This window comes from Hypomesus nipponensis, chromosome 26 (genome assembly GCF_054491055.1).
Source record: "Hypomesus nipponensis isolate SF chromosome 26, ASM5449105v1, whole genome shotgun sequence".
Taxonomy (NCBI): Eukaryota; Metazoa; Chordata; class Actinopteri; order Osmeriformes; family Osmeridae; genus Hypomesus; species Hypomesus nipponensis.
The window spans coordinates 6,284,572-6,356,660 of record NC_140386.1 but is presented as its reverse complement, the minus strand read 5'-3'; the positions used below and the strand labels follow the sequence as shown (position 1 = coordinate 6,356,660).

The following is a 72,089-nucleotide window of genomic DNA, read 5'->3' as shown; positions in this document are numbered from 1 at the left end:
GTTTCATCCGCCCGTCACTGGCTCAGACCTGTGGACATGGAAGAAGGGGAGGGGGAGGAGGAAGGAGGGGAGGGGGAAGACAGTATCTTCAGGGAGGAGGAGAGAGGAATGGAGGGACGGGAGAACAGAGTCTTCAGGGAGGAGGAGATGGGAGGAGGAGGAGGAGGGGGGTGGAGGGGAGGGGAGGACAGCGTGGGCGTGCGCCCGACCTCAGTCCCATCACAAGGTGTCCTTTTACGTCTGAACTGTCACATGTCATATGTGAGCCACAGACAGAGGCTCACCCTGCTGTTCACCCCGCGTCCAGCCCCTGTCTCTTTCTTCTCTCTCTCTCTCTTTTTTTTTCTCTCCTTCTCTCCTCCGGCCAGCCAGAGTATGATAAAATGAGTCTTTGAAAAGTCCATTCATTAGAATTAGAATGTAATCAGCCAGTTTAACACCCATCTGTCCTTTTGTAGAACTTGAACAGAGGGTTAAAATGGCTAATTGAGTGAAAGGGCTTACCATTTTAGCAGAAGGACAATACACCATTCTGGGTATAGTACAAGTCCAAATCATGTAAAATAAGACAGAAAGCGGGTTTTACCGTACAAAGATATGGGAGCTTACTTCCTGTTCTATAATTTTCTGATAACATTGAGAGCACTCTGTTAGGTTTGGGAGTCGCTCTGAGAAAGGAGACCCGTGTTTGAGCGTGCTTCTCTGTGTTCCTTCCTCTTTGTGAGAGAGACTGCCTGCAGCCTGAGATAAAACACAAGAGGTGACAAATTCATAACGGCTTTGTGTTCGTACGATTCAGAGGGATTCTGAGGTTGGCCCTGAATAAGGTGACACGGCTGACAGGGACTTCATCTGAACTCGTCAACGCTCCGCTGAGAGACAAGATGCTTCCTGGAAAGTTAAGCAGATGGGATTTTTTTTTTTTTTTTACTGAAAATACAGCAGACAATGCAAAGATGCAGAAATATTTGATGAGGCCTCGAGTTAAGTCAAGGTAGCCTCTACAGTCATTTTGATTGGAACACACTTTTGAATTCTTATTTGATAGATGTATCTGCTTGTGGAATTATTCTTAAGGCTAGTCAATTTGATTAGACTTTATAATTAATGTGTTGAGTTGATTGTCCAAAGCAAAATTAGACAAATCAATTATTTCATTTAGATTCTTATGAATATCAGGGTAATTTCCAGCCTCTTACAACCAAACATTACATAACTATTAAATTTTTCCTGTGACCCAACATCTAATCAATTTCAAAGCAGCCCTCCTATGAAAGTCCCTGCTTAGAGCTCCCTGTTTCCAAGGTCACGTCTGGCACCCTGGCTCCTGGTCCATAATGGCTGCTTCAGAACCACTTCAGAACACAGCAGGCTACAGAAAAGATAATCCACATCCACAGGCACATTCATGGCCTTCTTTACCGCAATGCAAGATGAAAGAGGTTAATTAATTTGCAATCAAATTAAAGGTTTTTGGTCAATAGAGATTATAAATCTTCGTACCAAATTCAATAGAATCCTGTATTTTCTTCAAACCATGTTTGTTACTTTTACAGTTTTTCTCCACAGTATTGTGTCCTAACTTCCAGGTATAGACATGATGGTATATTTTTGACAACTCAAGAGCATCGACTCCATACTTCCTCTCCATGCAAGAGAATTTTATTTTCATGTGTCCGAGTGTATGGAAGTCTTTCATCTTTTTCTCTGAAAGGTCCAGGTTCATTCAGAGTAAAGAGCCGTAAAGATAATCATTTATTTGGATTTTTTAGTTTTTTTGTCAGTAAAGTCAAGACTTTTAATAGTGCCATTTGAAGCACATGTTTTACCTTCACAGACATTGTTTGATTTCAGGTTTCAAGGGTCACTGTGCTCCCTATAAAGACAGACAGACAGACAGACAGAAGAATTTGCAGATGAAAGCTTGCTTACTAGATGCTGATATAAATACATCCTTACAAGGATTATGATTTCTGAGTGAATTCATTAGTTTCTATACCTGTCACACATTAAATGAAAACATCTGTTGCTGCTCTGTCTGGTTCAAACATCAGCTTTCAGTTTTCTTTTTTCTGTTGACAAATATCAGCTTTTGTTCCACGCTGCATCTATGCCAAGGTTATTTATTACAGCTAGGCTATGCACGCAACGCTTAAATAGTTATATTTACACTGTGAAGTGTGACGTTGTCTTTAGAAAACATGTACAGTGCAACTTCGAACAAATGTGTGAAGTTGTTTCTCACCGGCTTAATTGTGTCTCACTGTTTGCACACCTACTCCCTGCTAATTGGCTCTGTGAAAGTCTGCGATGCTTCCGCGTCAGGGACAGACTTCCATCCTGACCCTGATCTCTTCAGCCCCCAGGCAGACATTGATTAAAGCCTTTGACGATAATAATGAACCCCAGGAACAAAGACCGCCCGTTGCTCGACCGGGCAGTCGCCCCGAACACGGACATCACCTTGCAGCAGGCTCGTCCTCTTTCTTTCTGTCTCTCCATCGGTCGCTCTCCTTCCCACCCTTTCTTCCCTTTCATCGTCGGAAAAGCAGCTTTTTCTCCCTCTGTCTGTCTGTCTGTGTCGTGTCGGCCCCTGGCGAGGGGCGGGCTGTCTAGGTTGCTGCCTCCGTCCACCCTGCAGAGGTGAGAGGATGAAGCAGTCTGTCCATGAAACATAAGGAAGTCTTTTCTTTCTTGTTACTTTTTTCACGATGAGATCTAAACTGCTTGCTAAATCGTTCAAAAACGTGCTTGAAGATCGTTACAAAAAATGGCCTTGAGTTAGATCCGCCTGCACCACAATCTTTTAAAATGCTGATTGTCCCTGCATGTGGAAGACTTCTTGGGGTTGGTCATCATAACTAAACTAGACTGCGGGTGAGAGGACAGAGCAGGCTGTCGATCGGGCCTGGGAGGAGGAGGCAGGGGAGGGAGAAGTGGGAGGGGTGGAGGAGGAGGGAGAGGAGGGAGGATTGGATGAGTAGGGAGAAGAGGGAGGGGTGGAGGAGGAGGGAGAAGAGGGAAAGGTGGAGAAGGAGGGAGAGGTGGGAGAGGTGGAGGAGGAGGGAGAGGTGGGAGGGTTGGAGGAGGAGGGAGAGAAGGGAGGGGTGGAGGAGGAGGGCGAGATGGAGGAGGGAGAGGTGGGAGAGGTGGAGGAGGAGGGAGAGAAGGGAGGGGTTGAGGAGGAGGGAGAGAAGGGAGGGGTGGAGGAGGAGGGAGAGATGGTGGATGAGGGAGTGGTGGGAAAGGTTGGAGAAGAGGAAGAGGTGGAGGAGGAGGGAGAAAATGAGGGGTGGAAGAAGACCAAAAGATGAGAACACTTCACATTCTCCAGGGCTGGAATGAAGGAGACTTACTGTATATGGAAGTTAAGAAGTGGATGAAAAGACCACTGACAGATAAGGTGACCTTGCACCGGGTGATGAATGGCAATGATTCTTTGACTGTCTTGGAACCTACTTGACTTAAAAAACGACTCCTGCTTGACCTGAAAACAGTTAAGAGGTTCACCCTCTCTCAATTATAGCTTCACCGCTTCTCAGTTGATTACATGGATCCTCCACACAATGTTAGGTTTACATTTTTCTGTATATATTTATATCTATATATATTTATATATATATATATATATATATATCTATATATATATCTATATATATTTATATCTATATATATTTATATATATATATATATTTTGTATATATATATATACAAAGATATATAAAGATAGATATAAAAACCTGCATGCAAATAAAATACAAGCACCGCTCCCACTCCAGTCATTCAACTATACAATGATTGTAGGCCCCCCCCCAAAAAAAACATATTACGTCAGGAAACCTTATCTGTTAAAGCTCCACTAGCTAATGTTATAAAATAAATTCAAATATGAGAAACGGGGTCCCTAATTCTTGACTGAACTTCCGTGCTTTCCTCCAGCTCAAGTTTGACTGAAACGGGTTAAACCAAATTAGCCAAGGAGGAAGGCCTGTCTCCCTGAAGGTAATTGGCTGGAACAGGGTTTCTGGAACATAATTGGTAGAAAGTAGCGGGCCGCTCCCAAAATAATGAAATGACATTCCACTGGCACCAAGCTATCTGTGTCGCTAAATAACTCTCAGATGGCCTCATCATCTTAGAATACATGTTTATAGGAGGCAAAATCTCAGTTATTTTCTCTTCTGTTGCTGACAAAATCTCACCTAATGTACCTTTAAGCTTTCAATGCATATTGATCATGCAAATTGTGGCCAGCAAAAGATGCAAATGGTCTTCAGAAGGGCAGAGTGTCGGATCAAACAAATCAAGAGCAATTAATCTCCATGGTAAGAATTCAGCTTGGCTGTAAAGTGCAGCAAGCCCCTGGCATCATTACACAGTCCGGCACCCAGAGGTTTTTAAAAGGTGCACTGTGCTCTATTTGTCCATTAGACCGTGCAGTGTACAAGCAAGGCCAGGGACATTACCCTTGCTGTGTCGCAACACTACCCCCATCAAGATAACCTGGGAGGAGACAATCTGCCTGGAGATTAAATATGTTCCAATACAGAAGCGCGTGGCAACTGAAAATAAAGAAAATCTATTACAGGGGGGTGTGGGGGTGGATTTGGAGAGGGTGGTTTTAAGAGGTGGTCTTAAGGCTGTTTTTGTTCCTTCTGTTTTCATTTGTATTTGGTAAGTTGTGCAGCTGTGGAAGTGGACTCAGTTCAACAGAAGTGGTTGTTTTTCCTCCTACACTCTGAAAACGTCCTGTTGCCTCCTACAGGATTGACAATCATGGATGAACTGCAGTGATATAGTGTCATTTGATGGACCGTTCCTCCCCCATGATGATACATCCTCGTATTCATCGCTTACTGGGTGGGCACTTGCCAATTAGTTTTCTATATGAAGCATAGCCTGTCACCAGGAACACAGAAATGCAACTGGGTGTGTTTCTGAGGAGAAATGTACATGATATATGAAGATGAATTAGGGTCCAATGCACATAACAGGTAGTTGCACTGAAATGTTTTGTTGTTATGATCAGTGACCTTTGCACTTTGTAAAGCTCTCTCTTGGAAGTTGCTTTGGATATAAGCGTCAGCTAAATGAATAAATGTAAATGTTAATGCTTGTTGTCAGGATTTCTCTACAGTGCAGACAAGAAGCCTGGACAATACAATATATGAAATAAAATAATTTAACCAACAGTATGTCCAGTTCTGTATATCTAGTATAAAATAGATTAATAATAATTGGAAATAAATAGACTGATGCCAAATGTTATCCTTAAACTGTGTGAATATGTGAGCTTTATTATACAGGTTTGAAATCATGTAAATGACAATTAACATCAATATCACATTGACAAAAACATTGTGATAAAATTAAATACAAATTAGTTTAGAGATATGTCAAATGTTCATATGACACAAAAACAGTTTCCAGTCTAATGAACCTCCCAATACGATTAGTTAGCTTGGTAAAAGCAGAGAAAACTCACCATGCTACATTTATTGTTATTACATAACTGCATGGATGAGTGGGAAAATCCTTCCACTTTTGTAATGTCATGTAAATTAATCTGTTCATCCATAAAATCAGATCAAGGATTATGAGAAACGCTGAATCAAATATTTTTCACGATACATTAACCCCGCGCATAGTTCTTGCAAATGCCGTTTGATCAGCACAATAACAACACCAGGAAATGAATAGTGAACCCCCCAGGGGAGAAGGCGGGGCCTAGGGCTCGACCAAATCCCTCGGTCGAAAGAAGGGGCACCCTCCCAAACAAGCAGGGGGGTCTCATCTCTCTAAAACCTCTCTTTAACACGGAGATCCAAGCTTTTACCCTGATTTTAAATTCAATCTATGCCAGGCTCATTCACATAAATCTCTGACAAGGTCGATTAGCATTTTATTTTGCATGTTATTGTTGCATAGCACAACAGAGATGCACTAAATATGACCGCTATGATAAAGCTAGCTTCCCGTAGCGGGCGCTAGCGGGCTTTGTCATGACAGCCTGTTCTTACGGCCCGCCATCAAGCTACATTGTTGTGTACTTCTCGTAGGACCGGACATGTTTGTGTGGCTTTCACTTTCATGATAAAAGCTGCGTCCCGTCCCCTCTGTCCAGCAGGGGTCATGGGGGTCATGGAGGACCTGGAGGACCTGGGGGAGCAGCAGGATACCAGCATCAACAGAGAGATGGACCCAGGGGTCAGGTGGAAGGAAGGTGAGGTGAGAGAGAGCTGGAGAGGCTTGGGGGGAGCCAGGGGAGAGATCTGGGGCTGAGGTTTCCTGGGATGCTAGCAAGGGGGACAAAGGAGGGAGAGAGGAAAAGAGGAAGGTCAAAAGAGGAGGACAGGAGGCCTGGAGCCGAGGGAAATGGACAGGTGAGGAGAGAGGTTGAGAGGTGAAAGGTCAGTCTGGAGGTTGCAAGAGAAGGGGTCAGCCTCTCTGGGATGTATACCCAAGGGGTGGTGGAGGTTATTTGAGGGCTGTGCTTTGCCGGAGCTGATGAAAAAGGGTACATGCATGGTCATTTTTAATGTTCGAGTTCTCTGACAGATCGCATCTGACTGCAGTTTGCTACACCACTCTGGTTCTGTGATTTTGAAGACACAAGATGGTTTCTTTAATATATATTACGTAAACAGTGAAGGCATACTCCATGGTTTCTACATCTTGAGAAGAAAATGCCTTTTGTCATATCCTGTAGAAGCATGAATAATAGTTGTTCTGACATTTTATATACTTTGTGGGTGGCTAAAATAGCCTGTAAGTATATATTCTGCTTTTCACCAATGGAAAGAAGCAAAACGCTGCATGATTTATTCAGGTAACTCGTAATTTACAAGAATAAATATCGTTCCTGTCCTGTCTGTTTGATAATGAAGAATAAGTGATGTGTGGTTTGCCTGAAGAACAGCCTACTTCAAAGGTACATTTTCATGGCGACAACATCTTAGTGATTTCCCCCTGGTGGAGCATCTGAACAGTCTTGTCTCTGTAAAATGACAAACCAAAAGGGTTGTTTTTTCCCGGTGGTAATCCTTGCAAACGCTGCTCTGTTAAAGCTAATTTTGCCCTGGGCTCTCTTCACCTGCCCGAAACAAGAATAACGAATTAGTATATCTTTGAGTATTCCCAGTTTTCACAACCTGCAGTAAATAAACCACCACCGGGACGAATCTGTGTTCCTCAAGGACCTTGGGAAATATCACTGAGGCCTGGTATTTTCCTGACTGTAGCAATTACACATGCCATGGAAGAAAAATCACAAGCTGAGCCAAGGGCCCTTAGCACTTTTTGGGGGTGACATTGCCAAATGTGGCAATGCTTTATTTATTCCATTTTTTTGTGTGTGTTTTTTTCTGCATAACATTACTCATGAATATTAATGTTGCCTCACGGTATGAACTGTTTACAATACTCAATGGGCTATAAAAGGCCATGAGATAAAGAAACCCACGTGGAAGAGGGGGTTGTGGGTATCTGGTGATGAGAAAAACCGAAGGCAGAGGAATCATCCACGGATGTAAACACGTGTCATGTTGGAAAATGGAACAAAGTCTTTATTACCGAATAATTTAGTCTGACCTCCGGTTGAGAATCTTTCGTCACAAAATAAAAATAACTAAATACAAAGGATTTAAAAATGTTCCACCAGTTCAAAATGTGAAATATTAAAGGTCGGTCCGAGAGATGCCCGAGAAAGAATTCACAAACTCTTTGCGCTGAGAAACACAGGGGAGGGAGGCGGTGTGGTGTGACCTATTGTGGGTCTTTACCCCGGAACACCAGTTGCTTTCGGAGCAGAATCGTCCCAGCTTCAGGTCGCCAGGGATTAATTAGCTTTTTGAAACCCGCCTGGCAGATGTCAAGGTAATCTGGGGATACGGGCCGCAGAGGTCAACGCAATATCTCAGAGCCGAGGAACGAGCGCTGATCCCAGCAGTGTTCAGCACTGCTCCATCAGAAGCATCGGTCACAAACACGCTCCCCTCTCTCAATGCAAAACCACCCACCATGCCCTCGTTACCATCTCACTGCTAAATAATCAGGTCACTCCAATAAGTCATTTCCTTCAAGAAGATATAAAATAAACGTTAGATTCATTTTTTTTCCTCCAAAGAAATTCGAGATAACGCCCTAATTTAGTGTTCATGTTGGCTGTAAAAATCAATGAACGCAGTCAGCCATTCATCTTTATGTCTGCAAACATATAAAGCCATTGAAACAGAACAAACCATCATAGATGTGCATTGTACAAAGGCTAACTCCCAGGTGACACAGTTTAGATTGAGCCACTGCACCGCCCCTTCTGAGGAGGAGAATAGAGAGGGAGGATGAAGAGAGTTCTGAAGCCGATATTCGCACATGGGCTAGGAATAGCTCTGTTCCCCCCCGTTCCCTGTTGACCTCACTGTGCTGTGTCTGCGACCCATTCTGCAGTGGCACGGCGCTAATGACTCAGAAAATGCAGCCAGACGCAACCGCTCCACGGGAGGCTCCGAAATGGCCGCCATTAACATTCTCTGTGCACTGTTTAATAAGCAGGTTCAGCACTCAGTATGCAGGCCTCATCAAATCTAGCAAATTAATATGTTTGGTGTAACCTTGATGGGAAGCATTTATTTAAATGTGGACTGGGTTGGAGTCAAAAAAGGTTTTTTAATAGAACTCAATTGAGTTATAGTTCATATAAACTGTGGCTACAATATTGATGCTTTTAGATGCTACATATGGATTATATTTTTTCTTTTCACAGAGTGAATTTGACATTCACTAAGATCTACCACTACAGCATATTGATTTTTTACAAGCGAGGGAGATACACCGTCTCCCTTTCTGTTGATTTTCTGTTGATATTATTTTTTCTGACACTGGTGTTGGGATTCATACTTTTTAATGGGATGCTATTTTTAAACCTTCTCCAGGAAATGCCACATCTTTTTCTTCATAGGGTCTGAGACAGAGTTTACCACCTATTTTCCTGTGGAAGAGGACATGCTTATCAATATAATGAAGGCACCGATTTCTTTAGCCCGTGCCCTACAAAGTCTGTTGACTGACTGCAGGTTGCAGGTTGTCTTCTGGTGTCACACGGGCCTGCTGGAAGCCCATCTTTGGGAAACACAAACTGTCACAGAAATAGCTCTCCACTTGCTCACAAGCAGTGCACATTCTGGTGGATTATAGGCCTCTCTCTCTCTCTCTCTCACACACGTTCCCCCTCCCTCTCTCCCTTTCTCTGTCTCTGTCTATGTCTCTATTTCTGTCTCTGTCGTCTCTGTCTCTGCGTCCCTCCCTCTCTCGCTCTCTCGCTCTCTCTCTCTCCCTCTCTCTCTCTCTCTCCCTCCCTCCCCACACTGCTTCCGTGGATGGCTATGGGGTTGAAACTCTTCATTCTAAATAATTCCTTTGATCTAGTTCCCAATGTAGTGAAAATACAATAAAGTGCATCATTAATTAAAGCAGGTTAATATCTTTTATACACATCCCTGTGGTGTCTAAACAAGGCAACTATTCACTGCTTTCTTTCAAACCTACCTGCAGTTGTTGTTTAAAGCAAAATCTTTCTGTTCTTAATTTTAAATGCTGCTTTAAACAAAAAGCTTTTTGCAATGGTACTTAACACTAGGGTACAAGACGCAATGCCACACACTCAGAAATGCAGGGAATGAAAGATTAATTAAACCTAATAAAACATGTTATTGTATGTTTGTTTGCTTTCAATCACCCGGCTACAACCCGGCGATGCACATTACCTTCCAGCTCTGCTCATTCTGCTTAGTGGTTTTGCTTGGGTGTATGGCCTTGTTTGGGTAAATGCTAATTCATAGTTTTCCCATCTGCTTTTCCTGTTCTCTTGTTGTAACATCAGCATGCAAACCCCTCTGGCTTTTGTCACAGAGCCGTCTGTTTCAAAACCAATGAGGAAACACATGGATCCCTGTGATTCAGTGGAGCTACAGTGCAGATGCTGGGTTATGAACATGGCCGCCGCTGGTATTATTTTGCCATTGAATATTGGGTAGTTCGCTGGCTGACTGAGAAAAAACGATTTCTTCTTCTAGTCCTTGATGGTGGCAGCTGTTCAGTGGCCAGTCCCTTAAATCACACGTCATGAGTAGACAGCCAAGCCAAATTCGATTAAAGAGACGCCTTGTTTTTTCAGGGGGTGGGAGAGAGATGGCTGCTAACATCCCCGTTTCAGGACTTGAATTCCTACACGAGAGCGCCAGATTGGCGCTCTCGTGGTGATCACAATGTGATGGATGGTATCTCACATTAGCCGTGGTGGAAATCTCTTCCGGCGTGGCATCCCGAGGTAGCCATTTCAATCTGCACTGTGATGATGATGTAAAAAACCCCTGTGCAATCTGTCATGGCTGCTCAAAGGACATAAGGGAGCAATAAACTTTAATCAAGCATCAGTTGGGTCAATAACGTTGAGTGTGATCACAATGCAGACCCTCTTAGTGTCCTATATGTAGACAGTTCTTATTCTGAGTTGCTTATCCATGCGGACAACTTTGTATTCGTTAACGGGGGTTATCCGCCTGATTTCCGGTAATAAAGCTGTTTGTCAAGTTTCTTGGCGCCAAAACGCCAGCTGTTTGTGAGAAGGCATGACTGGGATTGTGAACGTAAGTCTGCGATGTTGTGTGTCACGTCGAAACTTCAGAGAACTCCGTTCCGTCGAGAGAGGTGCGTTTCAAGCTTTGCTTGATTCGCCTGAGACTTTGTGGGATTTGGAGTCAAATCCCCTGTTCCTGTGGCTTTTGTGTCACTCTTTGATTTCCGTGCGAGAGTGTGGAGGGAGTGGCTGCCATCCTGTTGGGGACATACTTTGGATGACTGTCTCCTATTTGACCTCATCGACAGATTTATTTATGACTCTGACACTGTGACTGCTCAAACTCAAAGGTGATGCATTCCTAATGGCTCCAAATGAGCTTGTCCTTCAAAAAGACAATTATGTTAAGCTTTAACCTGTGTTAAGGCTTTTGACGCACAGTTTCTGTGGCATGTCATTCCAGATGACCCTAGTGGCTATGTCTCAAAGGAGCTTTACTTTCTTTAAAAAAACCTTTTTTTTTTTCTTCAGAAAAAAAGCTGAATAACCTCATAGTTGCCACCTGGACATTGAAAATAACCTTGACTTAACTGTGGTTAGATCTTATTATACACTGAGGTATTGCTGGAAATGAGTTTTGAAATAGAAAAATAATTGGTCAGTGAATGGCCACCTTGAAGATTCAAAGTTCCCTCCATGAACTCTTGAATCAATCTGTCACTTAGAGCTGCCGAAAGTGTTCAAACGATTGAACACCAGATTCATAGTAGAATACTTTCCTGGTATCTGACACCACCTGCCAAACACAATCTGTTTTGACCTTTTCATAAAACAACAAGCCTGTACAAGTACCTGACGCACCCTCATAGCATTAGTTTCACCAACAGGTCCGAGACAAAGGCTCGCACCAAGGATTCTGTGTTTGTTGCTGTGAGACTGATCTTCCTGACATCAGGTACATGGTGTCCCACTGTTTGAACTCGTTTCTACGAGGCGCAAGCCGACATCAAGCAAGCCATCGCCCGATGCACAGGCATCCTCATCAATATTCAGTTTGCGTGTCAAGCCGCTGTAAACAGATGGCTTTCATGCTCTTTTTGCATAAACTCACAAGGATCTGAGGCCGCCCTCGAATACAGAACACCGCGGAGGATCAAATAATGGAATGTCACCGTATAATGAATGCGTTCCTGATCAATCTGGTATTTTAATGGGTTTGTAATTAATGCTTGTACATTTTCTGAAGGAGTGGGTGCCCCTTGAAAGATCATTCTCAGTAAACACCAAATCATCTGAAGGTTTTGGGAGTCAGTGGAGGGTAAAGGGATGATGATGATGATGATGATGATGGCAACAGCTCTTTTAGATGTTGTGGATGTCTGCAAAGTAAAGCAGTTAAGATGCTTATCCTCTCACCGGAGTTCAGATGTTCTCAGGGTTGCACCGTGCCTGGTAAAAACTCCGCCCCTTTCATCAGACGGATAATTATGCCGCCCTTTTTACACACACTACATGTCTGTCGCTTGAGAGGAACCTTCGCCGAAGTGACTCAAATGTCAAACGCAGCACAGCTCTCAGATTCTCCCTCTCGGGCTGAGAGTCTAATTTGCTGCACGTGTCAAAGACACTTGACATTAAATACGGTCCAGCTGGCAACTCGGACGGCCAGGGTCCAGTCTGGGCTGTTGTTTGGAGGCCTTCTGAGACACTTGTGATCAGCAGGGCTCGAAAGTTTGAAACTCAGTCGACTTTGAAAAATTCGACCAAAGGCCGTTTTAGGACGGAGCATTCTTGTTTTTTGTTGTTGTTGCCAATGTGGTAGACATTTTGGTCATATGCATAGATGTATGTGTATGAAATCTATAAGCTTCTACGTTCGTTGGTAAGAGACAGGAAGGGGAGATAATGAAGTTGAGTTCAAAGGAACGTGAGGTGCTGACGGCTATGTGGGCAGCTTGCCCTGGGGGATGGGTGAAGCATCTTATATGGCCTTCTGTCCTCTGGTCAGTGTAAGGGGCTATAGAGACAGTTGCTCTGAACTTTGGCTAGAGAAGGACTGTGTCCTGTTTCTTTGTTTGTGTTGATGAAAAGTATTGTTTGAAGATGACCACACAGAGGACAATTTTTCACACCGTGCATGAGAGACTGAGATGGGGAGAGCGTTACATATGAAGTTGTGGAGACGGGGTGGTTTAACACTTTAACCAGGGCAAGCCGAAGAGGAGGGATGATGGATGATCATGGGCTCCATCACATGGCGGACTCCTTGTCATTACATGGATCGATCTCATACCGCTGTGACCTTTATTTTTAGTGATAAAAGCATCATAGCAGTCTTTCAGCTGAGGCTGGGAGATATCATTTTCCCTGAGAAACCCTTAAAAAAGATATTTGGGGCATGCTGCTGTTCTGATATCTATATATGTCTTTTCAGAACTCCCTTATGATACATGGTGAAACAATGTCAAATTAGATTGCAGATATTTTTATGGATATCTAATATATGACATGACAATGATTTATGTGTGCCTGATACCAGTTCTGTCTCTGTTCTGACACATTTCTTCAACCTGATCAAGGTAAAATTTCATCAAACACAAACGGCAGTTTTGATCTATTTTTTGACATATTCATCATACATCAGACAGACGACATTATGCAAATTGGGCTTCGCTAATAGGCATCCTCTTTGGTACAATTTGGCTAAAACCTTTTTCTCTGATTAGATGGTCTGCAGGTCTCCTTTCCGTGGTGAAAATAGCCTTATTATCTTGTGATGAGAGCATGCCTATTGAGATGTCAACGCGGCTCCGACTGAGCAATCACCTCATCTTTTCAATTTGGATTCAAATGACCAATTCCAGTGCTCTCAAGAAAGATGGTTACCTACTAACTGGCAAGACACACCTACAGACAGGTAAACACACACACACACGCGCACGCACGCACACACGCTACAGTCAGTGTGCATGTTGTCAAAAGAAGTCAGAGCCAGATGATGGATGATAGAACGTTGGGTTTCGATACCTAATAAGAACTGTGTCTTTCTCGGTGCTCTGGCGCTACCCTGGTGACCGTTGGACCAGACTGGGGGGGGCGGCGGGGGGGGGGGGGGAGGGGTAGCGCGGCGGCTTGACCAGTGACACGAGGCTTGCGCGGTCTAAACAGCTGTCTTGCACCATATATATATATACGTCTCCACATACACCAACTGCATGTCTGATACGTGGCTTGATGAGCTCGACCAGATCACAGGCTTGATAACCTCGGAAAAATAGGTCCTGAGTTTTCCATTCTGAGTTTTTGTCTGTAGAGAATGGACTGGTGGTACTTTGGGCGATACTTGTTCTAGGACTGACCACTGGTGTGGTCAGAGCACTTTGTCCAATCACTCTCTCTGAACGGTGCAGCGTGCTCGGCGCGAAGACGGGACCTGGTCCAGCTGAAACACAGCTGCACAGTGAAACTGATATTAATTGAAATGGATTCAGCAATCCGGGCCACACGGATCATTAATTTCTAATCTCTTCTCAATCAATAAAAAACGGTTTCTCCTACTCTCCAAAGTGGCTTTTGGTAACTCTTGTTTATGAATAAAAATGATTACAATGATGACACATTTTTAATTAAAGTCGCAGATCGTGCGCCCATCGGTATCTCTGCAGTGCCTTACTTTCATGGATAAATCATTTATGAACCCCTCGCTGTGAAATTTAACAGAGGTGGAAACTCCATCACTCACATCCCCGGCAAGAGAAATAAAAGAGAAATTTAAAATCCAAGAGAAGCAGATTCTCTCCTGTTCTGGTTTGAGACATGGATGAATTATGTCTGCGGTATCCACTGTAGGTCTGGACTTTCTTCAAGTTTTGCAGTTGACGTCAGCACGAGCAGAAGATTTCAAAAGTGAGTGAGTGCGTGAGTGCGTGAATGAGTGGGAAAGTGAGTAAATTGTTTAATTTAGCACATGCAAATCAGTGGATTTTGGCACCCGCTCACATGCTCATTCCAAACGCTGTGTTGTTGCCATCATCCGATCCTCAATAACAAGACGTGAACTCAGACGTTGCCTCCTTGACAGCAACAATACTTCACAATGCATCCTCTGATTGGCAGTTGATTATGTTCTGAATTCAACCGTAATTACTCATGTTGATGGAACACAAATTGCTCTCTGATTGCCGTGGAGATGCCAAGCTTGCTACAAGAGAAGTTCTTGTAGCAAGCTTACCAGCACAACAGAGACCACCAGCTATCACTCACAAACACTTGAGGCATTCATGAAAGGCCTTGAAAGTGCCTGTGTTATACCAATTTTTTTAATCATTTTTGTTCCAAGGCTTACTGGTCAAGAACCTTCTTTTGGTGGTTTCCTAGTTAAAAAAGATCATCTGACCAGCCAAACAGACACATTTTCGAAGCACATATGACCAAAATATCCAAATACATGGTTTAGATTTTAAACCTTTAAAACAAAACCAATCAATCTTTGCGGGTTCAGGGATCAAGCTGTCACCAAGATCTCCTCGCTCACTGCCAGGCAGCCAGGTGTTGATTATGGGGCAGGAGTTTGTAGTATGTGCCACAAATCCAAATAGTTCATAAATCACTTTGTCTCGATCTGGCACTCCTGTGTTCTGATGAGTCCATGCCCTGGCAAAGGATCGTCTAATAAGTGAAGCATTGGAAGCCTGTTCTGCAGAATCCCTAAAGCAATTCTTTGGTAATTGATGTTTTGCCTTGCAAGATGGGTCTCGGTAGACTTTGGCTGATTAGGTTGGCTTCGCTTGGGTCCGGCCATTCCTGGATCACAAACATTCCCTTCTCTGTGTCGGATGAGGGTCTCAGATCAAATTATCCTATCAGGTCTGATGCTTTTGTCCTGAAGTCCACTCTTTTCCGGAACGTTCTCACACGGTGGGCTCCAGTGAATGAAGCAACGCGATGCTGTATTCTCAGGCCTGAAATGTGGGTGATTCATGACAGACCGAGATGTTGTATTATTGACTAGAACAGAGATGAAGAGCAATAAACACAGACTCCCTTTGCAGATATGTTATGTCTAGTGAATGCGATGTTTAATGAATGTACATTTATCTTTATGATCTGGGGATGCAAAGGCATGGAAAACTGGAGGCACATTCTCTCTGTCTCTCTCTCTTGCTCGTTTTTTTTCATGTGTTTGTCTCTTTCTCACTCGTCCCCTGTTTCTATCTCTCTGTCTCCCCTCGGTCTCTCTCTTTCTCTCTGTGCCCCCTCGCTCCCTCCCTCGCTCACTCTGTCCCTTCCTCAATCTCTTTCTCCCCCTCTATTTTTCTCTCTGTCTGTCAGTCTCCATATCCACATTCTTTTGTTCCTATCTGATCTGCACAGTGTTCTGTGGAAGTGGGCTGCAAACTGAAACAGATTTACAAATAAGCAAAAGAACAATAATGTGCCCTGCAGAGCGCTTTGAAATGAGCATCGAGTCAACGATGGAGCCCACGTCCCTCAAGCGGGAGGGGCACGGCGCGTCCGTGTCCGAGGAAACCTGCTCTGAGTCAGTGCGGTGGAAGAGGTGGAGAGTGTGATGAAAACGCAGGAGCTGTCAGAAGCCGAGTTTCATTCCCAGAACTGACCACATGCTGCTTCCACAATCACACTGTTTCGATGACGGAAGGGAACCTTCCTCTGGACCTTACGGTGCCTTTCTCCACTACAGAAAAACACCGCCCCAGAAAATGCCAAATATTTCATGGAGAAGATCAACCACTTCTCTTCGTGATGAATTAATCCTACTCGAAAAATATCACTGGATATCCTCCCATGTCTTTTTAATGACTTTCCCCTTCTCTGTCTTTATCAGTTGTACTTTCCCCAAGTGTGATCAAGCAGTTGCCCCACTGAGAATAGCGGGACTGTGTGATTACACTTGCTAATGAATAGTGCTCAGCTGACACCTGAGCTAATGCATTTCACAACGCCTCATCTTCAGGAATAAAAGTCAGAATGGATTTGTGCTTCTACAGAACACATCAGACAGAAAGCAGCACATCAGTAATAAATTGGCGCTGATGTGGACGGCGAGGGTGGGGTGGCGACGGGAACAAATGCCAGAGGGTTTTAGCATCGGAGCCACCTCTTTGCGTGGATATTGATCTGGTCTGCAGAACCTTCTGTTCTCCCAGGTAATAAAGCAGCGTATCGATCTATTGGCGGACGGCGGTTGCCTTCTGCCTTTTCTTCTTGTGTTCTCTGTTTCGGTCCCCTGCTATGTCCCTGGGATGGATGAGACTGATCTGCCAGGAATTCGCTGGTCCCTTCCCTCATGTCCTCCCTCCTCGTCCATTGCCCCCTCATGTTCTCCCTCTCTCATCCCTACTTCCTCATTCGATCCTCTCTCATCCCTACTTCCTCATTCGATCCTCTCTCATCCCTACTTCCTCATTCGATCCTCTCTCATCCCTACTTCCTCATTCGATCCTCTCTCATCCCTACTTCCTCATTCGATCCTCTCTCATCCCTACTTCCTCATTCGATCCTCTCTCATCCCTACTTCCTCATTCGATCCTCTCTCATCCCTACTTCCTCATTCGATCCTCTCTCATCCCTACTTCCTCATTCGATCCTCTCTCATCCCTACTTCCTCACTCGATCCTCTCTCATCCCTACTTCCTCATTCGATCCTCTCTCATCCCTACTTCCTCATTCGATCCTCTCTCATCCCTACTTCCTCATTCGATCCTCTCTCATCCCTACTTCCTCATTCGATCCTCTCTCATCCCTTCCCTCCTCATCCCCTCCCTCCCTTCTCACCCCTCTATCCTCATTCCCTCCCTCGTCATCCCATGTAATAACTAAGTCATCTGAAGGATTATTTACTCATCCAGACCTCCTCCACAATCCCAAGACAACAGTCCCAGTGCCCTCTCCACTAAGGCACCTGTTTGGTTCCTTATCTTGGTTTTATTTTTTGTGAATTCTCCTTCAGTCTTTGCGTCTACACTAAAACATAGATAACTGCCAAATCCCATAAGTCAATCACTGTGTTGGGTTAAATGATTAAACAATAATTACAAGTCAAACGTGAACCCAACACAATCATCTCTCCTGGAACAGAACAGAAAAACAGGCAAGTCAAACCGTCGCTGCTGATTGGCAGCTTGCGAAAGGTCAAGTGGTCTGTTATCGTAGCTGGCCTCTCTCCACCCACATAGAGTCTGTAGGGAGGGAAAAAAAAGCTCTTTGATTAACAATAATTCAGTAATGAGTTCTGGAGATAGGGCTACCTTTCTCTCCAGGATGTGAGCCCCTGTAATAGCGGAATAAACTGAACGTCAAACCTCCTAATTACAGGTGAGTACCTGGGGGTCCTTTTTATTTAGCCTGATTGTTTCCCGAGAAAGATTCCTGTTCTGTTCTCTCTTTTCTTTCAAATGACCAAATTGCCTTTCTACAATCTACAAGCTCTGGAAGGGGTTCATTCCTTTTTGGACTTAATGCGAGGTCATGCAGTATGGTGTCTCGCTGTCTACGGTGAAAAATGGCTGCAGGCACCTCAAAACAGGGTGGGCGCGTTTTCACGGCTGACGTTTTTGACATTCACGCTGACATTCACGTCGACTAGCGGAGCAGCCTACTCTCCGGCCTGCTCCGGCCGATCTCGAGGACGCACAAAAGAACGGTGTCCGGCGCTCCTCGGCAGAGCCGCGTGCGGGGAGGGGGGGTTTTTCACTGGCGGTTATTATTCCCCTCCTGAGTGACACCCACCTATTCTAAAAGGGCGTCCTGACCTTCAGCGAAGCGTCAAGCCCTCGCCGCCTCGCATCGCCCCGCCCGGCCCTCCTTTGGCATTGAACTCGTGGCACGGCTTGGATTTGATCAAAGGAGCAGGCGAATGGAGGCGGTCCCTGCTGACCTTCACGAGTGCTTGAACTGGGCCTTCTCCCCGCCCTGACAGGTTCCCAGGCGATACAGCCGGGGACCGTGTTAGTAAACGAGATGTGACACCTTTCCCCTGACATCAGCACGGCGGGGGATGAGCCCGAGGGCAGGGGACGTTGATCTGGTGTTGCCTCGCCGTGGGCCATAACGCGGGGAAGTTGATCCTGTCTGTCAGGGTCAAAGAGACTCGTTGTTTCAGCTGGAAACGAGACGGCGGCGCAGACAGCTTCCGTTTGGTGTCTGGAGTTTCGACGTGGACAGCTTCAGGTACACCTGTGGTATAGCTACGGCGTGTGCATGCGGCGAGGTATATCGTCGTTTGCGGTGTTGTTTTTGACACCGTTCGCACGTGTTTGTATGAAAACGCAAACTAAAGTATGACATACACTACACAGCCGGACACAAACTACAGGAATGTGTGTCCACAAATCTAATGAAGGTTCATGCTTATTTCAACCTAATTACGCAATGGTTAATTGAATTCACTGTGCCATTAAGGGATTTCAACTAATGCCTATTAGTGTTTAGACTCTTAGAAATTGAGTTGTGGGAGAGGTTAACAAATGTCCTCACATTTCATGTGTTATTACATGATATTTTAATAACAATTTATCTACAAAACTCACTGACACTGTATTCTGGTCATCATGGAAATAGCACTGTCACTGAAGCAAAAGAACATATAAAAATTACAAACAACCATATTTTACCATGTATCTTCAAAGTTCTCTTCATTTGTGTTCAGTGGATACTGTGTAAATGAGAAGGTCTGTGTTTGAACAAGATGGTCAAGTTAATACCAAGAGAATAACATGTTGGAAATTGTAGATGTGTTGTTAATGGTTGTCATTTGTTTGTCTTCCAGCCGACACTTCTCCTGTGGCTATCGAGTCCTTGCCACTCAACAAGAAGCAAACAACCCGGAACGTTCTCCATCTGTTCCCCGCTCCCCCCCACACAGTTAACTGCACTATTTGGTGGCACTGTATGCTAATCCAGTCAGTTGTTGTCATGACCGAAATCCACACTCAGGATGCGATCCAGGTGTAGCGGAGCCCTCCCCTTTCTCCTGGAAGCCCCCACCTCCTCAGAGTTCCTCAGACAGCTGTTAGCTACACAGTTTGGTGGTCTCGTAATCCAAAGAGTTGGGCAAGCGTGCCCCGAAGGCCTGCAGGGAGGCGTGGATACGGACCACCTCGCTGGCAGTTAATTTGAGCCTGTGCCGCAGGAGGCATGAGAACAGGTCCAGCCTCTGGGGCCCCGGAGGGGACAGCCGGTTGACTCGGTCCCTGATCTCCAGCAGCTGCAGCAGGGCCGAGTCCTGGGAGCCCTGGGTGTACGGGTAGTCCAGCTGCAGGATCAGGTCGCGGATGGCTTCCGGGTCAAAGTGCATGCTGTAGCCAAACACCTGGATGCTGTTGATCTTCATGTAGCCCAGGTTCCGCGAGGCGTCCACCATCTCCAGAGGCTCGTAGTAAACGGTGTCGTTCCCGGGCGCCGCCCCGCCCTCCCCCTGCGTCTTGATCCGGCTCCTCAGGTAAATGTGGATGGTCTCGAAGAAGGTCTTCCACCTGTTCCCCAGGGTGAGCGTCCAGTTGAAGCACTCGAGCGGGAGGTCCAGCTTCGTGGCCTGCCAGTCCGGGAAACTGTTCTCATTCACGGGGATGTACCAGCTCTCTGAGTGGCTGCCCCCAAACGGGTTGATGTAGAGGGTGAGCACGGGCTCCAGGGTGCTGTTCTTGGTGAGGCACACCTGCATGGACACGCCCAGGAGCATGTGGACGTGGCTGGACTTGTACTTGTTGCTCTTGAGGGTCAGCAGCATCCTCTTCCGCCACGACGGGTCGAACCAGCTGTTGAGGCGCATGTCGTTGCTGATGAAGATGGCGTGCACCTGTGGGAAGACACACACACGCGCGCGGAGGTGAAGCCGTCGCCTTTTTGGATCCGACCATCTTGTGTATGCTGGCAAAAAAAACGATACACTTCTGATCTGATTTTTCAGTGGCTCCCAATCATTCCGTATCATAACAGAACTCAGTTGCAGTGACAAGAAAGGTGTAAAAGTGTCCGCCAAACCGCGTCGTTTACCTCCAGTCTGCGGTCGGCTCTCTGGAGAAGGTAGCGCAGCTCCAGGTCCTGAAGGTCCGTCTCGAAGCCCAGGTAGTTCTCCGTGGAGTCGGCCACCGTCGGCCTGCAGAGCCCCTGCACCAGGGCGTAGCCTGGGTTGCAGCTCCCGCAGCGGGTGTGGTTGTCCGGGGCGCAGGCGGCGCAGGCGTGGCCGTCCCCGGTGGAGCAGGGCCGAGGGGCCTGGCAGGGGCTGTGCTCGTGGCTGCAGGAGCATCTGCGGAGCTCCTCGGAGAAGGAGCCCAGCTGGTTGTTCTCGGAGCAGTAGAGGAGAGACTGGAGGTGGTTCAGCCAGTAGGACTGGGGCCTGGGAAAGATGCAGGCAATCCCGCACACACACACACACACAAACACACAGAGGGACACTCAAACACATGTACAAGCACAAATTTTCGCTTTTGTCTAATTTGACAGGAGTTTGACATAGACCACTCACATTCTTGTGTCAATTCACTAGTTGCTGATATGTTACGTATCTTATTATAGCTTACAGAACATTTGGTTGTCATGCAGTATAAAGTTACAAATAAGAGATGATAGTGTTATCATAGAAATGGAGCAACTTGAAGCATTAACGTCTACTTAAATGTAAAATCTCAGCTCTTGTGCTTGAAACAACGTCTCTGAAATATCTAAACGGCCATTAAACAAGAGATAAATGATTGACGGAGGTGTACGGCACTTGCACTACGCCGGGAACGACCAGATAGCCCTGCTGCATCATTAGGTTTAATGGTGAAAGTTTGAGCGCCAACTGTACTTTTTAACAAACTCTCTTCGAAATCTTATCATTATTCGACTTGGAAAACTGAGTTGTATTCTCCCAGTGGATGATTCCTTCATAATTGTCAGCACAGTGGAGCTGGCCCCGGGAAATGGAATCAATCACGTATCTCTCATCTGTCTGAAGTGCAGGGCGCGGGGCGTAGCGGAGCCTTTCAAGTGCTGCGCTCCACTCCCAGGCAAACTGACAAACATTCCGCTCGCTCACTCGGCAGCCTATGGAGATTTATCTCTTTAAAAACAAAAAACAAAAAAGATACAAGAATGTGACGCCAGCTTTTTCGTTGGGGGCACCGGCCCAAAACGTAGCCAAACGTAGAGCAAACATGCCGCCTTCCCCCCTCTCAGAAGAGGCGGGATTTTCAGCTTCCTGGGTCGGTGGTTCAAGTGTCGTTTGACTCGCACTGACAGGTGTGGGGGTGGGGCTGTGGTTGGCGTGGGCGGGGCGTCTCACCGTCCAATGGGGAGACGGACGCTGGGCTGCCGATGGCACCTCTTGCTGAGGCTGAAGAGCTTGAAGACGACCCGCTGGGCTCTCCTGAAGAGAAGGCGCATGTTGTTCTCCAGCTGCTCGTAGCGCCACTGGAACACGCCGTCCAGGGACCACAGGTGCTGGATCGTCGTCGAGTTCAGGAAGAAGTTCTGGGGAAGCCTCGTCAGAAAGGTTTTGAACTCGTCTGTCGAAAACATGGTTGAGGGGTCGTTACAACAGAGGGCTTGTGTGAGACAAGTCAGAATGGCGATGAAATGTGTAAACGATGCTCAAGACAGTCTGTTCTGCCACAAAGCGACAAGGGCCGGGTTTCCCAGATTTGTTAAGAAGCTCTTAACGCTAAGAGCTTCTTATGAAACGTTCCAAGAGCATTCTAGAGCGCTCTTAGAACGCTCCTAAGAAGATCTTAGCGATCTTAACGAATCTGGGAAACCCGGCCAAGGATGTTTTCAGAACCATTAATACATTAGTAGTCTAATCCTAACCTGTCACAAATGTTAGTAGGCACTACATTTCTGAAGCCTAAAGGACAACAGGGATAACGGGATCGCTTCAACACCAGCGTCTCCACAGAGACGCTCCTCCCCGCTGGCATGTTTTGCTGCTGAGCGAAGCAGAAAGTTGAGCGTCTTTGACATCGCTCAGTGAAGGGCGAGTTTATGACACGGGAGACATTCAGCAGTCCTGGCAGTCTGTCTCCCTCTGCTCTTAAAACATAAACTTTTGAAAGTAATTGCACTTAGAGATGTTTTCGGCCAAATTTAAGAGGAAAAAAGGCATCCATTTGAGTTTCACCCCTGCATTAATAATCCCGGTGAGATGACCCACCACCGCAGCAATACACAAACATTGTGCTAAGTGCTCTCATTCATAAGGTCCTACTCTGGTGATAGCAAAATGCCGGAGTGGCAATAAATGAGGTTTACAGCTGATTAATCTCCTTCACACATATTGTAAACTCCCCATTTTTTTCCCCCAACCCTGCCACGCAGTTGATTTGTGGAGTGCAGATTGCATGCCAAGTTTCACAATTTGGACGGTTCAGCCCCGTAAAGTGCAGCGTCTGGAGCCGTTCATCCTCCACGCGTCTCTCAGCGTGTCACGCGCGGGATGACACCCTTCCCCCTTATCCCTTACCGCACCCACCCGTCATCCCTTTCTTCTCAAAGCTCACGACGGGCCTCCGCGTCGACGCCCCGGCGGTTTGCTCGGAAAAAGCGTCATTTCTAACGGGCGCCGAGCGGCAACGTCACAGACAAGGGCAGGGTTTCCCAGATTCGTCGAGAAGCTCTTAACGCTCAGAGCTTCTTAGGAGCGTTCTAAGAACGCTTTCGAAACGCTCTTAGAATGCTCCTAAGAAGCTCTTAGCGTTCAGAACTTCTTAACGAATCGGGGAAACCCTGCCTAGGTCCTTCCTGCTGTTTTCATCCCCTCACCTGAATCCTCAAACTCTCTGTAGAGCGTCCCCCATGTCTCCGTGACGCGCCTGAGGCTCTCCTCCATGGCCTGGATGTCCGTGTAGGGGCAGTTGCATTCTGGGAACTTCGGGTCGCACCTGCACCAGCAGTCGTTGTCTTTGCAGACGAAGGCGCCCTCGCCATTGCAGGCGATGTAGCTGAGCGCCGCTCGGACGAAGCCGTCCCGCAGGTAGTCGGGCAGAATCACCTGCAAGCCTGTTGAAACCAAACGGCCGCGTTTTTAAGGACATCGTCAAATTGCGCCGTTTTGCTCTGGGAACCTGCTTTGCGAATGCTGCCAGGCATGAAGATAAAAACAACCCAAACCTTGAAGATGAACCTTGTTTTCTGGACTCTGAACCAATACAGAACTCACAGAATCAAGGTTGTCATAGTTACTGCAGCCAAGAGGGCCTGTCCGGGTCTCTGTTACCTGGGCAACAACAAACAGGACACGTTTTTCAAGAATGCATTTAAAAAATCAACATAGCCAGTGAGAGTGTTATATAAGTGTATTCCATGCAGCATCCATTTAGGTTCCAACAGTTTGCATGCATTGGTATTCCTCTAAATGGTTGTGCGCGTGTATTTCTTTCAAATGAAGTGTTGTTTTTTCAACACCTCCTCTCACTGCCTGAGGCAATGCCATTGTGGCAGATGATTCCCCAAAGCACTCCGAAGATCTCAACAAGAGTGAGAAAAAACAGTTGTCCTGGAAAGACTGAGATTGGGATGAATGGGTGGGGAAAAAACAAGCGTGTTCCCTGGTGAGCGGTATTAATCCTCAGCCAGCTTCCTACTCTTTGTGATTCACCGCCGAGGCCTGCGGTACATGAACACGCCGAGTGATCGTCACCGGAGTGAGAACGTGCCTGCTTAGTCTCGCGGTGCGGGGCACGGGAAAAGCGTCCTTTGCTCTCCAAAGTGCCGCGTCTACAGGCAGATCGCTCTCGTGAGGAACAACAGTTCAACAACATCTCGGGTGACTCGAGGAGCTGTTGATTGGTTTTTACACGTCCACGATCACCGACTGGGACAGCCAATGGCACTGCTAGAGTTGGCCAACATCTCCGCAGTGATATTTATCTCCTGTCTTCGGACTGAGGGATCCGAACTGACCTTAGCCACGGCCGTCTTTGACGGAACCTCTCCTCATTGGCAAAGAGAGGAACTGATTATGATCCATCTAGTGTTGCCAGGGCAGTCAGCGACAGACGATGAGAGAGAGACACCAATTGATTCCCATATTTCTTCCTTTGTGAGAGTGGGCCACCATCGTTAGCCCAGAGAAGCGCCCCGTGACCAGCCCGTCGCAGAGCAGTTGGTGGGTGGTGACTGATGGATGAGGCGGATCGATGGTCGTCAATTCCATCAGCAGCACAATCAAGAAGAACCCAGAGGAGGCAGAACGCCAACACCGCAAAAGAGAAATATCGTCGAGCGGTTCCGTCAAACCCTGAGAATGGCAGCCTGAGGGGAGGGACTGGAGGGGGTGTGTGGGTGGTGACTGGGGTGAGGGTCTGGAGGAGGGTGACTGGGGTGAGGGTCTGGAGGAGGGTGACTGGGGTGAGGGTCTGGAGGAGGGTGACTGGGGTGAGGGTCTGGAGGAGGGTGACTGGGGGGAGGGTCTGGAGGAGGGTGACTGGGGGGAGGGTCTGGAGGAGGGTGACTGGGGGGAGGGTCTGGAGGAGGGTGACTGGGGGGAGGGTCTGGAGGAGGGTGACTGGGGTGAGGGTCTGGAGGAGGGTGACTGGGGTGAGGGTCTGGAGGAGGGTGACTGGGGGGAGGGTCTGGAGGAGGGTGACTGGGGGGAGGGTCTGGAGGAGGGTGACTGGGGGGAGGGTCTGGAGGAGGGTGACTGGGGTGAGGGTCTGGAGGAGGGTGACTGGGGGGAGGGTCTGGAGGAGGGTGACTGGGGGGAGGGTCTGGGGGAGGGGGGGGGGGGTAACTGAGGAGGGTCTGGAGGGGGGGGGGGGGGTGGTGACCGAAGGGGGGGAAGGACTAGACAAGGAGCGATCAAGAGGCATCTGAGCGCGATGTCTCGATATAATATCTTCAGCTCTTTACTGTGAATCCCACCCTTCCTTGGTGGGGGATTCCAACAGGAGCAAATAATCAACCGCCAACTTTTCGGGACCCTCGAATATTGAATCTGTACCGACCGTTATTTGATCAACCACAGGATATTCCATATGGCAGAACATTGACTGATGAGCGGGGCATTCAATTTCCTCCTCTGAAAGCAGCTGCCATTCGGTGCAGATACATTCTGTCATACTACAGAACGCCTAATGGCACATTATTAGCCACCTGTATCCCAGCAGAACGGCTGTTTGGTGAGGGAGAGGCTTCTGTAAAGGACTTCGACTCAGTTTTCTTTTTTTTTCTGTCTTTGTGGCCTTCGGGGCTTGAGGGAGCGAAACCAACATCCACGGTGTTGACAAGAACAAGCCGTTCCTGTCCGATGCAGATTAGTGGTAGTGAAATGAAGGAAATGAGGAACAGACAAGGCTGTTTAAGGCGGCCACAAAGCTAGCCCTTAACGAGACAATCCACAAACGGCGGCTCCCCAACAGGAGACGGGAGGCGCAGGGCGTCAACAGAGAAAACGTGTCATCGCGGCCCCGTAACCATCTTCAAAGTCTTTCCTCAGAGACGTTAATACGAAACCGACACATTGTTGCGATAGTCCCCGCCGCTTTTTAAGTTGGTCTCATTCTTCATCGTTCCCGGAGACACCCCTGCGACAGTTGCTCAGGTCAGGGGGGGATATCGGCATCAATTTATTCCGGAAAATTGTCAAATCATAACAAAAATGATCCCTGCCGCTTTAGAACAGCTTGAGTCGTTACTCATTATACCAACAGCCCGCTTTGAACAGAGGACACACACCACACCGTGACTCCTTAAAGGGCCACCAGATTTCCACAACCACTACCCAGCACAACAGAACTCTAACAGGCTTTTCCTCTGAAATGAGCTCCGAAATTTCCCTTCCACAGACCAGCAGCAGGGGACATAAGTTCTTCCCCCCTCCCCCCCCCCCCCCTCAATTTTCCAGAACCCGCTCCGTTTCTCTCCCCGTACAGCGAAGCGCTTAGCGGTGCCTGTCCCGGCCGCGCGGGGGTCCGCGCCCTGCAGGAAGTGATGCGTGAGCGGTGCAGTGTGACGGGGCTGCGATTCACTCCCCTCCGGCGAGGGTTCTCCACCTCCCCGGCGCTTTCGCCTGTCAGTCACGCCAGCGCGCCCGAAAAGCAGGCTCCATGCCTCCACGCAGGGAGGAGGCGCCGCCACCTCGTAGGCAGGGGAAGCAGCAAAGCACGTCCGGCCGCCACCGCCGCGGTGAAACCGCACCGACCTTCGAGCTTTGTCGCAGGAGGGGGGGGGATTTCAGAGACTCACGATGTGCTCTGTGAAGTTGACACACACTGTTCTCTGTAACTGTGCCCTCGTATCATTATCCATGCTGGAAGTCGAACGCGTCTGCAGACTTTCCTTTTCCCTCCTATCCGGTAGTGCCAGCCTCCTACTGAGCGATCGTACACAGTGATTCAGCGTTTTCGGCTTTCGACGTTGGTCTGTGCGCTCAGTCTCCTGTCTGTCCGCGGGGGCCCATCCGACTCCCCTGCCTGTCTCTCTGTGCGTGCGTGTGCTAGTGTGTGTATGCCTGTGTGTGTGTGTGTGTGTGTGTATGTATGTATACATCCACCATGCTTGCCTATTGCGTCCGACAGTCCATAGATGAGGGGCGTGCAGTTTACCTTGATGGCGGTGGAGGCAATCTGGATGTGGTGCAGCTTGCGCAGGGTGCTTTCCCTGTCGATGAAGTAGGAGGCAGCCAGCTGGTGGAGAGCCTCCAGACTCACTGAGGAAGAGTTCACGGAGCCGGAGAAATCGCTCACGTCCGCCTTCTTGCTCAATTTACGCTTGTCCACGAATATCGTCAAGGCCTCTTCTCCTGCAAACACAATGGGGTAGAGGTTTCTCACATCGCGGTACTGTTTAGACATGGTGCACATTGTTTGTCTCACAAAGTAACAGCGATGCATCAATAAATATACAACGCTTCATTAGCTAAATCAATTGTCTGATGCAAAGATTGATATGGGTGCTTGGAAACGTTTGTTTTAGCACAAGTAGTGGCTTTGAGGAAAAAAAACAGGCTTTTCTTTCTCTACAAGAGAAGGGTCTCTCTATTTTTGGTATTTCATGAAGTCCGTGTGTTTGCAAGCCCCGAGAGTTAGTCCGTTTACAACCCACACAACCCCTGTCTGGCTCGGTCCCAGAGTCCCAGATCCTCATTTTCATCTTTTCATACCACTCTGAATTGGTTGTGTGCCAGAACTTGGGAGTTGCAATGCTTGTATAATATCTTTCTTTCTCTTTTTTTTTCTTTCTCTTTTTCCGCATCACACGGACTCAATCATAACCAAGACCTTTCCAGGGTCCAGGCAACTGGGGCCTCAGTAATCGACAAGTGTTGCTCTCTAAAAGGAAAGCCATTCTGTCCGCATTCGAGACATGCACAGGGATTCAGGAACTGAAATGAGATCCTCTCCCGTAAAGAGCACCAACTGCCCTCCCTCCCTCACCCCTCTCCCTCACCCCCCTCCCTCACCCCCTTCCCTCACCCCCTTCCCTCAAGCCCCATCCCTCATCCCCCTCCCACCTTGTCCCCTCAAACATCCAGCTATCAACTGAACCCCAGTCCACGTGGTCTGTGGCACTGCAGATTTACTAAAATAGCTTTTTAGAATTTTCTTTGACCCTATCAAGTAATCGCGCCGCAGCGTTTTGAATCAGCACTCTGCTGGTGAAGCTGGCTCATCTCACATCTTCTCCCCAGACCTGGGTTGCTGCCCTACCCGTTCAACTTCCTGCATCATGTTCACGGGGTTACAAAGACAGGTCAGCTTACCTCCGAGCGTGGCCGACAACAGGAAGTGGGTTCCGTACTTCCTGATTAGGTTGTCGGTGATCATCTGGGTGGTGGGCCGACGGCCGAGGAGACGGATGTTGCGGACAAACTCTGGAGTCAGAGGCAACGGCGACTCCAGGAAGTCTCTCCTCTCCACGGCCAAGTTGTTCACCTTCCACCTCCCAAACTCCCTGGAACACAAGCAGACCACAGGGGGGGGGAAATATGTGAAACTGCCATAGGAGGCGGGTGACAGGTAAACAAGACCATCGTTAATGATGTGTTTTCATATGAAAGTGCGTCTGGCAGGGACGAGGAGAGGTGAGTCTTCAGGGGCAGCTGCCACATCGCATATCCACATCATTAGCTTAAAGTTCTGACAGAGAGAGAGAGAGAGAGAGAGAGAGAGCGACAGAGAACGACAGCTAAAGAGAAGGAGAGTGAGAAAGAAAAAAAGCGGAGAGATGGGGGAGAAGGAGAGGGATAACTAAGGAGAGAGAGAATGAGAGAAAAAGAGTGAAACGATAGGGAGAGAGAGAGGTATGGGAGAGAGGTATAGTTAAAGAAAGAGAGAGGTTATAAAAGAGAGAGTGGAGTGATGGTGAGCAAGAGTAGCCTACAGGAGGCTAAGATCCTAAGCAGGTATCGTTCGGAGGAGGAATGTGGCTGGGGAGGAAACAGCCCTCAAAGCCTGCAGCTGTCAGGTGCACTCCTTAATAGTCACATCATGATTCTTCACATCCTGTCAAAAATAGCCCCTGAAGAAAAGACCGATAGAAATGGCCCAATCCCTGAAATGCACCTATTAGTAAAGGAAAAAGTGTGAACAATTTGTTCGGAAAATGCTAACTGGCGTGTGAAAGTTATGAATGCTTAACAGCTAATCAAAACATTTCAATAATCCTGAATCTGACTTTGTTTTGTTTCCATTTGCTATTTTGTGAAGCCAGTTGTTGCAAACTTGAGTGTGAGACCATCACTGTTTGTGTTAATTTGTTGTTCTTTAATAATTACAGTACCAAAGAGCTTGTTCTTTTTAATTGCCTCTGACAGATTGAGATGATATTTCAGTGAATCAGGTCAAACAGAGCATGCTTTTGCCTGCCACTGTTGGCTTCAGGCGACTGTACTACACAGCCATAAATTGGCAATTTGCGCGGTCTTGTAAAATGAAACAAGTACAAGCTCCACTGCCAGCTTTCCACCTAGTTTCGTTCTTGTCTTTCATTTTTCTCTCTGACTTGAGTGTACGTCTCGACAGAAGCAAATGTACATAGGCACTCACGCATTGTACGCACATATATTATTCACAACCTCACATCGCACAACAACACGGAGCTGCAATTGCACTTACAGCGCTATTAAGCACTTTGGATAAAAGCATCAACGAACTGGCATTTATGGTATTGTATAATGTTGATCATGAAGGAAATATTATGCACACTGAACTGTTCAATCCCCGTTCTAAATGACGCATCGTATTGGAAGGTAAAAGCTTGACTGTTCTAATAAGAGAAGGCCGGGCAACCTTGGCTGTTCATGATGGATGGAGAGAGAGGGGTCTTTTGAAAGGGTATATATCACATTAAACCAGGAGTAATGACGGAACCGCTCCCGCCCCCCCGCCCCGACATGTTTGATTGATTCATCCGAGGTGAGCCCCTAAATTCACTCCGCCTCTGACGGAGCTTTTGAGCATTAGGAAGATGCTTGAAACGCACTCCTTGTCAGGGTTCTCATCAGAATAGAGTCGTTCGCTTCTGACAGGCGCTGTGTAAATAAATAAAGCGCAAGTCAAAGCCATTCGCGCATTCTTGTGGTACGGCCTGGCGAAATTCCTGTACTGTGTGAACACGTCCCGCTCACTGTTTTGCTGTGTCAACGGCTCAGACGCCTACTTTTGACATTGTGCTTTTAAGATGCGGATCGTGACTAATTCTTTGGACAAATATGTGTAGTGTAGCCATTCGTCTTCAGCTCATTACGCCCCCGTACAATTAACTGCCCTCCACAGTTGGGCTTCTACACAGCTCCACTTTGCTTTCCTGTGGCATGAGGGCTCACTAGTTGAAAGACATAGCACGTTGAAAGTAAGCGCGCAGGGGAGCAGAAACGGATGCAGAAAGAGAATCCTGAAATTCCCTCTGTTGTTGGGTTCTCCAGTTATCGTTGACTATGATAAGCTAGCCCTGTCTTATCTTAAACCCCCCGTTAGGTCAAATGGTTCATCCTACAGGGAACGAAGGAAATGAAATGGATTTCACCATGATGCTGAAACCGGGGGGGAGGGGTCTAAAGACTTGCTTGGTACTGGAGTAGTCATTATTGATATCTAGGCCATCTTGGCAAACTGTATACAAAAAAACTATCTAAAAGTTGACATGGCAAATTAGTTTTCCTACTGACATCATCAGGTTATTTCACAGAGCTTAAAGTTAAAAAAAAATGCACTCTCCAGCTTGCTCGTTGCTTCTTTTGACCAGTTTATTAGGAGGACCGACGCGTTTCGGCCTAAGCCATCGTCAGTGTGTTTCACATAGCTGAAACTGAACGGAGAATAAACTTAGTGGGATGGTTCTCACATCTTCTACAGGATTTCAACTTGGATTGACGTGCCTCCTGTCAGGTATCAGGGAATTGTCAGCTACATCTTTCATAAACCAATATCTAGGTGATGTGTTTGATTCAAAAAAGTATCTCACAAGCATATGAGAGAATTTGATATTTTCAAACATAAAAGCATTCTTCAAGTGTTTGTATATGGCTTATCCCAACAAACAAATCCAACTAAATCAATTATTTTCATATATAACCTTGACAAGCATCACATCTATGCACAGCACGCCACAAGCAGTGTGGCTAAAACACGGTAGACACACGTGATACATATGTTCATGCGTGTCGGCACCCTAGTGCATGGCAACGCTCCCATGGCAACGGCTTTTATCGACAGGTGGCCGAACGGTACCCCCTCCTCCTCTTGGTGTTCGCTGGAGAAGTCATACAGTTCCCTTGCCAAAGCACTCTCTGCTGTGATGAACCACAGAAGAAGAAAAAAACCTACGACTGCTTCCTAGGACTCATTAAAAAACTTTCAAATTCAATCAGTAACACTGGTGGAAATGTGAAAGAAGGATGAGATGGTGAGATTTCATTATCCCAAAGTTGTTGTCCTAACACACCACTGTGACTAGAGGCACCACTTTTAGTCATTCATCTTCTCTCTGTCATTGAGGATTATTGGAATTTAGCAGAATTTCAAACTGCAGAGGAGGAGATGCAGGTTTTGAAAAGAATACTGTCACTTTTAATCTGCTCAGGTCTGTTTCTTCCAGAAATTATTAAATATTGGCCAGGGAATAGATTGTCAGGAAAGTAAAATAATTGGAAGCAAATAAACCAAGCTAGATAGAAGTGTTTGGCTATACTACTATCACTGTGAATTAGTAGTGGACATATTGACATTTTTCATATTAACCAGGACACATCCAGCAGAGCAATTACCATCTCATCTGTTTAAACCCACAAATGTCCACAACATCATAGGTGAAAGCTCAGCTAAAAAGCGAAACATCAGATTTAATCCCACTTCCCAGAAAGCCTGTTAGGACTACAGCCCATCATTGATATGTGGAAGGCCAGGAACCATCCTTGACGTATGGAAATCTCTGAGGGAAGATTAAGAGAGGAGAACAGACTGAAAACATCAGTAACAATGTTCTACAACTCGGTACTAAGGGGCCACTGGGGGAAGGGCGGGGGGTGCGTGACCTCACCCCTGTTTCCATGTGAACACCTGCTCTGTCCCTGTGGTTCTAAACAGGCCCCGCTCTGCATTCTGAACAGATACATCCTGCTCTAATTGGACGCAGGCAATCTCGATCCAGGTCAAACGTATAGCGGTTTCTAACAGCCGTGAGAGGGCCAACCAGGCGAGGAAAGCCATCATAGGTAGGTAGTTACCCGTGACACCTGACATCGTCATGGTCCTGACTCGAAAACAGAGACGCAGCACAACAAAAAACGTCAACTAATGATCTTTCAACTACCCAGCATGATGTGATGGGACTTCTAAATGGAAATGCTACAGCAATGCCTTAATGGTTATACACATTAGCAGCTGCTGTCGTCAAAACAAATGTGGTCTCGTTTAATAACCTACGATGCTGGTCTGGGATTCGATACAGAAAGCACACATCTGACGGTAGAGATGATCAGCCTATCCAGAGAGGGGTTTCATAATATCACGGCTGGCTGTAACCTCGGAGGTCTCAAACTCAACCTTGTAGCAGACAGTACCCTCTCAGCGGAATCGGTGATAATGCAGAGTAATAAGTATTAAGAGCTCACTAATCACTCGGCCCCGCGATAAGACTATTAATCTTACCACCCGCGTGGCCGAGCTGGGATGGGCCAGGTTTGAGCCAGAGGAGAAAATATGAAAAAGCTTTGACGCGCACGCCAAGCCGCCCGAGCCGTAAAGCACCCCAGCGCCGATCCATAGATGTCAGATCGCCGTCTGCTATTTCCTCTCGCCTGCTCAATATCCTGCCAAGCGATGATGGGTTTGATTTATGACGCAATTTACACCCTTCATTCCATCGCAAACCAATACCTGTAAATGTGTTAACATCATGACAAATCTTTCTTTTTTTTTTGCGCCAATCAACATAATCTACTTACCAGAGCATTTGGGAAGCCTAATAAATGTTAGCAAGATAACATCCTGATGCAAAATAACAAGGTGCCTCTGGCGTTTGGCGTATCAGCAGCGAATGAGGGGATTTTTCAACTTCAATTTTTTTTTAAGTATCCTTTTCCAGCACCTCGGCCAGGGGAGAATGAAGCGCTGAAAGCATGTTACTGTTCATGCCCACCGCAGCTATCAATCACAACCAGTAAGTCATGTGGCTGTTTTATGTGACGAGAGCACCTGTGCTGATTGACTGCCCTACATCTTTTGTTCTGTTACATTTCACCGGGATCCGCGTCGTTTTATGAACCTTGGTCTTGTATGTCAAATCTGCGACATGCTTTAGAGAGCAGCCCTGCTCGAAACTAGCAGGCAACACTTTCTCAAAGCGCCAGAAATAATCAACTGATTAGGAAAACAAACTATCAAAGCAGATCCTCCTCTAATCTTGCGGGGCCATAGTTGTATGGATCACTCAAGGGAATTGAACGACAGACAACACGACCCTTCTGGGTCTTTGAACCCTGCCTTGATCATTATCATCTTCCCTTATAGTTTCCTCCTTCCGCCTGACGAGGTTCCGAGCATTTCGCCTCCTTCCCTTCGAGACAGACTCACCTGTAGATCTTGTATCGGGTGGAGAAGCCCTGGCGGTTCCTCTCCACAAAGTCGGTGTACTCCTGGGAGTGGTGGAAGGGGCCCTTGTCCGACAGGAGCCAGTCCAGGGGCCCGGCCGGCTGCTCGTTGGGGAGGCTGTCCACGACTGCGGCCAGAAGCCACATCCAGGCCCAGCAATGCAGGCGGGGGCTGGGGAGCCCCCATGGAGCCATCAGAGGAGGGGGGGGTGGAGGCGAGGGGGGAGGAGGGGGGAGCGAGGGAGGAGGAGGAGGAGGAGGAGGAGGAGGAGGAGGAGGAGAAGGAGGAGAAGGAGGGGGAGGCGATCAGTAGCCACAGTCACACATCAGTTCTCTCCTCCACTGGGAACACCTGGGGAGCTGCATACCCTCACGTTCCCCTGAGCACCTGTAGGAGAGAGGACACACACACACACACACAGACACACACACAGACACACAGATAGACACACGCAGACAGGCAGGCAACACACACGGACGTTGAGTCAGACAAGCCGAGACGGTACGGATCCAAAGATATTCGGTGGCGCCGTGACTCACACAGGCGGGGGGAGCTGTAAAACGAAACAAGTGTCTCTGCTGTTCATTGCTGATGTGTACACGTTGGGTGCCATTCGCGGTGTGTTATTTGACTCGTATGCATCTGTGCCTCGACAGGCTTCATCCGTGATGGATGATGAGGCGGACGTTTGGGAGAGACGAAAAGCCAACCTTCGAAAGCCAATTGGTATTAAAAAACGAATCTCTCTTTTGCCCTCAATGAGAGACGGAAAAGCGTGACACTGCCATAGCACATCACCAACGTCTTGTTGTCAGAGAACCTGCTGGTGTAGCCCTCGTCCAGGGCTTCAACTATTCTTCAGTTCCCTCCTAAGGGTTGTCAATCATCACAAGCAGCTGTGACCGAGCCAGATGCTTTGAGGAAAGAAAAAAAAAAAGTCCCATTACACTATTCTGATGACAATCTATCAAGTGAAGTCAGCCATGTGACCACATGCATGGGAGGGTTTCAAAAATCCTTCTTTTTTTCCAAACAGTGCCAGTGCAGACTGTGTGTGGGTGTGTAAGCGCGTGTGTGTGTGTGTCGGGAGCCCCTGGTGTGTGCGTTGGGGTGGGTGTGTTGAAAGGGAGCAGAAGGTTTAAGAATTCCAGAGACGGAGAGAAAGAGATATAACGAGACAAAAAGAGAGATGGAGCGAGGGGGAGAGAGAAAGCAAGATGGAGGTTAATTACCGATATTTGACCTCACAGGAAGATGTGGACTTGGTCGTTTTATGAGCTGAGATGAGTCACATTGGCATTCACTCCAAAATTGATTTCAGTCTATGTTTCCGGGCATCACTCCGCTGTCTCGCCCTGTCTGACCCGGTGTGTGTGTGTGTGTGTGCGTGTGTGGGGGTGTGTATGTGCGTGTGCGAGAACGTCATACAAGACTGGGTGTAATTCACAGATAAGTGGATCTGAACACAGACCCCCCCCCCCATCTCAATCTACAATGCTTTTTCGCTGTGATTACACCGGCTGTAAAAGCTCGGGTGTTTTGCTGCATGACATCCAATTCGTCAGTGCAGACAGTAGTGCGTGGCCATGCATATTGATTAGGGGGAGTTAGGGTGAGGGGGTGGAGGGGGGGATCTGTGGTGTTACTCAGCAAGAAGACACCATCCGGGCAGTGTGAGATTCTCAATGCCGGGATAAGGGGGGGGGGGTGGGTGGAGGTGTTGCTGGGGGGGGGTGGAGGGGGGGCTGTGATGCCAATGGAGAGCGTGTGCGTTTCTCCACGATGACTCTTTCAACATCAACTTTTGCCTGTTTGTTTGTTAAACGGAGAGAGGGTGTTTTAGTCGGCCCCCCTGCTCTGATTTGAAGGGGTCGGAGGCATGTTTGCATAATGCATGATGCCACAGAGGCCCCCCTTGTCTCCACGCTCGTATCAGAGGCTTTGGTGTACAGTGCTTTCTTGTTTGGCAACCATTGTGAAAAAGTGACCTTGCACAAAGGGGACTGTCCGCCCTGTTAATATCAGTGCAGGCTGGAGGGGTCATGTTTAAAGACTGTTTAATCCCATCATCCCACAGGCAAGACGCCAAGAGCCGACACAGGAAGAGAAGCTTGCTCTGCTCTTTCTCTTCCTCTGTGGTGCTCTCCTTTCTGTCTCTTCCCCTCCCTTTATCTCTCTTTATCTCTCTTTATCTCTCTTTATCTCTCTCTCTCTCTCTCTCTCTCTCTCTCTCTCTCTCTCTCTCTCTCTCTCTCTCTCTCTCTCTCTCTGTCTCTCTCTCTGTCTCTCTCTCTGGCTCTCTATCTTTGTCTTTTACGCTTTCTTTTTCCTCACTCTCTCCTCCTCGCTATGTTTCTCTCTCTCTCTTCTCTCTGTCTGCTTCTCCCTCTTCTCCCCCCCCCCCCTCAGTTGATCCTCCTCCTCAATCTCTCTGGCTCTCTCTCTCTCTCTCCGTTGCTCCCGCTCTCTCCAGTTCTCCCCTCTGGCCGTGTGAACCTGCTCAATATGAGAGTCCTGCATGTAAACATGAATCTGTTTGCAACCACATAATCTCATTATCAGACAGAACCCAGACACACAGCAGGCTGATTGTGGTTATTATCTGTGGCGATGATGGCACATACATGTCATTCCCACTTTACAAGGGTATTACTCGATAACACTTGTACGCAAACACAACCATGTCATCAAACACGGTCGAAAACGTTCACGTTTGAGCCGCGAGCAGCGTGCATAATCTTTGCGCGGCAAATAGAATGTCTGTCGAGTAAAAAGGCTTTTTCATGATCAGGAATGGGAGAGAACAAGCATTCCACATGCTACACTGAGATGTGATTGTACACAACCGGGTCCTGCTTTAACCTCGGGCACTACGCCCCAACCGAGTACAAGCTGTGCGTGTGTGCTTGTGTGCGTGTGTGCTCATCCGAAGCCTTCAGATCCACCTTTTGACGAGAGCCAACTGAAACGGTTGTCCTTTACAGGATGCCAAGACCGTCTGCATCCAGAGAAGCCTGAGTCACTCAGGTGATCCTGATGTGCCGACGGGCTGATCAGACCAACAGCCTGTGCGGCGAACTGCCACGTGACAAAAGTTGTCGACAAAGTCCACAAAAAACACGTTAACTCTTTCGTCACGGATCGTTCTTTCTCAAAGTGAAACAAATGCCTTCCCGAGACCGAATGACTGTTGGGAGAAGGGACAGATTCCTCTGACTCCCTGAGCAGAACGCTCGCGTTTGGAGGCCATCCCAGGGGTTAGATTTACAGTCCGCAAACGTCGGAAGGCACAATCACCTCAGCCTTGTCACACGACACACCATTTTTCACTCAAGCTTTTCCGTTCAGCATTGTTTGTGCAGGAAATATACCAGGTTTCCATTAGTGGGAAAACACACAGAATCCAATGTGTCATTTAAATGGCGCTTGTGACAAGGTCATGTTTATTTCTCTAGGGTTTGTGGCAAAGGGGTTATTTCCTTTTTGAACTACTGATATTCTGGCACTAAAACAGAAAAGCATTTTAGACAAATGGCCATTCAGATGACTTAATGCCCATCTGCTAAGAAACTCTACAGAGCTTTTATGACCACCGTCCAGCATAATGACGAGGTATATTCATTAGCAGCAACTGACTATTAGCCATCCTCGATTAAGGTGATACTTACTAACACTCAGGACAAGGTACCGGTTGAGATACGTTTTAATGCCTTTATGAATATGGCATTCCTTCAGGTAGTTCCAGAAAGTCTAGAATAACTGTTTCACCTCTCTCCTTCGATCCAGTTCACTCGCTGCAATAACAAGACTGCACCAAAAGATAGCCTGCCAAACCCAGACAAATGTACAACCTGACTTCTCCAGCTAACCATGAAATGCCAAATGAAGACACCCGACATGTAAAAGCTGTGCAGGGTTGGGGATTTAGAGGGAAATGCCAGGGTCTCATTTGAACACCGCGGCTAACACCAACCAGGGCTTCTCTAATCCTGGCTCAGCTGTCTCACGTCACCTCAGCCTCACTGTTCTGTGACTGCCTTGTGGGAGATATCTGTCATCGCCTTTTCTCATATCCTCCTTGTACGACCGAGCAAGAGATTGACATGGACAAATCAATGTCTTCATAATCAATCGGATTATTTCGATGGATTTGGGGAAATCTCCTGGGTGTGATATTGAAATAGGTCCTCGGTCATTAGCTGTTGCTGGCCTCCCCTTCAAAGCACATACTGTACGCCCAGAGAAAACAAAGACAACGGTGTCTGTTCCTAGTGGCTAACTGTACTGACTCTGTCCCCACTGCCGGGATGAAATCTTAGACAACACCTTGGGGTTTACCCGAAAGAGTTTGGACAAAGTCCTATAAAAGCGCAGACGTGACCAGAATATTCAGTGGTGTTGTTAAATCAGCCGCCTTGTTGACCGGCACCTAATGTTCTCTACAGGAATGTATCTGTTCCTCCAGAGTCTGGCTAACCACAATGTACAACATTCAGTCCAGCTCTGGCTTCTGGAAGATACTGTATGGTTGATGAGATTTGGGAACTCCCCAACCTAATCTGTCTAACGCATTTCTGCAGACAGAGTCACAGGATGCGGCTAGATACCGAGCATTCAGACCTCCGAACATCTGTTCAGGCACTATCCGTTAGGACACCGGCGACATGTTGACACTGGGCTCTGTGTGTGTGTGTGTGTGTGTGTGTGTGTATTCTCCTTCAGGAATCCAGCATTGCGATTCCTTGGCTTCTGCAACTATGCAAATTGGTCCGACTTTCTTTTTGTCGTTTCTCCAGTTTGAATGCATTTCAATGGAGAGAGAGAGGGAGGAGAGGGAGGGAGGAGGAGGGGCGGAGAGGAGGGGTGAATGGTTGGCGGGGATTTGATTAAAAGGTTTCATTAGAATTGCTTCAACAGGATCCAATTTGTAACTCCTGTACTTTCAAACTTGTCTTCCAGCCACCCCCAAAACCGCCTTCAAAGTGTTGAAACAGGAACTGATAAACCATACATCCTCCCATCAGTGCTGACTAACGAGATTTCTTGGCCCTAATTAACCTAGTTATCTTCCCTCCCACGACTGTCAACAATACCTCTCTCGCTAGCGCCGGGGGGGGGGGGGGCCTCACTTCTGTGTGAAATTACAATCTGCATGTCTGCAGGTCACACTTGTTCTCCGCTTACGAATCAACACAAAAGGCAGAGTTGTCCCGATGGACGCCCTGACATAGATATGGTAACCTGAATGCAGCACAACTCAGATGCAGTGGCTGAGACGTGGCTTCCAATCTCATCGTCATAGTGACAAATGGACTTTTGCAGACGGCAAGCAGCGTCTCTGCAATCAGGACACTGCGGAAGAACCCAGAGGGTGTCACGTGACAGCGAGAATCATCTGCCAGTATTGTTGGATTCCTTTTTTGATTGACCGCTCATCAAGTTTAGCTACTATCTATATATATAGTCAGTGTATATATTCTTATATAAGTATCATTCCTGTGGTATTTTATGACAAAATTGAAAATTGTCGACCAATGCCGAGCGCCCATCAGTGCAACACAAACAACCTACCGTGGACTTCTGCAAGACCATACGGCCTCACGGCTGAGATGAGGGCCAGCTTTCAACATATACACTGGAAACATAGTTTCAGCGGACACAATATATGTGTGTGGTGAGTACAAAGGGTACTCAGCATTCAAACTGGATTTAATCAATCGGTATCTGAGTGTGGGTGTGTGTAAATTAATGGGAGTAAACTGTGAGTTATATTGGAATTTGAGTTTTTTTTTTAAGTGGAATAAAAAATCCACCCCAAATCGATTAAAACAACATAAAAAGCCTTCTTGTGAAGTCTGTGCTGGGAATGCAATGCGGGAAAAGCTACCTTAATTATGGCTTTTTGGCTCGTAAAGTTCTCACTTGTACATTTTTATTTGGCTGCATATCACAGTGGGGCTGGAAACAGAAAGGAGAAAAGTGTCTATAAATTGCAGTAAAACACATATAGAGCTCTCTTAAAAACCTCCAGTCAGTGGCCTGGCACTGAGTGGTCTAAGGGTTCCTCCTAAATAAGAACCAGTAAGAAAAACAATCAAAGTTTAAACGGAATGAACAGAATTGCTAGTGAATTATTTGTTGGATATTGAGAGAGACAGAGAGAGAGAGAGAGAGAGAGAGAGAGAGAGAGAGAGAGAGAGAGAGAGAGAGAGAGGGGGGAGATAGAGAGCTAGTGGGAGATGGAATGAAACAGAGAGAGAGGGGGCCAGAGAGAGGGAGCTTTCATAACCTTTAATAATTGAACAAATGAATATGCATGTATTCTGTCTTGCAAAACTTTGTTGAAATAAGCCGGTTCCGCCCTTGGCATCTCTGTTTTGATCTCATGAAGATGGAGAAGGAGAGGAGCTGACAGGGATAAGATCTATTCTTTTGTCCCCCCTTTACCTATCAGCCTGCCTCAGACTCCTCCTCCCTCTTTCTCTCCTCTGTCACTTCAGATCTGAGTCAGGGCCGTCGCACTACTGCTCCACCAGTTTTTCTCATTGTCATAAAATGATGGGCCGTAGGTATTCAACAGGCCCCCTTAATCCTGCCAAAGCTGCACTACTTAACGCCTATCCCTTCCCATTCCTTCTGCCTACGACTTGCCTTCCTCTCCTATCTCTCTGTATGCCTCTATTTTTCGATTCCCTTCCTCCTCATTCTCTCGTTCCCCTCGCAATTTGGGATTCGCCCGTCCATCTCCATTCTCCAGTGAGCAGTTGTTGTGATCAAATTGCTGCAGTGGTATTTCATGCATGACTTGTTCATTAATGGGAGTGCTTGTTAGCTTGTCTTGACTTAACTTGAGGACAGAGATTCTCGGGGAACCCTACTGAGACGACACACTCTGGACTGAAGGAAATGCTACACACGTTACACAAACTCTTGACGCCTCTGAAATATGGTCACATCTTACAGAGGAAGCACGTCAATAGATCGCATTCGATTTTTAGTTTTTCATTGAACCTTATCCTAAACAACGTTCAGTAGATACGTATGTAGGACATACGTGTAATACTCCTCAAAACGGATGTTTTGGTGGGGCTTGAATGGAATTGAGGTTGGCATGTGTGTACAAAACCCATGCCGACACAACAACACACACGACTAGAGTTGGATTCCACTGCCTCAATCAATCAATGCAGGTTTCCACCTTCTACAACGCTCTCTTAGCTGATTCTACAAAACACTCACTCTCCTGACGGGATTTTAAAACCACGCTCTCTTCCCCTAACGGGATTCTAGAACCCGCCGAATCGATTCTGCTTCCACAAACAGGTGACAACGTTTAGAAAACTCTCTCTTCATCTAGACAGACAGTGTTTCTTTCAGGCCCTGGCTGAATTCTCTCTGCCTGGTCGGGATGGGCATGAGCAAGGCTCATGAAGAGCTGCTGAACACTGGGTCTCTTGTATCTCATGAACAGAGATTTCAGCTCCTCGTGTCTACAATCCTCCCCTGGCTTCCTGAGCAAGGGAACAGCAGCTGGGAGACCCTTATGGATGCATATACAACCCGGATAACAAGCTCAACAGAGCAACTGCAATACCATAGCCTGAATAATACTAATAACAAAAAGGAATCCGAATACGCGTCCTAAATGAAATGAGCAGAATAGCAATCCTATTTCACGGCCGATTAACTGGTTAGGAAGCTAGGCCTTCTAATAGACAAGTTTGGCCAATTCAATCTTGATGCTAGGCCTGTTGGCTTTCATGCTGTCACCAGATTAACAAACAAACACAAGCGCTCAAATGTTCATGCCACCCAAAAGCCTCCGTGCAAAATACCGACTTATTCAATCAGAGGGAAAAATGTTTTTGGCTGGGCTGGAGCTGGTTGTTCTGCTTCACTGGCAATTGGCGAACCTGCACCAGAGCACATCACTGTTAGAGATCTAAACCACTGCAGGCAAGCACGCCAACAGTCCCTGAGGATCAAGGATGGACGCTGGAGTGATTAAAACATTGGAATGGAGGAGAAAGAGGAGAGATGGGAGAGTTAGATAGTGACAGGAAGGATGACTCCGCTACCCTTGTCATATATGTAAATGTACTGCCATGTGTGGCTGCTTCTCGTTTGAAAAAGAGACAGATGGTGTGTGCGCGCGCGTGAGGGTGTGTGTGTGTGCGTGGGGGCGCGCACGCGGATCAGAATTGAGGTATATGCAGACAATTCAACATGCATTATTTGCAAGACAATTATATTGGGACTCAAATGACAATTTTTACATTTACGTCGTTGGCTTAGAAGAAGATTGTGAATGTATTAAAATACCGTCCCTAGATGAACACCACAACTCACCGTGCTTCAGAACAGCAGAGAAAGTTTAACTCCGCATCTCCCATTCTCCTCTAGAATCGTATGATGTGCTTGTTCCTCAAGTTCCCAAAATTGTGGACAATCTCATTACATGCAGTCAATATCGGGGTGAACGAGTTACAGGCTGAACCGTGGATACAAAACTCGTAACATCCGAAAAGAATCCAAAAAGGCAATAGCAGGTTACCATTTAATTCTGCGCAACCGAGCAATTCTTCTACCGCTCTTGCCCACTGGAAAACTTCTGGAACGAAATGCTTTTCATTATGGAACGATTGGCAAAGTCAGGTTATCCGAATATAATTTTACGTTCCTGGAAGCAGAGACTTTGACCTTTCAGGGGATAATGACTTTACAAAATGAAATTACCCACCGAGAGATAGCGAAAGGGAGAGAGGAGTGAGAGGGGGAGAGAGAGCGAGAGTGAGAGAGCGAGCAACAACGCTACTCGATTGGGAATGCGTGCGCGCTACTCGTACTAAACACCGGTGGGCTCTTCATGCAGGGCAGATGCGAACGAATGCGGTTTGGTAATGCTTCACGGAATGTCTAAGTGCCTCTGGATGGTGGTTAAATATTCCTTTATAAAGTCCGCGGCAGCCCGCGCGCTCTGCTTGACCCGCCTACTCCGCATCGCTGTCTGGGAGAGAAGAGGAGACAATTTAGGTGGGCGCCGGCAGCAGATACAGCATTTTCCCCGTTTGCCCCCTCTCTCTCACTTAGTCACATGTTTAAAACACATGTAGCCATTTGTAGCCTAATATCTGCTAAAGGAGCATGCGTTATACACTCCTGACGTGGAAGGAACATTAAGAAGAATTTAGCAGCCTGCAAGTAGTGTACAAAAAATTTGTGTGTGTGTGTATATATATATATATATATATATATATATATATATATATATATATATACACACACACACACACACATATATATATATATATATATATATATATATATATATAAATATATGAATCGTCACTGTTGCCAAACTGTTTTTGGTATTTGGTAACTGCAATCTTGCAAGAATAAGTTTGGGATGCTGTTGCTGTTGGGAGAAGAAAACGTGTGGAAGGCCAATACTGTGTTATATCAGGTGGAAGCAGACAATACAGCCATCAAGTTTGGCCGTCACAAGCCTTGGCTGTATTGGGGGAAAGATTAAACACACAATCCCTTTCGCCTTAAAGTTTCTATCTGAGCGATGAGTCATAGCAGAGCAAACATGAAATTGAATTCTCAGAACCCCAGGACAGTCACTGAATAAATGTTGGCACTCCGCAATGACTATGGCAGTTCACATTAAACAAATAAGCATCAACATAAATTGTCTTCCACCAAGCACAACAAGCAACAGGATTGGGCATGCATCTATGTTGCACATTGAGTTTTTTCACACCCACGGAATCGACTCAGATTCAGTCAAATGGATTTTGAGCTGTCCTTGGTGCTGAAAGGACGCACCTTCGCCAGCACGACTTTCATTGTTTGTCGTGTCAAGTTCGCTGCGATCCACAGGCTACACGTAGTGTTTACCGTTATTGCCCGTCTTTCCACTTTACGTGACAAGGTCTATGCTTGCTATTTTACTTTTCAAATACAGCATAAAAGCAACTCCGGGCCAGGGACTGAAGAGGAAGGAGGAGAGTCTACCTGTGAGAGCTGCCCATGCACCTGAACAGGCCCATGGTTTCAAGCTGAAGTGTCAAGTATAGGCACAGGTAGGCCACAGCACATAGGCATATTCTGGTCCTGCTCATTGACAAATCCTGGTGGCCTTTCTAAACCTACAATGAGTAATCTGAACATATTGTGAATAAGTCCCAACCATATGCGATGATATAGGGATTATATAGGGATTTAATGCAGTAAGGGCTTTAACTCTAAGACACAGACAAGATTGTGTGTCTAACCGACCTCTAAACTGACTATTCTGCCCATTCACTCAACCCTTATCTGCTACATAATGAAATAACATCCGACATAGCCTCAACAAAACACAGCCACAAGACCAAACAGTGAGATGTTGATGTGTTTTGGGATAACATAGCCATTGATTCTGTCATCCCTCCACCTAATTGCAAACAGTAACTAAATGATGTTGGTCAAATAAATGAAAGTGCTTTCTGCCTGAAATGATATCCCACACACTCCAGCCCCCCCACCCCCCACCCCCCTTCCCTGACCCAGTAAGTACTGTAATTCCATTAATTTCAGCATCAAGCCGAAATGAGTGTCATTAGCATATTAATGAGCGATGTTCTGGAAACGGATATCCACTGAGGGTCTGGTGGCACTGAAACGGCCCAGTGGATTTTTAGCTCGTAAGACTGTGATGAGCAAGGCTATGTGACAAATTCATACCTTAAGCACAGTCTCAATCACACACCATTGTCAGGGGGGGGGTGGAGGGGGTGGGGGGGTGGAGGGCGAAGAGGAGCTGACATTGAATAACTAGACTTCTGGCTCAGTAGATGAAGGACAGAGAGTCAGTGTGAGGACAGAGTGTTCAGGACAGCCACGCAGGAAGGCTGGACGAAGGGTTCGGCCACAGGCCTCGCATCAAAGGCTCGAAAAAGAACATGTATTATGCACGACTTTAGCATTGTAGCAATGATACGGCACATGATTCTGGATCCTTCCTCGTCCTCTGCCCCTGTTCCAGTCACCGTCAAGCTTTTCTGTACTCTGAAGATAATAAAGATGATCTCTGCTTAGTTTGGGCTCTCACTCTTCCACAGCCGCTACAAATAACCACTCTCACCAATAGCTGGTGGCCTGTGGAAGCCAAGTGTAATATGATCTCAGCCTTCTTCAATATCCCTCAGTATAGTGTGGAGAACATCCTGTTCAGATAACTCAGTTCCATGGGCCGGTGGAATGGATTTTGCTCTTTGCAACTAAGAGCTTCTTGCTTTGAGCTCAATCTCTCTGGTTATCCCATCGCAGAGCGCTCCAGTATCAGGCCAGGCAGTTATCGTTTCTACTTTTGAAACGGGCGCTGTAGTTGAGCTCCCCACGGGCTTGGAAGCAATAGCCAGGCGCCCTCATTGAGATTATTCTCACCTCATCTCACTTCTCATCTTCAGTAGAGGTCCAGACTGCGTATTAAATGTATAAAGGTGCAGGTTGTACCATACCTTTTGGATGATGGCTTTCCTTATCTGTATAAATGGGTAGCTGCACTGAAAACTTGGCTCCAGGGTTAGAGTCAACAACACGTTTGTATGCACAGAATTTAGCATCCAACAAACAACGTGTCCTTGGTTCTTTAATTCCGCCGAACATCACTTCAGACTGTTCAATGAGATCATTGAGGTGCGATAACAACATATATAGCATGCCATCCGTCAGCCCCGCCACAAAATGAACGAGTGCAGCGGAAGTCTGCCGACATCCTGGCTGGGTGGCTCAATAACGTTCTCTGGAATGACGACAACGGGATGGTAATCATAGATTTCATCTGAACCATCCCGGTACAGGAGCCTCAGTGCTTAACAGTGTGGCTGCTAATTCAGTGGGATTTCCAGGCTGATAAGCTTCTGCGTAGAGGATGAGGAAGGTAAGCTGCTTTGTCTACCCCTCCGCAAGCATGGATCAAATCCCCCAGTCCTGCAGAGATAATGTCCTTTTCATCGTTTTCCACAGGCATGTAAGGCTTAAGAAAGTTTTGAATTCGACAACTTTATCAGAATAAACACGGTGAACGCCATAAAAGCCTTTTAGGTATAAATGATGGTCCAAACTGTGATATGCATACCGTATATTGTATATTGATAGGTGGAGCTCTGGCAGTCAAAGAGCTTTTGACGGCAGATCAAGGAAGCAGTTTCCAATTCCCTAAAAGCCTGTGCTGAATGAACACGTTATTAAGTTGAGCTATTGAAAGGCAGTCGCTGGGGCTGAGACCCGCTATGTCGGACCACTGTAAGTAATGAACAATGCTGTCATGTGACCCTGAAGGATGCACGCTGCTCCGTGAGAGCCTGTGTGGTGGGGAGGGCCACCTCGGGCCAGGGCTGGGCAGGTAGGCTGTCACCAGAGGAGCAGCGGGGTTGTAGGTTTGTCAGAAGTGACACAGGGTTGTTAGAGGGAAAGGGGGGGGGGGGTCTCTCCATGACACGTCTATCCATTCATCCAGTGATGTATTAAACCATAGCGCTGAAAAGATGGCCTCGATGTTAGCGTAAACATCTTTGTGACCTGCCCGGCACGCACAACCCCGTCCCACATGCTGCTGTGGCTTCGGATGGTCTTACAGCCAGAAAAGACTGTTGTTTGTATTGTATGTGTGTTCATGACAGGCAGAAACAGCGCCACGTTGTCATGGTTTTCTCACCAGCGACACTGAGGAAGCACTTCATTCCTGCGATGATAGAGAACTTCCCAGAGTTCCAGATGGGTGCCGGGGGAACTTTCCCTCACCGGCGCTAGCACAGGCTTCAAACAATGTCGAAAACAAATTGACAAGACATGGAAGGTGAGCTTGTACACGGTAGCCCTGTCACTAACCGTATTTCACGGCCGAGTGTGACAAATCCAGGATCCCCAAACTGACATGGACGACTCAGGGGACAGGAAGACGGCACGTCGGCACGGTGACAGCGCCGGGGAAAGTACGCCTAGTGGGAGAAGTGCACGAGTCAGCAAAAGGTATTGCTCCCATTAAAATATAATTTACTGCCGGTCTCAGACACATCTTTAGCACTGTAAGCTGCAGCAGGAGGAACCCGTGATTGGGCATGTGGAGGACATTACAAATGGGGGCAGCTTCTCGGCATCGTTGAGTCATTTATTAAACCCACCACTACTTATATTGTCTCTGTAATGATAAGTCGCAGTGATAGGTTCTGTGCCTTGTGTTCAGATCATTTTTCAACAGTACAGCGCCTGATTCCCAACCGAATATTATGGATCATTTTCTTGTAATCCTTCAGAGAAAAGTCCAAATAAAAATAACATTCTGAGGCCAAACCAAACCACATGGTAGATCTCTTTAAAGAAATCATGTTTTCTGATATTGAAACTGTTCATGATTAATTGCTGTAACTTTAACATGTGCCCCTCAGACATGACAGAACTTTAGTTTATTTAGTTGTTTGACACATGTTTTATAAGCCGTAGAAATCATAAAAAAGAGAGACCCATTGACAATAGAACCCTTGGCAATCCAGCCGTCATATTACTCCACTTACAAAAAAAAAATGAAAGGAGACCTTTTTCAACGATGATTGACAGCCATGTTGAATTACGCCGCCGCTCCAGGAGAGGCTGGTTCTCGCGAGGTTCGACCGTCTGAAATTCTGCCCGGAGAGCTGACGTGCGCGTTCCCAAGTACCCCGGCTCTAATTTAACAGTTCCAAAACTCTCCCATGAGTTGGGCTCCCAAAAAAACCCTGAAAAAAAACGAACGTTGCTAATGCCAAGTTAATTAACAGAACCCCAGATGCTCAGCCCCCAGAACGCCGGAGTGAGAATATTCCGTCGCAGATCTGTTTATTTAGCCACTAATGCCTCTGTGTCAGAGGGACAGTTTCTGCAACACCCGATCAGCTGCTTTGTTAAAGTCGTTTAGGAAGCTGTCCCCTTCCCAAAAAATTGATTAATTTCACTGTAATGGCTTTTGACGCCACTGTTTGTGGTTGGCTCTCAATGGAAGTCGGCATCCGTTTTCAGGTTAGCTATCCAAGTTCTCGGAACAAGTCTAAAATAACAAATGTCATTATCATCAAACATCATTTAAACTGTCCTTTAAGACCTTCTAAGAAAATGCAAGTCACTGAATTGTTTTGGTAAGGCTGTCTTTACCACAAATAGTCATGCAAAATGTTAATATAGTATAATACAAAAATAGTATGTTCTGGATGTAAAATTATGAGACACATTCAGTATAAAATGATCCCATACTTAACAGGCAGTCCTATTGATTACTAGAAACAAACAGATCACATCAGAAGAAAAATTATTCAATGACTGCACTATTGAGAGGGGAAAAATTACTGTCATTACAGTGACCTCAGACTATCTCTCTTGGGATACAAAAGCTTGAAATTGTCTCCATCCTTCCGGAGAAACTGGAAATTCTTATTAAAAAGCCACATTGTGCATCATAGACTTCATTTCAGTCAAAAATAGGTAACCTTACCACAAAAGCAGAAGGCAGGGTTTCAAGGGTAATATTACGATGTAACAGAAGAAATCTTTTTGGAAAACGTTGGGTTTTCACCGAACAGCATTTGAACTGCAGAGTGAGTTTCCAACCTTTTCCCTTGTACAGGAAGTGAAAGTTCTCCTTCATCAAATGATTGGGATAATTGAAAGGATATCAGCGTGTTCTCATTGGCTCGGGGGGCTTTATCTCGAAAAGTTTAGAAGAAAGATAATTAAAGGTCAAATGAATGACCACGGCAGCGGTCTGACTGTGAAGTCCCAGGTTCTGATAACAGACAGTGTCACCCAATCATTTAATTGACTTTGCTTTGCATGTGGTATCTCAGGAATTCCGACTGAAGGAAGCCCCGCACTGGTAGGCGGCAAGGTCATCAATCATCAACCAGGCTGTAAACACAATCAGATAGACGGATACAAAAGATAGCGAAGATCTAACAGCCCGTGTTAACAAATCCCCCGCCACCTCTATTAAAACAGAGTGGCATGTTGGAACCCTCACCTCCATCATCCCTCCGGAGATCTCAGGTAGCGAAGGCGCCCCGCTGCCACTTCATCCCTCGTCGGGGCGCGGCATGGCCACCGCCCATGTTGGAGAACACGGGGGCATCACTCTGGGCATGCTCCGTTGTCACCCGCCTATGTCAAGCCGGCTGACAACGCTGAGATATGTAGGCATTCCCCCTCTCTGAGGCGCGCGTGCTATCGATTCTTCGGGGGGGATCGCCATCCATCACCGTGGTAACCCCTCGCATCTCAGAACTTATGGAGAGCCATCGTTCATTTGCGAGGCAGCTGGGGTAGCAGGGGGAGGGAAGGAGGAGGAGGGGGGAGGAGGAGGAGGAGGAGGGGGAAAAGGAGGGGGAGGAGGAGGGGGGTGGAGGAGGGGGAGGGGGAGGGGGGGAGGAGGAGGAGGGGGGAGGAGGAGGAGGAGGAGGGGGGAGGAGGGGGAGGAGGGGGGGAGGAATCTATGACCTCTCTACTCTCCGGCTAGTGTGTCTCCCCAGGCTTCAGGTTGATGGGAGTACTCTGTAATGTCGTTAAGACCTCGGCATTGTCTGACATTAGCCACATTAGCGCTCAGTCGGTAATTGTTTTAGGGAAACTGTCCCCCGACTCCTTAGACACCCAGCAAACATCTAATAAGGCTCAAGTACAGCGTGCATGCTAATGATCCGCCTGTCTGACAATCAGCTCCTGGGTTCACTTTACCTTAAGGTTATTTACCATACATGAATGCCCCAAAGTGACAACATTGTAGTCGTACACAGTAGGAACCGCCTTGTAGTGTGTAGTAAGTAATCATACAAGTGAAAGGGTTAAAACGACGTTCACAATTATCTTGTTTCGATAACACAACCTTTAACTGCCCCCTTGCAACTTCCACCACCCCCCCTCCCCCTGTACTGAGCCTTCTCACAATTCCCTGTGCGTACATCAACCGCGCTTATCACCATAAATCTTGTTTTCTTTTGCATTGTTTTTATGCTTTTAATGTGAAGCACTTTGAATTGCCTTGTTGTTGAAATGTGTTATACAAATAAACCTGCCTTGCCATTGAATTACATATTCCCATGCACCTGCAATATATTGTTATGTAATGAATGTAACCTCGATGCAACGTGCTCCCCGGTTTTTTTTGACACAGAGGTCACTCCAGTGAGGTTTAGCGCTCGAGAGTTCACTCTGAGTCTCTCTGAGCGCCTGAAACATAACCACAAACATATGTTTAGTTGGTTTCAATGATGACAAAGCTGCTATGTTTACAGCTATGGCAATAGGATGCATAATCTGTCACCTCTTCAACATTGGTGTAGAGTAAGGGTGGGTAGGAAAAATGCATGGTATCTACTGTTTTCAATGGTATATCACAAGAGCACAAGCTCTCGTTCTGACGGACGACCATGTGCGAAGGGACTTCTGTTATCTGACTTCATTCCTATATGTATCAGTGCAATCTGCTTTTTCCCTATCCGGGAAATAAATGAAATATTCATAGGCGATATGTGTTGAACGGCACCTGAAATCAAATGAAATGTGAGTGAGTGGAGTGTGTTTGGTGTCAGTGTTTGCTGGGCATTGTAATCTGGTTTAAAAACGATAAACGACGATCTGACTGTAACCCTGTGTTTGTTCCGGTCCGCTTCATATGAGAGCACACTCAGATGTCGTCCATTTAAATGTCGGTCATTGGCATCGCCCACTGAAAACACTTTAGAGGTCACCATGTGGCCGTCTGTGGATCATTTCTAAGCTTTTAAAAAGTTAATTGTTTCTGTCCGGTCGTCTAGAGTCAAAGCCTACGCGTTTTCTGTCGACGCTGAAATATAAATTGGTGAAATGTTCTGGTTCAGTTCTTCGACAACTAGTCTAAAAGGTTTAGTGTTTTTTTTTACCTTTTATGACTCAGTAGGGAGAATTTAACTGCTGCGGTGCAATCCTAACACAACTGGCATGATGCACGTTTCAGACATCCTCCATGTTCTAGTTTTGTATGACCCTGTCAGTTGAAAAAAATAAATAAATAACATACTGTCATCCCTTCAAGCAGTCAGGCTTGCATCGATTCATGTAGATGTCCAGTGAAAACAATGATCAGACGCAGGTTTAGATCTGACAGGCAGCTTTTTGTCACCAGGTTTCATCATTTGAACTTTCCTTGCAGGTAAAAGCTATCTCACCAGCCGACCCTGGAGGAAGGCTAGTAATTGTGGAGAGACGGCGCTGAAAGGCTAAAGTTAATCTTAAACGATGACAGTTACTCCTTGATTACGTTTCCTTTTATCAGGAACTCTTATTTGATAGGTCCTGTGTGTAGGATCATTTACATTGATTATATAACAATCATTGTTATGGAGACTCAATTTCAGGAATTACCTTCAGTTCCGGATCTCTAATCATTTTAACCATCCTACAATAATGAAGACAAAGGTGATCGATATGACTTTGACAGAATAATTTTTCTTTTTTTCCGTTGCCCGCTTTTTCTTATCTTACCCTCCAAAGGCATTGACAGCTGAATTTAACCAAGGAGCCTCTTATCTGCCAAGCCAAGAATAGATGATTTGAGCTAGCTGTGGCTTTGCATGGACAACAAGGAACATACAGTATCATTTACTGTGTTCCGTCAATAAGAAACGCGCCTCTCTCCTTGCAACTTTTAATCACATATTGGAGCACGCTTGGATGAAAGCTCTCACTGTGGATCCAGAAGGCATGAGTAAAAGATAACCGCCTGGAACAGGTCTTTCCCTTTAATTAGAAGACTGTGTCCTCATTAAAAAGGTGCAGTTGGTGATCTCCATTCTGGAATGCTGACAGGCTCTGAACTACAGCACTGAATTGACACCTCAACTCAAGGACCATCTTTGCAAAAAAGAAACTGTATACAAATAATTGCACTGGCTAATGAATATAGTTGTGAACTATAATATCCATCAACGCATTTTGAACCTCAGCCCGCCACTTAATTTGAGCAATATGATCTTTAGCTTTGCAACCTAGGCTGAAAGTCACAGACATTCGTGTATCCATCTCTATGATTTTGCAGTGAAATGCAGTCATGAAAAGCACATGGGCATCCACAGTGACGCTGGAACACCTTATCCAAATTGATGTAATTTCTACCTCATGTGAGCCAACTGATATTGGACGTGTCTAAATTGTCAGCCATGTTCAAGAACGTCAAGTCTTCAATTGTTTATGACTGCTTGCCAATCACTATTAAGCTTTGTAAAATGGGTTTCAAATGTTAAATTATACATATGCACCTATAGTCCCAGTTCACTGAAATAGTTAGCAATTTTCAGAAAAGCAAGTGTTTCTTTAATTCTATAGAACGCAAAACAAGCCTAGAAATTGGGAGTTGGAATTAGCAGAACTAGGGACTCAAGCACAATTTCCAATGACAAGGATGAAATTGACTTATACCAATAGGAACAATTCCTTTTCACAAGTCTTAACATTTAGTGTACAGTTTCAGCTAATGTGCTCAATCAACCAAGCCATGTTGGGGGAGGAAGGTCAGATATATTTTATAAAGGCATTGTGATAAAGGCAGTTGAAAACCAATTACAAAATATTCCATACATGTGAAATTGACAGTTTTTGTGCAATGCGTCCGTCTTTTTTGCAAACAATGTTGCAATACAAATAGGATCCCTTACAACTGTATATTGCACTCTGCCGCACATGCAGCGAGAGGGTAGACACTTGAAACATTTAGTCATCCTCCTCACTGATCTTGTCGGTCAACTTCTCATCCTCCACAGTAGACGTAAATGTTGAATGCAGAGGACTCCAGAGTCCTTGGATGAGACTGTCACGCTGGACGTCGTCTTCTGCCTTGCAAGTATAGCCTAATTGCAAGCGTGTCAGAGGGCTTCAAATATACCCATGGACTACACCTAAACTCAAGGAAGATGAAGAAAAATGTCCAAGGAAACTTGGTAGGAGAGTTTAGTGGGTGACGACCCCTCCTACAGATGACACTAAAGGAGTTCAGGACACCTACCCCTTGTCACTGGTAAGTGGCCTTTGTTCCCTTTGCCAGTGCTCTTGTCAACAGCAGACACGTTTATGATGCCGTTGGCATCAATGTCGAAGGTGACCTCCACCTGAGGAATACCAAGAGGAACTGGGAGGATGCCAGTCAGCTGAAACTTGCCTAGCAGGTTGATGTCCTTGGTCATGGCTCTCACCCTCGTGAACCTGTTGGTCAAAGTAAGTATGAGCAATGTGTGCATGGCTCTTCGGAAAAGCAACAATCAACTATATCTCGCTCAGACATCCAAGGAAGGAGTTGGGCCATCTTTGGTTTTGACACCTCTGGTGGAAACTACGAATGGCAGGAATGAACTTCATCACAGCGAAGGAAGGATTTCTGATACGTTTTATCCAGTCCGTTTACCTGAATAAGCACACCAGGCTGGTTGGCAGAGTAGGTGGTGAAGGTATGGGTCCGTTTGGTTGGAATGGTGGTGTTATGCTTGATCAGGACGGTCATGACCCCTCCAGCAGTCTCAATACCCAGGGACAGGGGAAGCAGAAGCAAGTCTTGGCCATTCTCAGACAGGATGGCAGCCTGGACAGCTGAAAACAATTACATTAAAGTCTAAACCCTCACTAGCTACAGGATCAACATTACAAACTTGGTTACTGTCGCTCAGACATCCAAGGAAGGTGTTGGGCCATCTTTGGTCTTTCAACCTCTGGTGGAAGCTACGAATGGCTGGAATAAACTTCATCACAGCGAAAAAAATACAAGCGATGGGTCTCTGAAGCAGCTCACCTTCTTGTCTAATCCGTAGGCCAAGGCCGCAGCGGTCAGCTCATTGATGATGCGCAGAACATTCAGGCCAGAGATGGTTCCAGCATCCTTGGTTGCTTGGCGCTGAGGGGTTGTTGAAGTAGGCTGGCACAGTAACTACAGCCTTGTTTAACAGGCTGAGGATGAAATAACAGACCCAAGGTCAATTTGAACGTCAAGACAGGCCATTTAAAATGTTGCTTAACAGGAGTCCTAAGAGGTAAAAAATTGCTTTAGTCAATTTATAAAATCTTACCTTGCCCAGGTAGGCTTCTGTAATCTCCATCTTGACCAGAACCATGGAAGATATCCTCTGGAAAGAAGCTCTTGGTCTCGCCCGTGTACTCAACCTGCACCTTGGGGCGGGTGTCGTCATTGATGAGATACACTTTGCTCATGTTGACAACTGCAGTTCAGTCAAGACACTCGCATATTACATTTCAGCACCAATTGATAACCATAGACATGGAAATAGGTTTGACTTTGGCAGAGGGATGCATCTAGGTAAAGCACTCCTTCCCTCTAGCATTAGCAAGCAAAACACAAAGAATGAGGCAGGGAGCAAATAGAGAAAGAATCCTACCTGATGGCCAGTAACACACAGACACATGGGGATGGTGGGGGATGGCTGCAGCACAATAATACAACAACCGAGAATGAGTATAGGAGTATCCGTGCGGCCTTATAATGTCGCCTTATCGGACTTGAGCCAATGGGCTTGAAGCAGGCTCACACAGGTGTAGTTAATGAGTGTAATGAAGTGCGCTGCCGAGTGCCATGCCTGAACTAGGATTCACTCATATGCTGCTTCAGAATGGGATGTGGGTAAGATCTCAAAGAAGGTCTTATGACGAATTATGTTACCACTCCCCAATTGGAAAAAAACCCTTTGTTACATCTGAGAGAATGTAAGGGTTCCCAGAATAATAACAGCAAAACAATATTCAATATGAGAGACAAAAGTGTATTTTCATGTCACCCTTTTCTCAAACAGTCGCCCCCATGGCAAGCAGGTATTTAATTCCACGACGTGAAGAGGATTAAGTGAGGACAAAAGTCTTAGTAATATGATTGTGATTTATGACCCTTCCCATCAGTCATCATATTTCACACCTCCTAAGGGCTACACACGCTATTTATTCCACATGTGGCTGAATGCCAAAAAAAAGAAGCTTTAGAACACTCAAGTAAGACCGGCGGGGGGAGATTGATGGTTTTTGCGTGTTTTTTCTCTTGATGGGAGACATACGCCCATAAGTCTAAAAAAAATATCTTGTTCGCAGGAACACTGGACAATCTGCTTAACAATTTATGCATGGCTTTCATGGTGATAAACAGAGTTTTCTTTGAATGTGTTTCCCTGAAGCTTGCCTTTGAACACAGTTGAATCCAAACATCTTGTATGGGAGTTTCAGTCAGATGAATGTGGGTCTGTATTGACCCTCATACCATAAGACAGTGTTAGAGTGGTGCTAAGTCTATTGATTCAACAGATGCCTTCTTCTGAAATCTGCACACCACTAACACCTCTTATGACAACCAATAACATTGCGCCAATGTCTTTGTCCGTGTGAAGCACCAGTTTTCGATTCTCTCCGTGCACAGGAGCTCCGTTGTGACACGATGCTGGATGGCGGCAACATTTGTTTTGCTCAAGGCTTGATTAAGTGGGGAGCAGAGGTTAACAAGATCCCACTGGGGAAAATAATGAAGGACATTTATTAATATCGCAGCATGGGCAGGCCTATGGAAGCAGGGTGCTCTGTGGGGTTTTTCCGAGTGGGCTGCCATCCAGAGCCCACTCGGGAAAGGGGAGCTCTTTGAAGCCGTATTCACAACTTCTCCTCCTGCTGGTCCTGCTGGCATTTCATTATTAATTTAACCGCCCTCTTCTCGCTCCCCCCTCCCTCTCTCTCTCTCTCTCTCTCTCTCTGTCTCTCTCTCTCTCTCTCTCTGACTCTTTCCTCTCTTCTCTCTTTGGCTCTTGTTCTACCTCTCTCACTCTCCCCCTCCCTCTCTTTCTCTCCCTCTGTCTACCCTCCTCTCTCTCTCTCTCCCTCTCTCTCTCTCTCTCTCTCTCTCTCTCTCTCTCTCTCTCTCTCTCTCTCTCTCTCTCTCTCTCTCTCTCTCGAGTCTGCGATAGCAGCACGAGGAGAATAGCCGTGCTCTTGACAGCAAACACTGTGGTTCTGATTGAATTCTGTGCTCTTGGATGAAGGAGGTAAAATTAACATAGTGTAGGCTTGGCATAATGGATTGGGCTGGTGGATTTTGCTGTGGGCTTCTGGTACACTGAACCGCCGGGTCGACTGAGAAGCATTTCTATTCTCTGTTATCTCTGGAATGACAGTCTTTATTTCGTGAAGTGAAGACCAGAAGTCCTCACAGCAGTTGTTGGTGTAAAAAAAAAAGAAGAAAAAAGAAAAAAAAAAAGTTACTTCTCAAGCTTAGTAACTCAACATGGCCCCACCTTTTCTATGCAGTGTTCACTGCACCTTTGTGAGTGTAAGGTCCAGCTATGCTTCTACTAAGTCTGTTTTCCCCCTGTGTTACTCATGCTTTGCTATTGATGATTAGGTTTGTGACAATCTAATTATAAATTCTGTCAGAGGCTTTCCCTCTGGACATCAGGTTGCTATTTTGTTAATTGGCCGTGTAGATGAAATTTGGTGTCATTTTATTTTAGGAGAAGACATAATTAGGATAATGAGGAACGAAGCCATTGAACGGTATCGGGCAAAATACCACGTAGAAACAGACTGCAGAGTGTGGATATAAATTGTGTTGATGGATGAATTATGAATCTTGGACTGGTAAACTTCGCTGAGAGAGAATTAAGGGAAAGCGGTATGCGAGGGAGAGAGGAAGAGAGAGAGAGAGGGAGGGAGGGAGGGAGGGAGGGAGGGAGGGAGGGAGGGAGGGAGGGAGGGAGGGAGGGAGGGAGGGAGGGAGGGAGGGAGGGAGGGAGGGAGGGAGGGAGGGAGGGAGGGAGGGAGGGAGGGAGGGAGGGAGGGAGGGAGGGAGGGAATGAGAGAAATAATCATTGGGAGAGGAACGTGAGATCCGTAGGGGCTGCTGCTAATTGCCTTGCTCATGAGTTTGAGCGACGTGTTAGCCTTCCTCTGGATCTGGCGTTGCGCCTTGGGGGTGTTGGCAGCCCTGCTCACCAGACGACAGTTCACTTCGGCGTGGACTCCTTTCCAGCCGCTGCAGCCTGCCTCCCCCGGAGGCTGCCGCGGAGCGCGAGAGGCCTGGCTGTGATGGATTGGCAGCCTGTATGTGTCAAACTGCTTTATAGCTCTTTAATGAGGCGGCCGAGGGCAGAGCGAGTCTGCGCCCACCATCACCTCCGGCGGCGGGCTCCACGGTGGTGGACGCTCTCGTTTCAGCGAGAACTTGCATCGAGAGTAGGCGGCACGGGCTTTATAGAATACGTAGTGTGGGACTATGTCAATCTGGACGCACACCGTGGCTCTCCTCGCTGGTGACTCTCATACATACAGAAGTAGGCCTACCTCACAAGGCTGGGATCTAAGTGAGTGTGTGTATGCGTGTGAGCATGTGTGTCGACTGTCCAGGTGTAGAGTAAGGAGACCAAAGGTGCCATTAGCAGACCGCGGGCAAAATGACCCGTGTCTGGTTCCTGAGGGTCAATTCACTATGCTTTGATGGTTTCGCCAAGGGCCGGTGTGAATTAAATATTGCTTCACTTTAAAGTGAATTACAAATGAATGTAATATGTGTTCTTAACACCCCTTTTCAGTATAAAAATGTGTTTTACATTCATGAATTTGATAAGATCTAAGACGGCGGAGTTGCGCCATATTAGGTTTATCAGCAAAGCTTTCAGTGGAAATGAAACCCTAATTGGACTCAATGTGTTCAAATGCTTCATGGACATCGGAGACAGAACAGATAAGGACCGGCCTTGAAGACTGAGGAAGGCTTGAAGGCTTCAGAGTGATTTCTGGTGGATCACAATTATCCTCAGAATGGGTCATTCTCTCGATTAACACCATACAGCTTCATGTGAATTTATTTCAATCATTATGAAATGCATGGCTCAGCACTCTCATGCACAGACACTATTAGTGAAATTCTATACTGTATGTTCATTAAATAAATCAAATGTTTAATGTGTTTGCATACGCATTGATGAAAATTAGATGGTAATACATCAAAATCAGTTCAAAATCAGTGTTATGATTCGGTACTGTAGCAGTTAGTGACATGGTGTCTATGGCTTTCGGGTGTAAAGTTTCATGTTGTTTCATTTGGCACTTATCAACCCCTTTTCTGAGTGTGTATTGAGTAATCCATCGTCATGGTAACACGTCTGGGCCGTTGATAGGAATTACTGTGCCACAAAACAAATGTTGTTACTTAGGGACTGTCAGGATCCGTATAATAGTTCTGTAATCTAGCTGCCTCGATGCTCCGTCGCCATTACTGTAACTTTCGCTCCCAGACGGTGTGGGAGAGGTGATTTCTCCTTGAAGAGTTGAAGTGAACATCTTTGTGTGTCGCGAGTTTCTGCGATTTGATCTAATTGAAATCATTCCCTTCCCTGCTCTTCTGTGGACTGATTTGGACAGTGACTATAGGGCGCTCTCAGGAATCGTTGGCAAACTGTCATGCTGCTTTGACACTCAGGAAATAATTTTACTGTAGTACACAAGCACAAAGCCAATGCAGAACAGCTCACAGTTCAACGCCATCAGAAACTGAAAATTACATTTCCAACGCTACAAAAGATTTACCTGTGTTTTGGGGGGGATTCTATGTGGGACACATTGATAGAGGACGAAAGTTTTTGTCGACGTGGCATACTATTTTAGGCCCTTAAATGGAGTGTGCAAATAGATCCTTTTAATATTCTGTATGTTCATACATGTCTATACAAAAGGTTTTCCTGGAAGGAACATGAACATTCCAGAATGTATAACAGAAACATTCCAGAATCGATATCTTTCAACCATCAGCCACCACCCGGAACCATTGTATGATAGGACATGCTTATGAAACGAATGATCTGCTCCAATACATGTGTTTGTCAATTTGACTCGATGAATTTGACTGTCCAAGACCGCATGAGATGATCTCCTTGCTGGTTCTTCTGAAGACAGGGTTCTGCGTTCTATTATTTCTGTTCCGTCACCACAGCAAGACTCTCTGTCCCCTTCTTATCTCCATCCAAGTGTCAGAGATGATTAATGACCTCACAGGTCCCACCATCTCCCCCCCCATCCACAACCTAGAACACCAAACATACCAGGACAGGCCTGGTGCTTATTAATGTAACATAAGGATGAATCGAAACTAGCCGTTTAAATGAGAAATAAACTCTACAGTAAGGGGACAATGGTTGACTATCACATTGTTCAGGACAAAGTTTTCAAGTTTTCAAGCCAGAATTGAATCCTTCATTATCAGTTTTCTCTGGCATGATTGGCATTTTGGAATTTCACTGAAAATGGCGCCATGTCCCAATAAATGTTTATCAGTTTTTAATCAAAATACAAATTGAAAATCAAATGTTATCTCTCGGCAATTTCTGACTCCTCAGATCATATTAAGTTGATTGATGACGTCTTGACATCTGAACGCAAATCCATCTAAATGAAGTCATTATATTTCATAGATTTAATTTTAACGTGAGATTGCATCCCAAATTTTAATAAGAAACATAAATGGTGAGCAATATCCCATGCAGTATCTTTAATATGCCTGGTAAGATAAACACCATAAGTGAATTAAAGAGAGAAATTCAATTTATTAACTGATTTGTTTTGAACTGACTTGCTATTATTGAAGTTAATGCATTTCATTTTGAGCCATTATATATTTGTTCATCCTTATATGACGTGACATGCATGGTCGATAAAATGGCCTTTTTCATCAATTCATCTTCATGCTGGTTTGTGTGCTTTATTTCAATAGAAATGGTACCATTACTGTAACAGACAAACAGACCCATAATATAATTGTGGTGAATGTCACCGGTGAGACAGCCTGCCGGGTGGAACTGTGTCCTCCCCTGAATCTTTCATTGCAGTTAGAGACTTGCAGTTCTCCAGGAACTTGGAAGAAGAACCCTGGCTAGGCAATACACATCTGCAATATGTATGTGCATGTGTGTCTGTCTGTGTGTGTGTTTGTGTCTGTGTGTGCGTGTGGGTTTGTGTCTGTCTGTTGGTTTGTGCTCTTGTCAATGTGGGTGTATGTTTGTGTCTGCCTGGGTGTGTGTGTGTGTCTGTGTGCGTGTGTTGGTGGTGTGTGAGTGGGTTTGTGTCTCTATGTGGGTGCGTGGATTGTTTTGTGCTGTAAAAGGAGCAGTTCTCGCGAAGGTGATACTGCTGTCGTGCATCTTGTTTTCTGGACTTTGCTCTTTTTCCAGGTCGTGCTTCATTCCACGTCCAGACTTCTGTAGAGCACGCCTTTTCCTGGGACTGAAATAATCACTAGCCTCATTTTCTGCTTCATCACGTAGCATTATCCTGTTCAAGTTGCAGCCGCTCAGCGGCTTCCCTGCCTTCCTTCCGACACCAGGGCAGAGGTGAGGAGTGAATGGAACAGGACGCTGTTATGCAAAACAATGATTTCCACTGCTAATAGAAAAGTTTGGTGGAATGGTGGCGTTGACACCTCAGCTGTCAGAAGGCTTGCGCGTGCGGACGCCAGCTGGAAGTGGAGATAAATGGAAAAGGCTTTGATGCATTCGTCTTTGTTTTGTGTCCCCCTTTGAAACGTGTCCTTGAACACCAAAAGCAACTCTCAAGTCATCGGAGGACGGATGGCGATGGATACTTTCAGACCTCTTTTATGTGACTCAGCAGGAAGGATGGGGGTTGTTGTGTGCTCGTACGGCCTGCTTGTCTGTAGCTTTGTCTCTGCTTCCTGCATCTTTGCAGCAAAGCACTGACCCCTAGAATGCAGATCTTACTTTCGAAATGACCTGCCGCGCTTGCAAAGCTCTTGCTCTCATCCCGGGGAGGAGTCGATGAAGACCCAGAGCATCTGTTATGGCTTGTGCGCCTGTCACTGTCGGTTCTTTGCAGGATGTCCAAATATTTCTGCGTGCCACAGAAATCAATCGAGTCTTTAAAACGTCCTTAACGGTTGATGTACAGTAGTGGCACGCTCCAATCAAGCTTGCTCGGTACTATGGGTGACACTTGAGAATCTGGGCATGTCGCGTAACTTTTCAATTTGGCTCTAATTAAGTCTGCTCTAAAGACTCTCCATTTAAATTGAAGCTTGGCAAACAAGCAGGCCAATCAAAAGCATTCCAGTCTGCCAAGGCGTCCTTCGAGATCCGTTAAATGGTTCTAGATCCCCTCTGCACGGCGACATTACGCTGAGTCATCTCTCATTTCTCTGCGCGTGTAGTTCGCCAGTCTTTCATGTGGCCTGTGGAACAAACACAGCACGCCTTGCACACTTTTCGAAGAAGAACCACATGCTCCAGAAAGTACGAACCGCACTCTCAGTCATGGGGCGAAGCAGTTGGACAGCTAGACCCACCTCGATGAAACGTGAAAAAAGATCCACTTTGTCCGCTAAACGTTTCGATGTGAACGTTTCGGTTGGTTTTGACTAAGCCAATGAAACAGTAGACCCTCCGCACACATATGCCTTACCGCGGTCTACTCTGCGTGGTAAACAAAAGGAAGGGTTTGTACAGTATGGAGATGCAGCCCCATGAATGAGGTGTCCTGACTCCTGGGCGATACAACCACGTGATGCAATCATCCGCGCCGACAGGGTAAGCACCCAACTGCAGCTAGGACACCAATATGCACAGGCGAGGATAACTGTGTCTTAAGTGAAATGTCAAAATGTTATAGAAAGATATATTAGGGCTCACGGCTGAGTCCTGGCCTCTTTCCTCTCTGGGTAGAATGCATGTATTGTACTGTGGTATGTGTTTTGACCCTCATAAATCATTCCCTACCATATTCTGTCATATTCTTTGTCAGTGGGTGATACACACACGTGCGCACACACACACACACACAGCCCTTAAATAGATAAGATAGTTGGAGACAGTTGATTTTTTAGCAGAGATACAGTGCAGGGCTGCACAAAGCACCTGTACTGGGAGTGTGGTCTTTGGCAAAGATGGTCAAAGTCACGAACTGCATGTGAGAAGAACTACCAAACAAAACGGACAGCGTCGTCGTAGGAACCATTCATCGTCAGACACTTTACTATGGAGAGACTGCCCCCCTCAATGGGATTTTTAATTGTGGTACTACATTAAAGCCTCGATGTGTCATTACATATTTTATTTTAAGGTAAAGTGCTACCCCATCGCTTAAATGGCATGAATTACCATCATATGTACATATATACAGGCACTTCATCTTACTGTGTTCCTGTCTGGGACTGCATTTCCATAAACCCAGGTGAGCAGGACAGAGAGAAACAGCCCTGGCTCCTGGTTCTGGTCCAGGTGAACGACTGCTGCTGGGGGAAGAAGACAAAGGGATGTGGCTGGGAGCGGTTTATTCTCCCCTGGTGGTGTTTTCACTCCCCCCCCCCTCTCTCCCCCCCCCCTCCCTCTGGAGAGGACTGGGGGACGAGGCCCGCAGGGGGAGCTCACAACGTCGTGTGCACCGCCCGTGGTAGAAGCTGCCGCTTCCGACGGAAGGATCCTGGATCCTGACTGTGGCGTAAACACATCTTCCATCGAGTTGGTGGGTGGTGGCAGAGATAGCAAGGGGCTGGGAGAGGGAAGTGAGGACATTGGCAGGTTTTTCTTGGTGGGGGGGAGGGGAGAGGGGGGGGGGGTGACACTCCAAGCATTTCGACATTGTGTTTGAGCCGAAAAACAATAATGCTTTGTGTCAGTTTGACACGTGAGGGCCAAATAGCCATCGGTCTACTGACAAAAGATCCAGCAGGTGACTTTGACAACACGAGGGAAGTAGCCCCTGCTCTCTCTCAGACGACACAATCAGCAGTGGATTTGTTACGTGAACAAATGAATTGCGCACACTTATGTCCTTGTTGATTGTTACCTTTCTCCTAAAACAATACCCTATTCCTCCGGATGAATGTTCCACAGAGAAGCAGGAGCATCGCCCTCCCAGGTGCCTCCCTTCCCGCGGGCCCCAGACCGCCTTTTCGAAGCGTCTCTGCACACGACTCCCACACACGACAGGAGCCGGGCCGCCTGCCGGTGAAGACAGGTGCTGCGCGGACGGCCGATAGCCAATCGGGAGAGCGCGTCGGAGAGGTTCATCTCCAGTGTTTGTTGCATGTGAGAGGTGGGGGGGGGGGGGGGGGGGGTCGTGGCAGGAGTGGCGGGACGGAGGGGGGAGGGGCTACTCTCGTTCCGCTAATAGATCCCCCCTCCCAACAGGCGGAAAACCGCCCTTCAGAGCATGTGTTCACATAGCCCTGTGGTGGGACATTGTTTGCTGCGGCCGAGTCACAATCTGTGTGATAACCTCACTTCAACCGGCGGTTTAATTGCTTGCCCCCGTGAGGGAGGGAGGAGAGAGGAGACTGAAGGACCAGACGGTCTCCTATTAGATGTGTAGCGGTGCTATCGTAAAGCTTACTGCTAGAAAACTGATACTAAAGCTAAGTGGAAAAATAATTAGATTCCCTGGGAGCACACACTTCAGTGAATATCACCCGAATAATAATAATAAAGATGCTCTTGCGCTGGAACCTAAGATTGTTTTAATGTATCCACAATCAGCGAAAATGCACCTTTTTTTTTTTTTTACAGGAGGAGGGACAAAAACACCTCGTGGGTTTGCGGTTTAACTTTTCCTTTTGTGGCTTTGTAATGTGTGCTGTCTTCTCTTTTAGTTGGTCAGAGTTGGTACTTTTGTTTTCGCGGATTAATGCGTAAGCAGTGAAGGCGCTCTGTAAGACTTGTGGGACGTAATTTGTTTCATGGAATTTACTTTGTAAATTTTAATGAAACTCATTAATCATACAAATTATGTTAAATGTGTTATTTCTAAGCAAAGACATCTTCCTAGTTTACAAGTGGCATTGTTAGATGAGTAATGTGTAAGGCAGAGAATTCTGTTCATACACAGAGAAATGTCTGGATATCAAGTTTAATTGATTAAACATCATAAAGCTTAAAACTCATCAAGGATTTCGAACATCATTGTGTGGCCTAGATAGCTATAATTACCTTTTGAGAAACAATAACAATAATTAATATTATAAAGATCTGAAGACTAATTAAACTCATCTTGTAAGTGAACAGTTTGCATCCTATGGGAATTTCTATAGAGCTCTTCTATTTAGCGTTCATGTCTGAAATTTCTCTTTTTGAGTCACAGTTAATGAATTGCATTCACTTTCATCATTTCATTGACTTGTGTTCAGTTCAATTTCATCAGCTACGGAAGTATAGCGTCATTTCCATTTTCAGGAAATATTTACAATAAAGAATGTTCCAAAGAGTTCTCCTCTGGGCCCATCTGAAGTTTACAACTATTTACAAAATCATCAAAAAAAACTACCTGGTAAATCAAACAACCAGTAACAACACACTACTAATGACCACTTTACTGCATGGTCTACTAAAGTACATCCAAATATATTCACATCCCTTCAACATGGACTTTAGATGCAATACATCAAATAGGGATGGATGTTGCACTTGATGAGGATTTATTCTACACCATGCTAATGCACAACTGCAATTGAGATGTCACACTGTGTATAAGTCATTGAGATGTTATTGTTGCATTGTAGAATTCCGCTTGTGTCAGGTTGAGAAGCGGGTGCTATGCAATGTGGCTAATAAGCACAGAGTGTTCCTTAACTCTGACCACCAGAATCTTGTCAGAGCTATGCCCTTTCGGATCCTCGATCTTTCCCTCTTCTTTCAGAAAAGCCTGAATGAATAAAATGTAACTGTATTGTAGTTGGACCATTTAAGAAACGAAAGTAAGAGCCGTGTAGCTCTCCAGAATGTTTTCCCGAACTCAGAGAGAGCAGAGGAGGAAAGACATGGCCCACACAAACAGGAGCGCAGACAGAGACTTCATGATACTGATGATCATGAGCCTTGCATTTCCTTTATTATCCAGTATTATCTGGGGGGGGGGGGCAGAGTGGAGGGGGGCAGAGTGGAGCGGGGGGTGGTGTGTGGGGGGGAGGTGGAGTGGGGGGAGGGGGTGTAGTGAAGTGGGGGGGAGGGGGGTGACTGTGGAGGACCACCTAAATAATCTAAAATGATTTTTAATGAGAAAGTGCCAACTTTCCATCAGATCAGACAAAGTACATGTGAAAGGCAGCTAATCAGATTTGCTATGCCAGCATCCAAGTGTGACTTGTCAGCTGCACCATGCAGGACACAAATCTGGAGGCCTTAATTTTGTCTGTATTCAGTTCTTGGAGAGTTTGATCAAACCGTGCAATTAAACGATGCATATTTTCATACACAATGCCAGCATTATTGATCAATCCAATGTTGCAGCAAAGTGCTCTGTAGCAGTTGTTCCTCTGCAGCCCTGCACTGTAGTTATTATTAGATTATTGTTCACCGTGCTTGGTAGCTGAGATGTGGTTACTCTACACTTTGCACTGTGAAGTACTGATCGTTCTCGACTCTGACCACCGAAACACTTTAGAACCATGCACTTCTGATCTTTGGCTGTACTCGCTGTATGTACGTTTGTTTGGACAAAACCATCTGCCAAAAGGGTAAAATGTCAAATGGAAAGCTGTTTCCTTGTTTTTTTGTATATTGAACTATGCAACTCAATTATTCAGATTTTCACAAACTGTACAATACCGACAGAATTTTGGAACCTAATGCGCGTCAAGACAACGTCAATGCATCCCCGTGATCAATCTTCGTCAGAATCTGACAAGACTCCGAACAAAGTGACTCATCCTTGGAAAACCTCTTCACCCCGAGCTTCACACCACGATTCCTTCTCTCGGCCGCGCGGAGATGCCCCGCGGCGTCTGGTAGGCGTGTGTGTTCTGCTCTGCCCGGTGCGACGAGCTGCCCTCACCCCCCCACCCGGTATATCAGAGGCCCCGCGTCCTCTCTGTTTGAGTTAGCAGACTCATCCTTAAGGGGGCCGACTATTGATCTGTTGTCTGATCTTTCATGGAGTGCACTCAATTCCAGGCTGATAGACTACAATAGCGAGCCCGGCATAGAGCGCAGAGAGCCTGCAGAGAGAATGTGGGGCTTTATCGGGGAAATATCTCTGAATGCCAGAGAGCCTAGTGACTTTAGCCTCAAGGGTCAGAGTTGTTACCGTTAGCCCTCATCCCAACATTGATACTAAGCCTTGAACAGTCCAACATGCCATCACTGAGAAACATACTATTGAACAAAGCATTTAATTGTGTTGTTGTGCACACCAGTGGGGAAACATGTCAAGGACATTTTTGCTATGGATTGGTTGTTATTGATTGACATGTGTGCACACCATGGCGACACACGACGCCAGAACCTTCTAGAAGAACACTCCAATCCCAATGTAGCATGGATGTGGTTTCAGTTTCAGTTTTACTGGTCCGAAGCTCCCTGGTGAAACCATATGGACCCGGTGTCCAGCCTATTGATGCTATAACTGAAAGCATTTCACGGACTGTTGATATTCTTATTGATGCAGTCTCCATGCTGGACTGGGGAATTGAATCCTTCTATAAAACCTCCATCTCTCATGCGTGCCTATCCTGCAGCTCTTTAACAAAGGCTGGTTCTGTTTGTCCATGCTGAGGAGGACCAGGGTAGGCAGTAACTCCTAGCCTACTGTAGGTCATGTCTACCACACTGTTGGCAGGAGCAGACTGGTTCTGGACTGAATTTGATGTCCTGCAGTTTTGTTCATTTAGAGTGTCTGTAAGCTAGTTAGGCAGAAGGAAACCATATATCACCAACACATGTTTATTTAGCCAGACAAAGCTTTTATCCAAAGCGACATAACGACCTTGAATAGTGCACACACTATTTTTATAGTGCAGTGGAAAATAAAAGATCAACGTGCATAGTTCTAACTGTGTGTTGGTGGTCAGAGTCTGTATTTATAAGCAGCATTGCAAAGTAGCCGCATCACTGATAACAGATGAAGTGAAAAAAAAAAAATTACAGTATATTGTTCTACTACAACAATGCTACAGTACAACGACACTGCAATAATAACATGATTGCTTAAGTTGAATATATGGAGAATAAACAAGAATGATTTCTTGTACGTGACCTTGTCTTTGACAAGATGATATGAAGAGGCCTAATGAGTCTTAAATACAAAAAAAGAAGCAATATTTCTGCTTTTCACTCACATGATTAGCTGTAGGGCTGTGATTAGCAGGCAGTGCGTAATGTTATACAAAGGGACTGTATTTTTATTATAAAAAAATGCTTCGTCCATAATCAAGGTCAGCTTCGAAAGGAGTTTAATCTGTTACTGTCAGACACATGACAGATACTGGCGCGTCAGTTAATTGCTTCTTCAGAAATCGGGAAAAGAGGTTCTTGAAATGACTCACCTGGGAGGATGAATATTATAAATTGTGCTAAAGTCTATGAATACAACAGTAAGATCCTATGTGCTCTTTGTGTACATGGCTAATATCTCAGGTTACTTGCGAATGTTGTAACATGATTGTGCATATCAGACAAGCTGCCACTATGAGTCCAAGTATTGACGGAGAGAGACTCCTTACATAAACCTGGGGCTTAGGTCTACTTTCATGCAAATAAATAATCTCCGAAATCCTAGACACTCGACCAGATCTTGATACTATAACCCAAACATATAAACTCAGTGCTCCCTTTATTTTCTCAGTATTCTCAATAAAAGGTGTGGAAGTGGACGCAAACAGCCTCCTGCGTCGACTGTGCTAGCCGTGGTTGTTATAAAACAAACAACAATTCACCTCTTTACCAAGAGGCATACAGTATAAATGCATCACATATGTAATGAAAACACATTTGTTACTAAATTCAATGTTTCAGCATACTGTTACAAACAATCTCTGCAAATGTCACTTTCAAAGGGACCTGTTCCTTCTGTGAAAATACAAACGTGTTGGAGCTGACTGCTAGCTCTTTTAATCAAGCTCTCAGTGTTGTGTTGTGTTTAGTTACAGGCTTGACATGTATTCATGTTTGCAAAGTCATCTTTTAAACATTGAATATCAGCAGGCCTTTACTCGTGTCACCAGGAGTAAGGAGTCATGCACTTTCAGCAGAGGAAAATCATTCACGGTTCTGTCAATATACTGTTGCAGGCTGTGGTTGATCTGAAAAAAGCCATTGTGTGTATGTACAATCGCTGGCTGCAGTGTGCCTCATACAAGGTGTTTGACAGAAAGTGGAAAGTAAACCAGTCTGTCTGTTCCTCACCTGTCTCAGAGATTGTCTTCTCTCTCTTTCTAACGAGGGGGCAAATTGCTTTGCAATAGCCGGACAATTCTCACACCTACTATATCGTGCCTGCTTACTCCTCTGTCAAAGTATTGTGTATCATTATATGGGGCACAAGTGTGGACTGTTAGTCAGAGAAGTCACTGAGCAACCTTTTTTATTCTTCTTTTGATAGACAAGAATGTTTATTGAAATGCCCTTCAGCTCTGGAAGAGGAGTCATGATGAAAACTTTCAACCCGACTAAAAGTAATATAGCAGGGTTTGGATAAACAAGGTTTGGATCAATAGAATGAATCAATTAATGTTCCTGTCGAGTCGCTAAAGGCACAAGAAGGAGGTCCTCCTACAGGGTAGGAGGACATGGCAGACGAAGGGTAATAAGCAGGGAGGTTAAAGGTCAGCTCCAGGGAGGTTAGAGGTCAGCTTCAGGTCATTAGTGAGTCTGTCTGGGACTGGGAATGAAGCGGCGGTTGTTGTTGTCCGATATAGTTCAGGAGAAGGTTTTATAACTCACCTGTAATATATGTCAGTGGAGAAAAGTTTTGAAAACAGCTGCAATATTGTAGTTCAGTATGGGCAAGGTTCTATACATACCTGTAATGTTTACAGTTGCATTTTTATTCATTTAGCAAACGCTATTGTCCGTAATGAACAACAAATGGTGCATGTAGAAAGAATGGCAGAAAATCGACAATCAGAGGTGTGTGGTTCAAACTTTATTTTATTGGTCAGACTCCAGGAACAGTCAGTCTTGGCACAACGCAAAATAATCTCAGGTGCCAACCAAGGTGAATACAGTGAACTACAGTGAAACAATAACATCTTAGATAAGTTCAGGTTCTGTAGCACAGCTGGAATATACTTTAGATATATTCCAGATGACGGCCCCGCCCTTGAATGGAGGGTCTCACGGTCTAACAAAAGCCAACACCACAGACTTTAGCTTGTCAAACTAGTTAATTACAACATTATTTAGGAAGACAGAGTTTGTTACAGGTACCTGGGATCCAGTGAAAATGAAGGGAAAAATGTATGATCTTCCAGATTTTACAGTTGACATTTTCTTAATTTATAGAAGCTTTTATCCAAAGCAGCGTAGACATAGTGCATAGAGAAAATACAGAGGAAAATGAAGGATCAGAAGTGCATATCTCTACAGTGGTCAGAGTCAAAGAACTGTCTGCATTGATTGGACACATCAGAAAGAAATCACATCTGGGCTAACAGGGGCAGTGGGGGGAGAAGAAAGCCTGCTGCACTTTCCAAATGCACTTTTTGTACTTCCCTTTGGATAAAAACGTCTGCTCAATGAATACAATGTAAAATGGAAGTGGTCCATGTAGTCTTGGCTGTTTGAAGGTATAAAGGGATGTCTGGGCTAGGCCTGTGAGGTGGTGTCCTACTGGCACAGTGGTCCTGTGGGAACTGGAGAGGAAGGCAGAAGAGTGAAATAGCTGGAGCCGAGCCACACAGGAGTTAGAGCGAAAGCTTTTCCACACATCTCACACTCGTCCTGTTTCGAGTGTGAGTCAGGCCGGCGCTCCGCCGAGACATAATTGGCAAACAAAAGCAGGCAGGATCCAACGAGCCGACAGCGTGTGGATGAAGCAGAGGGAGAGATGACACCCGCGCACACACACACACACACTCACACGCCACACCTCACACGTCAGGTGAAAAGTGAAAGAAGTGTCTTCTAATGACTGTATCTATCTCGGAAACAAGCACACCGTCATTTCTCTGGGTTTAGACAGATTAAAGGGAGCGCTTTTGATTAATTGGTCTCCCTGACGCTTCTTTTAATGAACAGAGAGCTCGGACCACTGGGGCAAATTAGCTTGATCCTCTTTTTCCAGAACAAAATTAATGAAAGCCCAAAGGATAAGCTGAAGTGTGCCACAGATTCATACCCATGTGTGGTTAGCATAAGGCCCTGTTAGCCACTATTTAAATATTTGAACTAAAGTAAGGGGAGAAAGCAGCAGCCTTTAGCTTCGCTGTACAATAACCCACTCATTTGTTGTGCTCAACCGGCCAGCGAGGCCTCAGTCAGAAACGTTGTATTTGATTAGCTGAGGAAAGCTCAATAGTCATTTGCACTGGCATATCTAGAATTAGCTGCTGGCTGTGACAGCTGGCTTTACAGTCTGATATGTCTGAGTCAAAATGGTCTACATGGTTTGTCACGGCTGTCGTGTCACAAACACCATAGCTATTATAACCTCCAGATTTTCCTCACCAGGATGCTATCCACAAACATTGGAGTCAGTCCCTGGCCATAAAGAGTTTTTGTCAAACCCCATGAGGCTGTGAATAGAGAGAGTGTGGGTTTAGAGCATGTGTGTGTGTGTGTGTGTGTGTGTTTGTGTGTGATAGATTGTGAATGCAGGGATTGAACAGGGGAACTGTCGACTGACTCAGTACACAGCCTTCCAGGCAAATGAGCAAATCCTCTTTTGTCTGGGATTGGATGAGATCTATCATTAACTTGTGTTTTATTATGCATAAACAGGAATTCAAGCTACAGAGAGCTACAGTACTGTCCAAATGTCCCTGGCTGAGCTCTGTGAAAGCTTCAGCCAAGTTTGATATGGTGTGGAGCCTTTAGCTACACAACTTGGAATCACAGTAAACTGCTTGATTGTTGCATGGTTTACTGGACTGGCAGAAGTCACAGAGATGCAGATAAAGGAAAGTGAATATGCCAATTAGCTGAGCTTGTACCCTCGCTTTACCTTTCTGTCTCTCTGTTTCTATCTTGTGTGGATCTACACATCGACAGTTATTCTCCACCCTCTCTCTCTCTCTCTCTTACTATCTTCTTTTTCTCTCTCTCCCCCAGCCTTCTCTCCTGCGATCTCCCTCTCCCGCCTCTCTCTCCCCGATCCCTGGCCCCTTTTCTCGAATCTCTTTCTCTCAAACAACCTCGATTTCCCTTCAATCCATCCCATGCTGTTTCGACAGATCGCTGGAGGAAGCCATCTGTCCGGCCCCTTTCCTGCAGGGCCCAACACGGAGGTGCTAATCCCTCGCCTCCCCCAGGGGCCACATGGGCCCCCGAGCGGGCCTCAGTCAAAGTCAAGGACACCGGTGAAACGCCAGCATCTCCACCTCTCCACCTCCCCCACCGGCCTGCTGAGAACTCTCTGCGTCGCGACGCGATTGTACTGGATCCAGCCGGAGAAGAGGAAGCGGTGTGCGGACACGATCGGTTAATGCCCATGCTCTCCAAACCTGATTGGCCAAGAGCCTGCATCCTGCAATCTGGAGGTGTGTCAATCAGTGTGAGTGCAGAGATAAGTGGCACCACATGAGCCGAGCCCTTGTCGCATTGGCCTGAGTTGGTAATCTGGCCCGGGGCCTTTTGCTGCTTGTCATTCCCTCTCCGTGTCATTTCCTGTCAAATTACAAGAACAAATTATAACATTAAAAAGTTAAGGATATATGTATAAAAGGCAGAAATCCCCCCCCAAAATATACCTTAAAAAAAAAGTGGTCCATTTAGCTCTATACTGGGATATTGGAAAGTGATTTAGATGTTGAGTTTTATAAGACGTCCATGAAAAGCATTCCGGTGTTTTGACATTGTGGGCTGGAGTGGGAATGAGGAGGTTGTTTTGAGATGGTGGTGCAGGTGTCAACATGTGTTTCCCGCATGCAAAACAGCAACCTCTAGCATTACCCATTCAGGAAGAACACTTGGAGCTCTCGACTGCAAGGTTAGCAGCGAGTTTGGATGTGGGGAAGCAGTATCCAGTGCGGATGAAAGACCATGAAATGAATCGGAGAGACAAAAAACGCTTCACAAACAGAGTGGGAGCCCAAAAAGAAAGCGAAACTCCATTCCAAACACTTGACCAAAGTCTTAGACATCAACTAAGCAAGCATGAAAGGCAAGAGAACAGAAAGGAGTACACTGGATGCCTCTTAAATCACACTTTAGAGTTGCAGGTCAAAAATAGCTTGAGAATATAATGGGAATGGCCACTTCTATAGTACTGGTGATGAAATGGCAACCTTATGTCGTGGCTATTCCAGGTGAGACCTGTTTCTAAATAACTAGACCCATGTTGCACTGTGGACCTAGCTCAGCCTACTCTGGTGTGAAATTACATACGCAACCTTGAAATGATTCTCACAATAACAGATGGTCTTAACACTGTAGAGAGATGGGATTTGCCCCCTTGAAGGAGAAATAAGGTAAAAATAAATGAAACTTTGATTAGAAAATGACACCTGGAGGTTAGTGACAGGTGACAGGCGACAGAGG

At 46.1% G+C, this 72,089-nt stretch overlaps 1 protein-coding gene, 2 non-coding genes and 1 pseudogene across 4 annotated transcripts; all 4 read right to left on the bottom strand.

The window, feature by feature from the left end:
- Positions 1–19,115: 19,115 nt before the first annotated feature.
- On the bottom strand, positions 19,116–33,797 carry LOC146221187 (BMP/retinoic acid-inducible neural-specific protein 3-like). The gene is made up of 8 exons (XM_084692718.1): positions 33,586–33,797; positions 28,275–28,465; positions 27,118–27,314; positions 23,684–23,789; positions 23,336–23,572; positions 21,861–22,083; positions 20,588–20,930; positions 19,116–20,390 (listed from the first exon to the last, which is right to left on the bottom strand). Exons 1-8 carry the CDS (start codon positions 33,795–33,797, stop codon positions 19,605–19,607), a joined length of 2,295 nt encoding a protein of 764 aa, XP_084548844.1. The 3' UTR covers positions 19,116–19,604.
- Positions 33,798–52,147: 18,350 nt separating this feature from the next.
- Positions 52,148–54,098, bottom strand: LOC146221184 (heat shock cognate 71 kDa protein-like; annotated as a pseudogene). Its single transcript, XR_014750766.1, has 6 exons — positions 54,030–54,098; positions 53,703–53,802; positions 53,429–53,583; positions 53,048–53,229; positions 52,652–52,848; positions 52,148–52,544 (listed from the first exon to the last, which is right to left on the bottom strand). The product of XR_014750766.1 is annotated as a heat shock cognate 71 kDa protein-like (transcript).
- LOC146221186 (small nucleolar RNA SNORD14) lies at positions 52,916–53,009 on the bottom strand. The gene has a single exon (XR_014750823.1). It is a non-coding gene; the product is annotated as a small nucleolar RNA SNORD14 (small nucleolar RNA).
- LOC146221185 (small nucleolar RNA SNORD14) lies at positions 53,299–53,392 on the bottom strand. The gene has a single exon (XR_014750820.1). It is a non-coding gene; the product is annotated as a small nucleolar RNA SNORD14 (small nucleolar RNA).
- Positions 54,099–72,089: the final 17,991 nt, after the last annotated feature.

Coding starts and splice junctions, on each gene's coding strand:
- LOC146221187 (XM_084692718.1), bottom strand. CDS start 33,797: ATGGCTCCATGGGGGCTCCCCAGCCCCCGCCTGCATTGCTGGGCCTGG. Junction 28,466..33,585: donor ACCCGATACAAGATCTACAG/GTGAGTCTGTCT, acceptor CTTGTGTTCCAG/GGAGTTTGGGAGGTGGAAGG. Junction 22,084..23,335: donor CAGAGAGTTTGAGGATTCAG/GTGAGGGGATGA, acceptor TGTTTTCGACAG/ACGAGTTCAAAACCTTTCTG.